This window comes from the organism of the source record quoted next, unplaced genomic scaffold (assembly GCF_019419815.1).
Source record: "Pyrus x bretschneideri cultivar Hongxiangsu unplaced genomic scaffold, Pyrus_bretschneideri_v1 Contig11, whole genome shotgun sequence".
NCBI lineage: Eukaryota > Viridiplantae > Streptophyta > Magnoliopsida > Rosales > Rosaceae > Pyrus > Pyrus x bretschneideri.
In genome coordinates, this window is record NW_025999402.1 from 6771623 (window position 1) to 6827565 (window position 55943).

Here is a 55943-nt window from a genome sequence, read left to right on the forward strand (position 1 = left end):
TTTTTTTTTTAAATAAATGAGTTTGTGCATTGAAAGAGTGGATTGTCGCCGTTATAAAAAACGATGATTAGAAATAAAGGTTTTGACACTTTCTCATGAATAAACGAGTTGCACGTTGAAAATATGAACCACCTTATTGCCATATCAAGCCAATAGGACGCACATGCATCTACAAATATAAAGCAAACACGGCCACCGACAGTCACAAAATCTCTACATTCAAATCCGAATTACCACTATAAAATGTCCCCTTCTGAGTATGCCAATATATGATGAGATTGAACCAATATTTGTTTTGATCCAAATTTACTGAACTTTTACACTTTCTTCACGTTGGAGTTCGATTATTCTTCATTCTGTCTTTTCCAAACTGATTAGTTATCACATATGTGTCGATGAATTTTACTAAAAGCAATCTAAAATTCATATAAGGGCGAAGAAAAATAAAGCACATATTAGTGGAAGTATTTCTCATAAAGTATAAAATTTATTTAAAAAAAAATAACTGGTTATTCATGCACCTATATTATTTTTCGCACACTCCTAATTTTTAGTCTTCAATCAAATAAATTAAAAAATAACAATAAAATGACAAAAAATAATAAACAAATAAATGAAAAATGAAAAATAAAAATTAGTGTATGGATAGCACAGTCCAAAAAATAGATGAAAATGTGTTACAAGCCCATTGGTAACCCGCATAAAGGATATTATTTACTCAAAAGGATTCTCGCCGGATCCTCTTTATGAGGATCATGGGAATCCTCCAATTATATATGTTCATCGTACATCGTGCAATAAAAAATCATTGAAATTTTTTTTTATTTGCAATTGAATATAAACAGTATCTGATAAAAATTGATCACACGATGTACGATGAACAGATATGACAAAAATGATTTGACGTGAATCCTTACTCGTTATTTACTGAGGTAAATAGTGGTAAAACTCTCTCTCTCTTCCCATGGTGGCGGAAGTTGACTGGGACTCATGGGCAGTTGTGGGCCCAACATTGATGTGATGTGATTCCGTGGGGTCCAATTAACGCAGCAAATCATGATCGTCAAATTCTGTTAATCTAATACCCAGCCCATCAAACTTTTTCATTTTTCGATCGGTCCTTGCCCTTTTGTCTTTTTTATTTTTCATTTTATTTTTTTTCTGGGGTAAAATTTTTGTTTTCTTTTACATCACTTTTTTTTTATAAATAATAATTACACGGAATTTTTTCTTTCAGCTCACATTTATGTTTAATTATGTTCTGGTTAATGTTTGACTTATTTAAATAGATGATCAAATAAATAAAAATGTGTAATAGAAGATAAAATAGCGTCGTTATATTATTTTTCTTTTATTATTATGAGGACGAAAATAAAAGAACAATTGACAAGCCAAAGATTCTTTGGTGCCCACTGCCCCATTTTTTATGTTACTTTCACTCTATTAATAGGAGTGTGCTATTTAAGTATTATTTTTTACTTCTTATACACTTCTTGTTAATTTATGTCATTTAATCTTCTTCAATTCATCCAATCAACGATCGAAAATTAAAAAGACGTATGAGAAATAAAAATGGGTGTGTGAATGACACATCCCTTTATTAAATATGTGAACTAGCATGTATAATTTTAGCAGTTTTTGTGCAAATTTATATATGTTTTTTGAAAGAAATTTAATGTGTGGTTTGTCTTTTATTGGCATACTAAAAATGTCTTCAAGCACTTGGCAAGGTGCAATTTTGAGGGAATTTTAATTTTAATTTTTTTTACAATTTAATATCTAAAAAAAAAAAAATCAAACTTTACTATTTATCATTTAAGAAAACAAGTTACTTAATATGAAAGCAAATTATTTTAAAATTTTTAATTACTGAGAAGGTGATTCAAACTTGGCATATTTTCCATTTTTAAAAAGTGTAAATATGAGTTTAACTAAATTAGCTTAAGTAGTGTGCAATGCTTCACCTTTGACACTTAAGTTTGAATTTCTTTTTTCGTATTTAAGTGAATTTAGGGTAATTATCATAACAATCATTTAAAAATAATTTTTAAAAGCTTAAATGTCAAATGGCTCATGTGTTTCACCCTATCGGTCAATTTGATCACCGTGTTCTCATATTGACCAAATTATTCCATATGTTTACCTCTATTAGCCAATCTTAGACCATTCATTAAAGAACCGTTAAAATTGAGACAAAAATGTAATTACGTTGTAAACCCATAAATGCACGCGAGATCAAATCAATGACGGTTCAAAATATTTTCGCACTAGATAGTCTTGTGGACATTTGATTTGCAATCCAGAAGATAGATGTCCGAGTCTTCTGGCGCGAAAATAGTTTGAGGAGTCGTCGTCAATCATTTGATCTCACATGCATTTAATGGGTTTACAGTGGAATTACATTCTTATCTCAAATTTAACGGTCATTTAACGGATTGTCTATAATTGGTTAACAAAGGTAAACACAAGAATTAATTTGGCCAAATTGTATATACAGGGACAAAATTGACCGATAAGTTAAAATGCAAAAACTATTTTGATATTTAAGCCTTATTTAGAAGCAAAAATTTAAAATAAAATCGTTAAACACAAACCGGTTTTAAGGAAGAAATTTCGAGGAATCTTACCCTAAATAGCAAAACAATTTGTTGCATGCCAGTCAAAATGCATGCTCATTCTTTTCTCTTGTAAGCTTTTAGACTTTAGTACCTTACATCAGTCAATCATACTTTTTACATAAAAAGTAAAAGAAAATAAACCGAAAATCATTACTGTATTAACAAAAAATACAATACGAAAAATTATTTTCACACTTCTATTTTTTCGTTGCACATAACTATATTTTGTGCCGTGAGATTGAACAAACTAAATAAAATCAATGGAGAAATTTAAGTAATGATGTGTTGAAGAATAGAAAAGGTGCATGGAAACCATTTATCTTGAATACATATAGTACTATTTCAGGTATGCTTGCAACCTTCTTAATTTTTTTAATGAACCGTCTATGTTTTAGATCATTTTTTACAGATTAACTATGCAAAGAAAATAAAAAATCATAAACCGTTTAATACATTTGATTAATTTTATCATAAATTAAGTGTTTAACTAAAAATATGGTATGTTTTAGATGAAATTTATTTATTTATTTTTGCAAAGACAATGTTTAATGGCCTAGGAATTAATCCTTAGAAAAATACACGTGAAGCTTGAAAAAACACTTAAAATGCTTCATGCAATAAACTAATGACTGATGCTTTTTCTATAAAGCATTTAAAGTGCTTTTGGAATCCAAATTTTTTTCTCTAAAAATATTTTTAGTTATTTTAAAAATATTTCCAAACAAATATCAAGCAACTTAATAAGATCGTAAAACAAAAATAAGAAAATTGTTACCACTCCTCCAGAATTTCTGTAAGAGTCATTTTCTCTTGGATTAAAAAAATCTTATTCTTTTGTCTCCTTTGCTGAAAAGACAAACAAAGGTAAAGTAGAAACTTAAAATAACTACTACCCTTTAAATAATGATTTTAGTTGTGGAAATTTGCCATTACTTTCATAAAAAAAAAGAAGTAATTAACCAATAAAGTAATTGAACATCTTGGTGCTGGATGATAGTGACCATAACAGTTGAAATGCCTCTGTAAATCTTTTTGGCCTCTGGTGACTGTCATGAAGCTACCATTTGATCCATTTTTTTTTACTAAATAAAATAATATATATATATATATATATATATATATTGTAATTGAACTTAATTTGGAGTTTCTTGGCTGTGAACTGAAAAACACTTTTGTGTTTTGTATATTTAGAGAAATTTTTAGTTGTGACGAGAACATAAGTGGTACATCATATGTTTTAATAGGAATGATGAAAATTTTTATTTTTTAAGTTATTAACTTTTTAGCACACATATCCTATCATTTATTTAGCAACACATGATGTACTATCTTGTGTACCGATTACATTAAAAAATCTATAGTATATTTGGGGCGTTATAGTACAGGTGATTAATGAGATTGATGTCTTACTTTTACGGTAAGTTAAGAAACTAAACACACATGTTATAATTAAAGTGGAATTATTACGCTCAGCGCCCATGTTTTGATACACAGAAAAGTTAGTCTAACTATTTTAATTCTTTTCTTTTACACTTTTAATTTCTCTTGGGTCGTGTTTGGATGTTTTCCATTTGATTCTTCACTTTAGAGGACACACAGCTTTTGAAGATCCAAACCATACACAACGCCACTTACCCCCAGACTCAGCTCTCTCTCTCTCTCTCTCTCTCTCTCTCTCTTCAATGTTAGGGTTTTCTTCCTGTACCTTGCTGTTGTCACCCCAAAATATGCATTAATTACAATACAACCACTGTAATAGTCGAATTCCTCCTCCTAGCTTCAGAGAACAGAGCTCTGAGGTTGGATTTGGTAGGAAAGTCTTTGACTTGGGGTAGATCAGAGATCAAATTGTGGAAAATCCCCTGGCTTTTAGCTGGGTTTTGTGGGTTTTCATCCTGCCCGTCCGATTTGTTGACTTTTTGGACTTAGAATTTGATCAGAGGGTGGTGAGATTGAAACATATCAAATTTTGTGTTTTTGGTTTTGATTTGGTGGCACTGCATGTGCAAGCATTGAGGGTCCTCTGCTCGGTTGTGGAGGATCCCCATTACCAAGCAAGAACAAAGAAAAAAAAAGAGAGTGGGGTTTTCTTTAAGTGGGATTTGATAAAAGGGTTCTTAAATTCTGGGGAAAATAGTTTACTGGGTTGGTGGGATTGGGGTTTTTGTGGCAAATAATCAACTGGGAAGGTGTTGAATTTTCCAGTTTGTGGGATTTTTCTGTAAGTTTATCTAATTATCAAATTTGGTGGGAAATGTTTGGGTCTGGTTCGGGTGCTGCACCTGCACATCAAAGCAGTAAACTTTCCGTACCAGTTTTAATTCCGTATCCGTTTGTCTGGCCTTATGGAGGAAGGAGTGTGTTTCTCAGTGGTTCTTTCACAAGGTGTGCCATGACTGATCAATTTCCAATAGTAGTTCTGGTTATTTGAGTGATAGTTGTTTTTCGTGTTACGATGCTCAATGTATCATTGAAGATGTGATATGGATTTATGTTTTATTTTATTTTTTTTTGTATGTACAGGTGGTTAGAACATATACCTATGGCTCCAATGGAGGGGCATCCAACTGTATTTCAAGTTGTTTGGAATTTGACGCCCGGATATCATCAGGTTTATTTCTCACACTTATGACTTATCAACACTATTATACTCGGTTCAAGTTGCTGAAGTTTTAAATCTTACTTATTGCCCTCATTTCAAGTTCTGAAATCATTGGTATTGCTATGAATATATTGTCATGTGATACTGTTCAGTTGAGTTTGCTTGCATAAAGGATAAGCAATGTAATATTAGGAAACGGGATTCATGAATGCTGTAACATAGTTTGTGGTGTTCTTATGTTCCGTCTAATTCTCAGAAAAAGTAAGAAATTGGCATTTCTCATTTGTTACATTCAGATAGAAAGTTAAGGAAGAAAATTGTTTATGTAGGAAACTCTGATTGGTTCAGCATGCACTGGTATCAGGTTTTTATTGTACAATATGGTACTGGCTATAGATATCACCCTCGTAATCAGGGGCAGAGTGTGAACAGAACCATAAGGGTTGACTTTTTACCACAAATTAGATCGCTGAATGAAGCGAAGAAGTATATTTCTGTTAAATAAATGAAGCTCAAGTGGATACTTCAAAACTTGTCCTTCATCGTTAAAATATATAACCTCTGAACCCCTACAAATCTGAGCTAGGATTTGTTACTTTTTTTACCGCCCCTATATGCTTTAATGTATGTAAAGGAACGATAATAATAACATTTCTGACATGCTTGTGGTGGTGGTAGATATAATCTGTTCAGCTCCTAATGTGTTGATAACATCTTGTGTCCCTCTCTTTCTGTGGCAGCCATAAGATATTCTCACCCAAGGTGTACATGTGCTCGCTCACTGGTACATCATACAATATGTATGTGTCATGCTGACATTAGATGTGTTGTTTCCAATTGCAGTACAAATTTTTTGTTGATGGCCAATGGCGACATAATGAACATCAGCCTTTTGTTAATGCGAATGGTGGAACAGTGAATACCATCTTTCTAGCTGGAGAAGATATCGTTCCTACAAGTTTCAGTCCTGAGACTTCTGGTGGGTCCAACATGGACGTAGATATGGTTCCTACAAATGTAGTAAGTTTTTCACTTGTATAAGTCAAGGATTTGAGTTGTCTTGCAGTACAGAATAGGTCATGTTGTAAGGTGGTCTATTGCAGGAAACAGTTCCTAGGTTCTCACAGGCTGATCTCGATATCTCCCGACATCGTATATCAATGTTCTTGTCCAGACATACGGCTTATGAGTTGCTTCCAGAGTCAGGCAAGGTTTGAATGCTTACCCTTATGTTGATGCTGCTATAGTAGGTAGCTTATTGGAGCTGACCACCGTGATCTGGTAAATTATCATTCTTATTTCAATTGTGATGACATCACAGGTCATTGCCTTGGATAATAGTTTACCTGTGAAGCAAGCATTCCATATCCTACATGAACAGGTGAATGACTTTTCCACAAACACGTAAATGCTTTCAAAACAAAAAGTGGGAGGGAGCTTGAATTCCCCAGCTTACATGAATTGATTGTCTCTGCTCAATTTACATCAATCCCTAGGACATTTATGCCATTTAAACAGTTTCTGCTGTGGTAATAATTTGTATTTTGTACCTATCTATATCTTTGGTTACTAATTTAAGTTCCTTTTAAGGGAGTACCTGTGGCTCCTCTGTGGGATTTTGAGAAGGGCCAGTTTGTTGGAGTCCTTAGTGCTATGGACTTCATCCTAATCTTGAGAGAGGTGTGTCCCGTGTAAAACTTTTGTCATTCCTTATTGTTAATATATGCTTGTTCTAGTTCTCTATGAAACACAGTAGTATACATATACAAATAACAATCAATATATATATATATGTTCGAAAGTTTTAAATTTTTGAGGCACGCATGTAACTAAGAGGTTTCTAAGCTTCAAATGTGCTACAAGGTGCATACTAATGGTTGTTCTCGTGAAGTTTCCGTTTCTGAACATTCATATTATAAAGACACGTATTATCTTTCCTGCCATCATACCTAATGTTGCATCTATATTCCAAACCTTGCCGGAGTCAATTTATGGTGCATGAGGGAGTCTGTCGACGGGTAATACAACACTTGTTACGATTTCTGGGCACACACAAACAGTCTTTAAACTGTTTAGTCTTTTTCCTTTTTCCCCATTACATCCATACTGTTTCCTCTATCACAAACTTCTTGTTTCAAAATAACCTTCCTCACCCTGAAAATTTACGCAGATCATGAATTTTCATGGTGCCAATCTCAGAATGTGGTTCTTATTAAAACTTTATTCTGAAAGTGAAATGCTAAATTAAATTTATTTTATTAGCTGTTTTTCCTTGCTTGGACTGCATGCTTGATCCTTATTCCTTGAAATTTATCTTGCTTTGTGGATGCTTCTGTCCTTTGCATTTGCTTTGTTTTTTCAATTCACACAGAGAGAATGCACTTCGTAGTTCCATTTTCAGTTTATTAAAATGTATGGCTCTTATGAAAGCTTGGGAATCATGGATCCAACTTGACCGAGGAAGAGCTTGAGACTCATACTGTAGCAGCGTGGAAAGAGGGAAAAATAAATCTTAACAGACAACTTGATGGCAATGGGAGATACTATCCACCCCATCTTGTCTCTGTAAGTTCCTTATGAGATGTTAATTTGCATTCTTTTTTAAAGTGAAGTGTTACCCTCAGCAATTATATAATTCAGAAATTTGTACACCTTTCGAAGCCGATGGCTAAAGATCAAGTGGAGAAGATTTCATACTTCATTTAAATGTTGTCGTTTGAATAATTTTGGAAACATGACTTAATTTGTATGCAAAGTAACTACCAATGTGCTCATGAAAATTTTCATAATGCACAAAAATTGGAATTATGGAATATGCATGAACTGAGGGTTGTTAGACTCTGCATATTCTTTTGTGTGGGTTTTGGGGCTGAATTACGATAAATCTTGGATTCACTGTAGCCAAATTCATGATTTCAAATCATGATAATGCTTATATTTGTGCTGTTTTGACATACAGGCCGGCCCTTACGATTCTCTCAAAGAAGTAGCTTTGAAAATTTTGCAAAACAAGGTGGCTACAGTTCCAATTGTCCATTCAACTTCGCAGAATGGTTCATCTCCTCAACTATTGCACCTTGCTTCCCTCTGCGGAATACTAAAATGTATGTATTTCTCTAGTATATCGTTAAGCTTGCACATTTAGTTACTAAAATGTATGTATTTCTCTAGTATATTGTTAAGCTTGCACATTTAGTTACTAATCTGTAATAAAACTTCAGGCATATGCAGGCATTTTAGACATTCTTCTAGCTCCTTGCCCATACTCCAATGTCCTATATCTGAGTTTCATTTAGGAACATGGGTTCCGAATATTGGAGAGTCAAATGGACGGCCATTGGCAATGTTAAGACCAAATTCATCTCTTGCTGATGTCTTCTCTTTGTTGATACAAGGTTATATTTCTTCTATTTTCTAGCTATCTGCTTCACATCTTACCTAGTTTTTATTACACATTGTCTCCAAAATTAGCCAGATGGTTTTATTTACGTCAGTCCTGACTCATGCTTCTGTGTGGCTATATTTTCTTTTGCAGCTGACGTTAGTTCAATACCTATAGTGGATGGTAATGATTCATTGCTGGATATTTATTCACGAAGGTGAACTAATGAATTTCATTTATATCTGCATCAAGTTTTACGTAGAGCTAGTTACTTTGTTCCTTGACCAATTGTTGAATGTGCTTGTTGTATCCTCCTCAGTGATATCACTGCTTTGGCCAGAGATAAAGCTTATACACAGATTCGCCTTGATGAATTGAGCATCCATCAGGTAATTGCTAAAAGTCTCAGTGTGCAACAAAAGGTTTATGTGATATGTGAGTCCACAACTCTTGGAGTTTCAGTTGACACAAAAGCATAATGCAACCCAACCTATTAGTAGCGGAAGTATAGACGAGGAGACAAAATCACAAAATCCAAAGACAAAATGAGTGATGCAAAAATTTCTCTAGCGCACCCCTCTGAGAACTGAATGTGCCTGTCTGCATTTTGTAGGCGTTGCTACTGGGACAAGATGCGAATTCTCCTTCCTGCTTCCTCAGTGGGCAGAGGTGTCAGATGTGTTTGCGGTCAGATTCTTTGCATAAAGTGATGGAGCGCTTGGCTAATCCTGGTGAGTTTCTTGGCCATCAAGCAAATAGCTTTCTTTGCTGTGTTTTGTTTGTGTTAGTAACAAGTTTTTTCACAAGTCGCTTCCTTTGTTTATCTTTTAGGGGTTAGGAGACTTGTGATCGTGGAGGCTGGCAGCAAGCGTGTAGAAGGGATTATTTCTTTGAGCGATGTATTCAGGTTCTTGCTAGGCTAGCTTTAAACATATCGGGTACTATATACCATGACGTGGCTTTTGATGGCATTTGGGGTGATTTTCCTTTTGGCGCTTTTTCGTCTTTAGTTTACACAGGCTGAATGGGTTCATTTAATCACTCAAAAGTATTTTACAAATGCGTCGTGTTTCTGAGCCCGGCCTCGTTTTAGAATAGAAATTTGAAAGAGAGAAATCTGTAAATTGTGAGGAGGATTCATTTCCCCCGCCTTTCTTTGGCATAAACCTTAATTACCAACTCCACCTAGCCTTCCATCTTTTTATGTTAAAGGCTTAAAGCTAATAGAATGACTTGAAAGAGAACTGTGTAAAGTGTATATTGCATGATTGGCATCCATGGTTCTGGTGCTGCATTTAAAACTGGGTTTCAATGTTTTGTTTTGGTGCACATTTCTGCAATGCCCTTGGGGTGCCTTGCATCGCAAGAAACGAAACACTAGGTATTGTTGGCTGGGTTTTATTTTCTGTAATTGTATTGGATGACATCTTAATATCGATGTGTTCTTAAATGTTTGTTGCACTGGCTAACAGAAGCATTGGCTTACGCTGGCCATGCCTGCTGAGCTGTTGGCGGGCATGCCCAATTAGGGCCTTGTCCACACAATTTTCAATTAAAAAAAGGGGAAATGAAATGTCACAAATTTACAAGCACTAAATTTCTTCTCAAATTGGGATTTTATTTTATTTTGCATGTTTCATTTTTTTAGCAAAATCGTATCCCATTCTCTCCTTAATATTTTGGAGAGATGGCCAGCAACAAGACAATCTGCTAGCTCTTAATAATTTAATATTTGACTAGTTAAGTAACAAGTTTGTATCTGCTTTTGCAAGAACTAAAAGTATTTTTGCCTAGTTTTGGCAAAAAGTAAAATAAAATGCTTCTAAAGTCGGTAACAATGGTTTTTGGATTTCTAGAAAAAAGCACTTCCAAGTTTCAAAGTGTTTTTTTTATTATTTATTTTTATTTTTTTGAAACTAACATTTTATGAACTCGTTTGGAAGGGATAAGGATCCCATCCAGATTCAAATGATGAGGATCTTAGTCGTTCATCATATATTATGCAATCAATTTTCGTCAAGTAATATTTATGTTTAATTTTAAATAATAAAATTCATAATTTTAAATAATAAAATTCAAATGATAGAGGATCCTTAAGATCCTCACCATTTGGATCCGGATAGGTTCCTCATTCGTTTGGAAGCACCTTTAAAACAATTGAAAATGCTTTTAGAAAATGTTTGACTCTCAAAAACATCTGAAGTGTTTTTTGTAAAAAGTAAAAGAAGCCCAACTAGTCGCTTCAAACATGTCGAAAGCCGTAACTTACTAAAAAACCGGAAACATAGTTGAGATGCAACTACTGGCACGAGTATGATTGATAATCTGTCAACCAGAAACATGTACTCGTTTTTCTTTTGGCCAACGGGGCAACATCGGAGAAAAGTAGGACGGAAAACCAAGCCTTTATCGATGTATATATACACGAAAACAGCTTCTAATTTACAGGCTTAAGAACCAAGAGACTCGATCTGACGCGCAATTGGCAGGCAGTTAGTCTGGTCTCGAACAACTGTAGCAATCAAAACAATTCCGGGGACTGGAAGGAAGCGTCGGACTCAAGTTGGTACGAGTGCTAATATCTGAGTCTTGATTCTGCCCATGCACATTTGAATTTCTCTGTAAACTCCGACATTCTGGGGACAGCGCGGATGCAGGCTTGTCACTGCATAATCTAATACTTGAGCAACAACGGCAGGAGGGAACTGTCGTTCTGTGCACGTCTGCACGCGGACAAGTGAAAAACATTCAGCATAATGCAGTTAGGAATCCAGTTACAGGTAAGAAACCACCAAGGGAAAGTGAACACTAGCATTTTTCTCTACCGACCTAACTCGACACGCTCAGTTTACCTGTATCATGTGTACAGCCATCACGCATGCAGAGATGAGCTCCGAAAGAATCTGTGCCTCATTTTTGTCAGCGTCATGCAACTTCGGTGCAGATGAATCACTGGTCAAGTTGGGATCTGATGTGCCGGAACTTAATTGATTGCGATGGCCCAAACTGCCGTTTACTTGCTCTTGAGACCTGTTTACAGGTAATCTAGAGTCTGATGTGAAATGCTGGTTATCGATGGAATCTAGAGCCTCTCTCATTCTAACGTAAGCATCTTCCCCGCACTTCCTTGACGCCATTGCCTGTAATGATAGTGTCATTATGTTACCGCACTAACTGCCTTCAACTTCAATACCGAAGAAAATGAAGAAAGAAAAAGAGCAACGGCTTGGATTTTCCTCGGCGAAAAATAAAGAATACTAACGTTTGGATTTTCAGCCATTTGATAAGATACGGCCCAAATGTAGAAGACCAATATCCTACAAACCCAAAATTACAGCACATCCAGTTCATACCTGAATTGCAGCATTAACCATCATATGTGCTTTCGATTTTGAAACTTCAACAATGTCAGCAACACTAGATCCTGACTCTTGAGAAATAGAGCTGTCGAAGGAACTCGGGCCACCATAGATGGTGGAATTGGATGGCTGTTTCATCCAAGGAGGCAAGGAATTTGCTGGGTAAGTATTCCGTTGCCTCAAATTAACCAAAGCTGAAGAAACCTGCACGTGGAACTGAATTTTTTAGGGCCGCTACAAGGTTAAAGCAGAATATGGTACACCAAAAACAGATGTAAAGCATGACATGATATAAATTCACGGAAGCCACATGCCTGGCCACTGGCTTCCTTTAGCTGTACAAGTACCGTGGCGTAATGCTTCTTAAAAGGCTCACTATCTTTTAAAGAGCATTCTCCACTGTTCTGGTTTTCCAAGATGTTATTATTTGTGTTCCTAAGCTCCACCAACAATGCCTCCTAAAATTCGAAAAACAAAATCAACCCTTTCTGAGCATCGTTACAAATTCAAGGAAGATTACCAAAGAAGCTTGATGCTGAAAGATTTTCAGGGATGGATAAAGACAACACCAAGACAATTGACCAAAGTGGGAAAGGGCACCAACGACCATATTGAGGAAATTCTAGAAGACCTAAGGAGTTCAGGAGGAAGTGGCTTAAAGGTTGAAAACTTTCAAGCCAACTGAATTTATGATAAGACACCTAAATGCATGCGAAATGCGGCGTCAGAATGTTCCCATTTTGGCAATAAATTGAAATAAATTATATACATCTATTAATCAGCTTCAAGGGTAAAATAAAAGTATAAACCTTCTTATCAAGAGCCCGATTCAACTCAGAAAGAGCTCGTATATCAGCTTCCCTTGCTTGATTATGTGCGACCACCATACCAGGTTGACTATATGCTGTCTGTTGTGCCCCACCAATATCAGCCGATGCTGTTTTTGGTTGTGCTGTTGTATGAATTGCATCCCCCTGTACAAAATTTTAAGAAAATTAGTTGATTATACATGAAAACTACCATCCATACGTTCCAGAATACAAGATAAGCAGTGGATTTTATGAACTGCGAAGAGTTTTAACATAAACAAATTCACAGTTTTGCTTAGTAGAAATGCTGACCTTCCCCTGCTTTATGGAGGCATTCACGGGGCTAGTTGCTTTCACCAAATGCCCACTTGAAGGAAACATCATAGGCCCTCCAAAATTTAGATTTCCATTCTTATTTGCTTCCTTGGATGTAAGAAAGGATTTGTCAAAAGCAATATTCTGTCTCCTTAGAGCTTCTGGCATATTATCCAATGGGTTCAAAGGCATACAATCAACATCCTGCAAAGAAATTTTCTCATGTCATATCTCAAAATAAACAGATGGATTTTCTTGATGTAGCGTTCTGATTCACTAGCTCTTGATAGCACATGAGAAATAGGAACCAAAAGAATAAAATATTAAATTATCAAGCTGCTTAGCAAACAGCAGCGTCATCTGAAATCTTCTGGGTTCATCTTCCTTCAGTTAGTATATAATTAGTACGTAATCCTTGAATGCATAACCTAAAATTTTTATGATCCGTAGACTTTATTTGAATCAACAGCCACATAATTTTATTTTGAATTTCTGATAGATAAAACAATTCAGTAAGAGCTAAACAGAAAACTAGAACATTACTCCCTAAAAGTAATAACTTGAGTGATATATCTGGTAGAACCCAATATTTAAATTACTAAATTACAGTCAAGTATCCCAATCCAAGAGTCATGCACACAAATAAATCCTTAGATAGGATGGTCGAGGGAAAACAGTTTATCTAGCATTGGTAACTATTGACTCACTAAAGATCAAATAAGCTAGTATTTGGTGTGTGAAGATGGGTGCAAGAGTGTCAATATGCACTTTGACGAAAATGAGACTCAAAAATATTTCCACACTGAGAACACGAATACAAAATGGAAAGAATGACATGTAGACAAGTTAAAAGAACCCCTACCATGACAAATTCAACTCCTATATCTGGACGGTCAAACTGAACCCTGCACTTATCATGATCAACGGTGAGCACACTTCCATCATGAACTTCTCTTGTTTTAGGATGTAGAGCAATTACTCGTTGCCCAACTGATAAGGGTCTTGCTAAATCTGTTGGGAGTCCTTCCCTAACACCAGTACGAAGCTCAGCATAATGTTTCCTCACAGATTCCCGATATTGTTTAAGTTTCTCCCTTTCTTCATGTAGAAAGTGCTCAGAAAACCTTCGAGGTTTGCCAAGGGAACTGCAACGTAGAGAAAGCAATGAAACAATCTTCAGTAAATATTTTCACAATTCACATATCATATTCTATCTAAACTAGTTGAAATATGTACCTTCTAATGACACCCCATTCAACACGAGTTAGTCTCGGAATGTGTCCCAGTCCAACATGATTTAAGTACTCCTCAAACTCCCTTTTGGCAAACCAAGGGTAGTCAAGTGCGCTATAAAACCACTCAAAAGTGCACCATCTACGTACTAAATGTGATGACAAGCAACAAGATATCTTTTCCTGCAAATTGGTTATATGAGAAAAGAATACTTTGGTTTTAAACATGGAAAAATTTACAGAAAAATAGGGAGCATGACTTTACCTTTAGATGGAGTGCTCTGTCCTGCACTGAGTTTGAGCGTGTGATAAGTTGATTTTTCAATTTTTTCTCGCAAGACTTCTCTTTGGGGTGCAACGTTCTGGGTATATACATTTTACGTCTACTTGTTTGTTTCGTTGGCAAATTAACTTGGCTTGAAGTGGGAGCTTGTGCGGTCGATCCCGTTAAATCAGTCACTGTACGCCTCTGATCGCTATTCAAAGATCCTTCCAATGATCTGGCTGATTTCCATTGTTTTGAAGGCGTAGAGATTTGATTGGTGCGTTTTCCTTTAGTCACTGGTTTATTTTCTTCTTCACCACAGCCCTACAACATATAGCATGGGAAATGAAGTAAGACATGACTCAAACATAACTCAAACAAAATTACAGGTAAACAATCATTTACTTTCATTCAATATAACGTCCAGCTCAAAAGATCCACAATTTGAAGCTATACTGTATGTGTATATATTGTCCTGATGGAAATGGACTGTTACTACGTTTGGTGCAGAAAAAGGACCATAAATGCAAGTGAAAACTAAAAACATACTAAAATTTATCATGTTGAAAATGATACTTCTTATTGGATAACACAAATATATAATTATATATTTCAAAATATCCAACAAACTTACTACCATTTTATATAATGGTACAAATATAATACATTTTTTTAATGGTCATATCCTATTCTTTCAAGAATTGCTATATTGTTATATTATTATCATGGCTATACATGCTTCATATATAGGCCCATAACTACAAGACTTGGAATCCAAAAAGTAACCACAAAATATTGGCTCTTAACAGAAGACAGGAGAAAACATGTGCAAATGTGAAGAAAGATGATCAGCATACATACCTCAGTCTTTGAAGGTTCATTCATATCAGAATCCATATGAGCATCAGCATTTGATATCTGAACGTGAACAAGAATTGTCGGTCGTCACCAAATAACCAAACAGTTGATGAAAAAAATTAAGGTAAGAGAGATTCCAAGAAAATTTAAATTGATAATCAACCTTCATTGCTATGTTTACCTTTGGTATTGAAGACTTCCGTTTCCTTTTCAATATTTTAGTGGTAGACAGAAGCCGTTGTTCCGATTCAGAGACAGCATTCATATCAACTGCTGGATCCCTCCCAAGTTTGGATTTTTTGGAATTGGAACCCTCAACTCCAGAAATTGTGTAAGGCACTCTATGTTTTACACTGGGGATTTTATTTTTGTTTCTGAATTGGCTTGTAGATGTGGCTTCAGGGACACTAAATTTATCTTCTGCATCAACATTTGCCCCTTCATCTTTCAACTGGACAGATGATCCTATATCCAACAAATAAGGATAACATCATACTTTAAGAGAAAACATTTGATCATTTAACCATGCATAATAGATGTGCAAAATTAACAATTGCACCCAGATAAAAATATGAATCCCGAGAACAAAGTGCAGTCTAAAACGCTGCACTAAACTATTATTTCATGAATTCATCTAAGTCATTTTTCTTCAAATTTATCCATCCTCTAAATGCAAATGGATGTCCCAATAAAGTTATAAGTTGATACCTGTTGATCTATTTTCCCTATATATAGATAAAATGTCTCACTAACACCCATCTAGGAAATTTCCTAAGCAACAATCTACATACCAGATTCCATTGATTCCGGCATCATCAGAGACAAATCAGCTAAGGTTTGCAGAGCATCCAAGCATGAGCTTTCATCTGCGAGAAGAAGAATTGCAATATCAATACATCATTAAAAGACATATACAGCAACCCTCAATACATATAGCAGGTTGTAAACCTCAAGCTGCAGAAGTAAGGATATATAGTACATGGTACTAAAAATTTAAAAAAAAAAATGCAATTGCTGGAATTCAAAATTAAAATGGTTATTAAAGGTGCCTGTGCAATTAGGTGTGTCTATGCCCCTGATTGTCATATTAACAAATTGTATGCATAAATAATATACACAAATAATACGTAAATGTACAAAAATATGGTTGGATTCAGTGTTTGTCCTCTAGGTTCTAAAATCATATCTGAAATCAGCACAAATAATATGTGAATGTAAAACAATGTGACTGAATTGTACTTCAACAACCACTACTTCTCATAATTTTAAGAAACAAGCACTTGCATTCCTTTCCAGTTCCTGTATATGGCAGTGTCTCCTAACAAGTTAAGTTCGTTACAGACTTCAAACGGAAAAGGACAAGCAAAACTCCAAAACAAAGAAAAACCATATTCCAGAAGATAAAGATAACATCATGCCATTTATTTCAACTTTCAATTGCATGAAAAGAAAAAGAAGAAGAAAGTAACAATTAAATAGTCATCATTCTCCAAAGATATATGAAAGACCTTAGAACAGGAAAACAATATATAATGTGCATAAGCAAAATTACCTCCAAAATAAAGTTTCTTGCTCTCCTTCCTTTGACCTTGTGGAGAAGGTCGTTCCCCTTTTGTATTTGAAACTTCACTATCATCTATCGCCCTAGAACTTACATTAAGTCCTTCAGTGCCACTGCATGCTTCCCCGCCATCATCAAACTGATGATTCCCACTGTGTTTAACTTTCCCTCTCTTTTTATACAACTTGTTCCCCTTCGAAGGCATTTCTACTGTACCTACACCTTCTAACAAATCTCCGGCATCGTCTCCAGTTTCAGCGCCCCCACTTCCCAAACTACCTTCCAACCAGTCTTCATCCACTGAAGCACGACGAAGATTGGCACGAGCTTTCCCTGGTGGTGGATGCTATATTACATAAACAAAAGAGAATCAAATCATTCAGTTCAAAATCTCTATGAATAAGGCAACAAATGTAGGGCCAGAACAAGTGAAGCCATATTATGTACCATTCTTCCTGAGCTCTGGACAGAAGAAGATTTTATATGCACAGGTCTTCCGTATGGCGTTTGAGAAACTTGGGGAGAGCCTCCTCTTTGCGAAGCCTCAGTCAATAATGCTGCCACATGCGCAATATCATCATCATTGTCCCCCTCTGACTTCCGACCCTTTTTAATTGGAGAAACATAAGCTTCCCTATCATCTTTCTTATGCGGATACGAAATTGGGACTCGAGGTGTCCTCTTTCCAACTGCACGAGGCTGGTCACCTGATAAAAATTTGCGTCAAAAGAACAGAAGGCAAGCTTCAGATGATAATCATTTTTCTATTATGTACATCATCAGAAAAAAATATTCAAGACAGTTCCCATGATCATATACTGACACCAAACAAAAATATGAACTAGCACTGCACCAGGCTACATGCATGTAAACATTTTCCAATTGTTTTTAATTTCTGTGGATTCTCATGAGCGCTAAGAAAACATCTCCTTCCAAAGAATAAAAATAATTTACTACTACACTGAAATTTAGGTTTCAAACATGGAAAAGAAATTCTAAACAAATATGACTACATTAGTCAGAGTCAAAATCAATCAATCACTGAAACCATTTGAGCATCATTGGGTAGCAATAAAATTATCGCAGAAGACCTTCCAACCTATCAAAAGAAGCCCCAACCCTCACTCTCCCCCACCAAAATAAGGAAAAAAGTTCTTCCACCTTCTATGGTATCACATATTCAACAAACCAAACTTTTTATGTTATTTTTCTTATTCCCTATCAGGTTTAACTCTGCAATCAGCATATTAATCTTCAGCCTTGCAAAAGAAAAGGATATGAGGTAAAAGAACAATTAGTACAAAGATATAAATATAGTTGATTAAGCACCAGTATGATGTTCATCACATAAGGTATCATACCATCAAGCTTTCTCCTTTTTAGTAATGATAGGCATCCTTCAAGCGATGCACTTGGATGAGCGTGTAAAACATCTTTCGAGACACTGGGCTGATCTTTCCCAAGCTTGCGTTTCTGCGGCTTTCGAGAAAATCCTAAATCATCATTGCTCTCTCTTTCACTATCACTGCCTTCCTGTCAATTCAGAGGTACGAAATTGGGTTACAAAGAGAACCCTGATGAGTAGAAATATTCAAGTTCATACTAATATAGCACATACAAGACTACATAATGTGAAAAAGGAGAGCTTTAACGACACTCATTGTTTCATGTGCACTGTGACATTGCCAGTAAACTTAAGAGCCCATGAAGTGCATCAAATCATATCAACAGTAACCCTAACAGGTAGTAGTTTTGGAAATTGGAATATCATCTTCAAGTATAAACCCAACATTTCCAAATAATGTATAAAATCCAAAACCAGGGGACAAACTTGAAAGAGTAATCCAATCTCACCATAACATTATAGTGATCTGTCATCATCGCTTTAAGGCCAACTACAGAAGCTGTTCCCTCTGGCAATGACAAATACGCCTGAAATCAGAAGCATAAACAATTCATATTGTCAGAAATGGTAAAAGACCACCTTATAATGAAAGTTTAATAACAAGGTTGAGGTAGTATCATGGACCACACGTACTCGGTTCATATTGTAAAGAGCCTCCACCATCTCAATGCTTCTGTTGCGCACTGCAGCAGCCACCTAGAAATCCACAGAAATCAAATATCTAAAAGATAAGGGAGTAAATAAAACAGAAAGTGCATAAAAGAACAATTCATTTTAGTATAAACAACTATTAGTCAGACATTAAAGGACGCAAAATGAAATTTGCTTACAATATGATTCACCAAGTACAATGCGATTAGCCTAAAGCTGATATATGGCAATAGCACCAGCAATCAGCTTTAGTTGTCTACAAATTTCCAAAGGCAAACTGAATCAGGAAATCAAATATGAGCATACCTTCCGCCAATCTTTTCCATATTTTCTGTATGCATCATAAAAACGCTGAAGCTCTCCATTGCTCCACTGCAATCCCAACTTATCAGATAACTTTCTCTTCTATGAAAAAAATTTGAACAAAGAAAATATCAGTTGATTTATGTAATCAGTCTTCACAAGTGCTGAAATGAAAAATAAATAGGAGTTACCCGTTGCTTCTTTTTGTTTGACCCTCTGCCATATTTCTCCGGAGATGCCTCATTTACAGTTGCATACCGCTTTACACCTTTGGCTTTTCTTGTTGGGGCCATGGCAAAGTTCACGTATCTGAAGCACATAACACAAATCAGAGAACTGCATATGTGCCGCTGATTTAAAACATCTCCTACCCAGTGACACCAACTACAGTTCGACAACCAATACCCCAATCAAAAAAACTTAAACAGTATGTTTTCTCTTCAAGAACAAGCCAAAACAAAAACCTCTTTTCCCTAAAACAAATTCTCCGCCCAACTCAATATTCCAATAAGATCTATAGCCTCAAATAAGATCTATAGCATCAAACAACAAGGTACAACCACTTCAAAAAATTAAATTTTTTTTATCGTTGTTTTCTCATCGAAAACCAAACAGTCTGCGAAATTCAATTCAGCCTCAGCACAACGCGCACACCCGAATGAGCATCAAACAAGGTACAACCACTTCAAAAAACTAAAAATTTTCTTATGATTATTTCCTCATTGTAAACTAAATTTTCGAAAACCAAACTGTCCGCGAAATTCAAATTCAACCTCAGCACAACGCACACACCAAATTCGTTTTCGGAAAAACCCTCAATTGCCCAAAATCCCACCACACTTTGAGATCGACTCCCAAAATTCAAAAACCCACTCCACATGCAATCACTGACGCCGATTAAACTGGTTCAAAAGAACCGCTTCCCACAACCACTTCGAAAATCAGCAGAAACGAAACAAAAAAAAATTCAGAGCTATTTCTCAAAACATTAACTCCCAAAATTTCAAATTATTCCGAGCCGACAACCCTTTTTCAAAGCCCTAAAAGTTACAGATCGGAGGCACTTACTGGTCGTAGGGTTTATGCAGACCCGAATTGAACCATCAGGGAGATGGCAGCGGCAAGGGAGCTCTAGAGAGAGAAAGTGATTCGGAGGTGGAGAGAGAGAGAGGGACTTCTAGAGAGAGGCAGAGTGGGTATTTTAGAGAGAGAATGAGATAGAGAGGAGGCGTTGCCGCGAAACTTGAATATAAAGGTGAGAGGGCAGAGCCAATGAAAACCAATTTTCTTTTATTTTTTTGAATTTGTTTTCCATTGGATTTTTCACAGGAGATGAGGGTAAAGGAGGAGAGTACGGAGTTTGTATTTGTGGGGGTGATGGGATCCGTACACGTGGAGACGGTGAGGGATCTGGAAGGTTTGGGTCCGGTGTTGGTGTTGGGTTTCTGTACGACTGAGTACAGGGGATTGGATTTGAAAATATTCTGGACGCGTGGCTTATCAAATTTAGTGCAATTTAAAGGAAAATGATCCCCTTCGGATCCCCTTTCTGGGGATCTAAAGATTCATCAATCACAGCCGTTCATCTACATCGTACGGTTAAAAATTATTTAAAATTTAAAATTAAATATAAATAGTATCTAATAAAAATGTCTGCATGATATATGATAAACGGTCGTAATTGATGGATTTCCTGGATCCCGACAAAGAGGATCCGGGAGGATCATTTTCCCAATTTAAATATCAGGTAGATTCCTTTCTTATGGGCTTGGGCCAGGCTCAACTTATTGGATAACGGAGACAGTACTTTGCCCATTGTCACAGGTCTTGCAATGCGACTGGTTTTCTTCGGGTTCGGGTTGATTTGAGGCTCGCTTGAGATTGATTCTCCGTTTATGCGTGTCATCCTTACCCAGAGGCCACGGTAATCTTCTCTATGTTGTTCTAATTTTATCGGATGTCCCCGAAGGGACTGCTTGTGATTGATTCTAGAATGGCTAAAGTGTTTTATGATGAACGAAATATTTACCAATTATGTTTGACAGAAAAAACTTTGTATTTATACATACGAACCAATTCTCGTCAATTAAATCCAGAAGTTTTACATAAACGGCAAGCAAAACTTACAGTGGTAAGATGCACAAGTAACCATTAAAATTTACAAAATCGGAACCTAAAATCTGAAGAACTTGCATCGAAGTAAGCTTGATTCAGTATGTGAGACAAAGCTAGCTCAACCTGGAAGCCTGCTTGAGAAAAAGGACTAGTTACAAATTGCAACCGCGCGGATCCTGCATTGCAACGGAACTGAATTTCTGATATGATGAAACTTCCTTCTGATACATGGAGAAATTGAAACTGGTAAAAGAGTGGTGCATCTGATCCAGTACGTGCTGCCAGTAAACTGGAAACCGACCCGGTTCCAGCTTGGATCGCTGGCACTCCATTCCATCTGTATGAGCTGCAACTGTTTGCCTCATGAACCAACTATGAAGCATCAGCAAAGCGTACCAATCACTGCCATTCCTATCATGGAACATGGATCTATCTTTCAATAACGCGTCTGCTGTTTCTAAATTCTTCAGGGCCCCTGTCCTTGTCCCTCCCATATTCATTAACCCTTCCACGCTGCTGCTTTCCAAATCCTTCTCTCCTAGGTCCCTTAAATTTATGTACATTGTCCCCTCTGTTACTCATTCTTTGCCCATCAAAATCATTCCCCCGAAATCCTTTGTTATTACTGCAAGATCCTCATGCTGATCTATCAAAATCATCATTGAACGAGTTCCTCCCACGACCATTTCCAAATCCTTCTCTTTTAGGACTGTTGAAACTCCGAGTATCGTTACCTCTGTTACTCATTCTCATCCCATCAAAATCATTCCCTCGAAACCCTCTATTATTACCACGAGACCCTCGTGTTGCTCCATCAAAATCATCGTTGAAAGAGTTTCTCCTACCACCCTTCATTCCATTGGATTCAAATTGTGTCTCTCTGGTAAAGTTAGGGCCGCCACGGCCTTTGATATTGTTTTCTTTATTCCTTCTTGGCCTATTTTTATGAGATTGAAAACCATTGTCTGATTCTGAACCAGAAAGTGAATCATCTTCCATATCGAAATTTCCTCTCCTCTCAAAACCTTTTCTCTTAGAATCCAAATTATTTGATTTACCTCGCCTGGCGCCAAATTTTTGATCTAGATCATCATCCAACATCCCAAGCTCATCATCAGAACCGAAGCTTAATCTCTTGGATGGACCAGGTGTAGTTCTACCCCTACCTCTTGATCTAGAATCGGCAACATGACTAGATTTCCAGTTGGGATGGACTGAAAGCTCTTTGTCAAAATCTACATCAAGTTCATCATCATCCGAGACAGAATGCAGCCCTTTGACGTGTAGGCTTAGATGGCTTATTGTATGAAGATGACTTTGTTCTTCGACGACCTTGTAAGCTATTGTCAGAGTTTTCAATGTCTTCTGATTCGGACCCTTCAAACTCAGAAAAATCAATTGAAGCATCCTGTGCTGAAGTTTTATTTTGAGTGTCTAACTCATAATTGTCAATATCATCATCGAAATCATCAAACCCTCTCCCTGGCCTAATAGTATCAGCTTCGGAGTATTCTTCATTGTTGCCCCTTGGTACTCTGCTATCTTTACTCAAATTGTATTCACGGTGTCCAAAATCTTGTCCTTGAGCCTGGTTACCAAGAGAATTTTCATCCCTCACTGAAGAATCTGCATACTCAAAAGCAGCAACATCTGCTCCATCTGACTCATTGTCATCAAAATTAAAATTCCAGGCATTAGCGTCCCCATGAAGAACAGCTGTCTTCTCCATTCTTGTCCTAGGGCCACGCTGCACTTCTTGCACTTTGTTCTCCAGGTATTCATCCGGTGGTCGCTTGCAATCACAATGAAACCATGCCATATTTCTCCTATAATTTTAAGAAATTGCACCTGCCATATAACAAGACATAAGGAAATCAATAATCTCATAAACTAAAACTAAAATAATTATGTATTTGAGGATGAGAAATAAAAGATCACGGGAAAGCCAACAGCCGAAAAATGCCAGGTTTCGAAAAGATCACAGCCGAGTAATTAATTAAGATCAATTCAAATCTATTAAGAGCACTGCACATAAAATTTTAATAGTACTAGAATGATGTCTTACCCAGGGCACTCCCATTCTCCTGGAAGCAGTTGTCTCTTTGGACGTTTGGCATCACATTGGAGGCAGATGTTGTTCTTGGCAAAATTCATGAAATCGCACCTGATACCAACATTCAAGATCATGAGCATTGTAGAAATCACAACTTTCATTACAAATTTCCGAAAGCATATTAGCTAATTCAATTCAACCATGCTTCTTAACAAAAAAATTATCAATCAGCTAAGTTAATGGAAAGCCATTTATGGGATATAAACAACATAACTATTAACTATTCCTCAAAGAAAGTCCCATTATTCTGGTCCAAGGAACTTCTAATGATGCCTAAAAGCTTGGTATGTAAAATATTAGACCTGGCAGAGAAATTTTCCCCAAGGAAAGTGTCATATAAAACGTACATGTATTTTCCAAAAAACCACCACCAAAGTATTAATTGTACAAAACAAATAAATTTGGCCACGATCCAGAAGAAACATACTTCGAGCATAGCCAGTCCCCTTTTTTCATCTCAATGTCATCCCGTAGAACTCGTCTTCTTGGAGGGGGAGGAGGCTGCTTTACTTTTGGTGGTGGCTTTTTGATTACCGGAGGTGGAAGATTAGGATCTATTGGAACAGCACTCAGCTTGACAACCTGATGAAGCAACTTACGGACCACAGTCTTGACAGATTTTTGTTTCAGAAGTGACTTATTGACCAATGATCCATTAACAGGATCAAATCCATAAGTCAATAAAATACGCATTATATCAATAGTTTGTGCCTCGTCCTCTTTGTTAGTAATCATATATGCTATTTCACAAGAATTCCTTAAACTGCAGGAACTGCAAACCTGGCATATGAATGAATACTCATTAGTTGAAAATGATAATTAAGCAATCATATCTATGTGACCAATAAATATGAGGGTGAGGCCAAATAAAATACCTTTCTGATGTTACATTTTCCAATAAAGGGCATGGCACAATATCAACAAGTACGACGAGAAATTCTCAAACGATCTCTCATTACTTAATAGTCAATGGAAAGTCATTTGTAATATGCTAATAGCAACCAACCTATTTATTTACTCAGATCTCAAATGGTAAAGCCATACTTATGACATAAGAGGTTAGCCTCCAGAGTCAGATCTACGCAAATGATCTCAGCAGTTAGATGTAAGTTTTATAAGCTTGCAATACAAGGAATTATTTTAAGTAATACTCACATCTCCTTCATCAAGATGGGTATGCTTCCTTAATAGTTTTGATGAGAAAACCACCTTCTTGTCCGTACTCGGGCATCCAAAACCCACCAAAACTTGAATATCCTGTCTCGACAAGGACCTGAAATTACTCTACTGTCTCAGAACTTCTCAACCATACTTGCATTAAATGCACCATACGAAAACCAACACATGCTTAAGCAATAGCTACTTATACAGAAGAGAGCAAATTGAGCACTTATAGGATCATCCATCAATTAATCGAAAAGAAACAGACTTTTAATCATAACACTACTCCATTCACCCAAATTGTGCACTTTTATAAGCTTGCAGTCATGATTTGTTTTGCATACAACCAACTAAAACACCATTTTCTTTAGCATTACCTTATGATATCGAATCGGTCCTTCCCGAAATTAAGACATGCTGTGTGGACAGCCTTGAAATCCTTGAAATCAATACCTCGGGCATCTTCCTCCGCTGGAAAAACAGCTTCAGAGGGATCAAAGCCGATATCTTGGACCACTCTGTCCTCGTCCACGCTCCTGTGATCAAAGTAGGTCTGCTGCACCAGCCTCTCCATCAGTTCAATCCACTCCGGCCACGGGTGCACCACCTCCACCTCCTGCTTAGCCACCACCGGCTTCTCCACCCTCTCCCACCCGGTCAAAACCGATACAGAATCGACCAAATGAGCATCATATCCACTCTGATTGCCAACTCCCATCCCTAATTCCGGGTCAATTTGGGACTTTTTCGATTCACGCCAAGGTATGATTTTCTGGCGGGTCTGATCCTTCTCGGAGCGTTCTTTCTCGATGGCGTCGATTTGGTCGAAGACGAAGCTCAGGCGAGCGGAGAGGGAGGAGGGTTTTGGGTCCGCGGAGGAGATTGGGGTTGGGAGGTGGAGAAGGGTTTAAGGAGAGAGGAGAACCGGAGGGGGTTTTGGGTTTTGGGAACAGCGAGATAGGCGTTTGAGGAGGAGCAGGGAGTATGGAGTCTGTGCCATTCTTAGAGAGAGAGAGAGAGAGAGAGAGAGAGAGCTCAAATCCTTAAACTCTCCATGGATGACGAGAGGGAGGGAGGGCAAGGAGAGGACGAAGGTAAGCTTAAACCCTACAATGGGCTGTATTTTTGGACAACCTACAGTGGGCTTTTTTTGGAATAATAAAATTACTGATTTGGGCTTGATTTGTAATTAAGGTTAAAACTTGTATTTCGAGATTTGACGAGACGTTCAAAATATTAATTTTTTTGGATAAATTATATAAAATTATCTCAACTATTGATGTCACGACATTTTTATACCTTATCTTTTAAAATTGACAATGTCATACTTCGTCTTTAGAAATTGGTCCAATGCTATACCTTCCGTTAGCCTGGCCATTAATTTGTTAGTTAAGTGCTGAAGTTACTTGATCCAGACCCCACTTTCTATTAAAATAATTAAAAATATATTAAAAAAAAATCATTTAATATTTTTTAAATATTAAAATAATAAAGAAAAGTTAAAAAAAAAAAAACAAAACAAAACCTTTCATCCCTTTCCCCCTCCCTCCTTCCCCATCTACCTGCTGGAACCCAGAAAAAAGAAGAAGAGAAAAAATAAAAATAAATAAATAACAAAACTTCATCCCTTCCCCCCCCCCTCCCGGCCCGCATCCTTCTCTCTTCTCCCCCATCCCCACCCCCCCACACCCAAGCCCATACCTGCAACCCAAAAAAAAAGAAAAAAAAAGAAAAATCCCAGATCGTCTTCCCTTTGTATCCACCCTTCGCACCCCCCCTCCCCGCGGAATCGGCTTGGCGAACGGGATCTGGGGTTTTTATTTATTTTTCTTCTTCTTCTTCTTCCTCCTTCTTTTTCTTCTTTCTGGGTTGCAGGGGGTTGGATTTGTTATTGTTGGGGGGGGACGAACTGGGTTTCTTCCTCTCCTCCTTCCTTCTTCTTCCTCCTCCTTCTCCTTCTTCTTCTTCTTCTTCCGCTGGGGGAGGGGGGGCGGGGTTGGGGGCTGTTGGGTTTTCAATTTTTTTTTTTTTTTTTTTGTTGAAGATTAAGCAGGGAAGAAGACGAAGATGGGGAGAGAGAGAAGGGGGGAGGGGGTGGAAGGGACCAAAGGTTTTGTTTTTTGTTTTTTAACTTTTCTTTATTATTTTAATATCTAAAAAATATTAAATGATTTTTTGTTTTTTATTTTTTTTAATTTTTTAATAGAAAGTGGGGTCTGGATCAAGCCACGTCAGCATTTAACTGAAAAATTAACGCCAAGTAACGAAAGGTATAACATGACACAAATTCGTAAGATGAGGTATGACATTGTCAATTTTAAAAAATGAGGTATGAAAGTGTCGTGACACCAATAGTTGAGGTAATTTTTTGTCATTTACCCAAACTATTGAATAATTCGACTTTTTATATATTAAAATAGTGCACTTGGATTTGTCTTCAATACTCTGCACCTAGTGTTCTAAAAATCGGCCTAGACGCTGTCTAGGCGCTAAGCGGTGAAGGCCCACTCCGATTTTTGGTAAATCGTTTCAAAAAATCAATCTGGAGCTAGGCGGTCTTAGGCGGCTCCTAGGAGGAGGGCTAGGAGGCACCTAGGCCATTTTTTAAAATATTTATTTATTTATTTTTTTATTAATTGTGTACTTTTTTTCTTTTTTGGTTTCATGGTGGTATACTTATGGAAATGATGTACCTAATTTAAAAATGATGGATTTACTACAAGTTCATCCAATAGTGAAACGAATTGGAGCACTTTTGAGGGGATACATACAAGGAAAAGAAATAAACTAGTTGCAACAAGGTTAAATAATTTAGTCTATGTCCAATTCAATGCAAGGATTATAAACAAGAAGAATTTAGTCTATCATCAAAATCCTCCTCATTATGATTATATGCTTACTGTTTTTTAAATATTGAACTTTTTGGATGTATATAATTTGTGTATTCTTCTACTTCTATTTTTGCATTTTATCATTCTTTTATTATCCATACAAGTATATTTTTTTCAGGTGTAAATATGCACTTATTTACAAGATATATAATAAATTTATATAAATCTGCTTAGGCCGCCTAGGCTTTAGGCCCCTACCCGCCGCCCGACTAGCGCGTAGCGATTTTTAGAACCTTGTTCGAACCTGGTGTTTGATTAGCGGTAGCTAAAGTTTAATATCCCGGGATAAGATTGGGATATTATTAAAATTAATATTTGATTAGATATTTGATTATAGTCATTTTACTAGATATTCACGTTCGTAAATAGGCAAAAGATAAGTAGAATGAATGAGATATAGCAAAAGACGCGAAGACAGAGTAGAGTAGAGGTGGAGGAAAGTGTTTTCACGTGTTCAAAAAGGTTTTCGTCGAAAGAAAGTAAAATTCAGAAATTGTTTTATGATTAATTCTATTGATCTCAGTTATATTAAGTGATTTTCATACATCATTTTTACCTTTTCACATAACTCTTTTTCTTTTTAGTCATTGAACTGAATAAGTTGAACAAAATAACGATAATTAAACAAAAATGTATAAAAAATGTGTATGTTTATCATTTAACTTTTCGTCCAATAACAAACCCCAAAGACAAGCATTGCCAAGTGCTTATGGTAATAATTGTATATTACCCCGGATATGCAATGGATCACAAGGATCGTTTATAATTGAAACTTAAACATCGAAGACGAGTTAAATGACTTAGAATTTCCTTAATTTTTTCATTCACAGATTCTTTCCAGCAGACAAACCCCAGCATGTAGCAAGCAAAAGAAAGATAGCAAATGAATTCTGTGATGATTCGTGCATGCATGCGTCCAAAATCCGACGCATGAAACTAACTGCGTTGCCTTGCTCCAAAAGATTTGTATGTAAAACAAGAAGAAATTTTTTATTATCCCGAGAACACGCCTGTTGTATTAAGTATTACACTACAAGTAATTAGATACTTAAAAATAAAATTCAACTACTTATATTCTGACACTTAATATACCGAATCGTGTTTCTACCGTATTTAAAATTTCTTGAAAACAAAAAAGGTTGTCGTACGTAGGCCCTGGAGTCATGCACGTGTCAAGCCATGCAGTCCTCCAAGTCGGAATTAGATCCTCTCCGGATCTCCTCATTGGGGATCCAGGGGATCAATGAATAATAACCGTTCATCAAAGATCGTACGGCCAATTGAATGTTTTTTGGTCCCCGTGGTGAGAGAGTAATTGGAAGATAGCCCCCGTGGTGAAAAAATTCGGATTTAAACCCCCATGGTGAACTCCATTAGGATTTAAGCCCAAAATTAACATTTATGTGAACTCTCCGTTAACCCAAAATTAACAATCCCACCCTTCTCCCAAAGATTTCATTGGATTTTAAAACCATGAAGTCTGATGTGTTCAATCTCAATGTGTCTTGCATTTTTCTCCTTGTTTCGTATTTGAATAGCTGCAACCTCAATCTTTTGATTAGAAAAGCAAAAGAAGAAAGAAAAATTGTGTGAGCGTTGAGATAGAGAGTGCAATCAAAGCAGCAACATTCTTACCATCAAATAAATGGCACCAAAAAAATCCAAATCCATCTTCCATCCAAAAGAGAAACCCATTTTCATGTTTCTTCATTCTCCATAGACGCATCCAACAGAAGAAACCCATTTCCCTGTAAATGAATACCACTACGTATTTTGGATTTTTGTCGCCAATTTTCTCCTCCAATTGTTTATAATTGTAATATTCATTTTCGTTTTGCTTTTTGCGAGCAGAAAATCACAATCCTTTTGTAATCTAACAACTGAAAGGTCTTCTTTGAAATCATTTTTTTCTCAAATGGGCATATTTAGGGAATTCACTGATTAATGGACAAAAGATCTTTGAATGGAATCGAAGCATGGATCAACGAATTCATAGTCTTGGATGAATGACTTTTTTTCTCTTTTGGTTATGAAGTTGAATGGGTTAACAGACAGATGAGGAAGATGTTAATTTTGAGCTTAAATCCTAACGGAATTCATCACGAGGGTTATCTTCCGATTACCCTCTCACTACGGGAACCATTAATCCAATTTAACCTTTTTTATATTTTTAAAAGTAAAACAATCTTGTTTTACGTGAAAAATATAAAAAAAAAAAAATTGTAACTGCACGATCTTTAATGAACGTTTATTATTCATTAATTCCTGAAATCCCTAATGAGCGGATCCGAGAGGATCTAATTCCCTAAGTCTTCCTTGCTGCTGGGACCTTTGGATGCATTGGCCAGTGTGACACTGATACACGTTGGACTGGTCACGTCCATTGTTAATTCATACAATGTCAATTTTGCATGGGTATTTTTCGCATAATATCTGTCCCATGCAACAAGCCCCTCCCCCTCTTATTAATAACCACCCAAGAAGCTTTCTTACGATTAATGCGCCAAGTTGACGACATTATTCGTTTATTATGCGCTAAGTTGATGGCAATATTCTTTGAATAAACGAACTTAGAAAGTGATTCACCTGTCTAAAAGACATTTAATAGACATGTTAACGGCATCACACGTTAAATAAACATTAGTCGTGTATTTAAAAAGTGATTCATTTGTCTAACTTATAGCAGAGTAAATTAGTGACAAGGGAACAACTCTCCGATCTCTCTCTCTCTCTCTCTCTCTCTCTCTCTCTCTCTCTCTCTCTCTCTCTCTCTCTCTCTCTCTCTCTCTCTCTCTCTCTATTTTTGGTTTTTTCTAAAAGATATTTGAAGTATACCAAATTTGGCTTATGATTTGATTGTGAAACACTGTAATTTTACTAATGCTAGACTAGAAGCAAACTAATTTTTCCACCATGAATCCATCCATGATCCACGAAGAACTGTTAGGCATTGGATTGCCATGTACGTGCCGCATATTTACTTGGAATAATGACTACAGCTTTCTGCAACACACCCACCACCCTGTTGGCAATTTAAATTTTAAGAGTGGAGATGCTATATATCTTTTCCATAACAACCTCTTCGAAATCATCAAACATCAAAGACCCATCCACTATTGAATTAAGATCTGGGACAGTTTGAATTAGACCAATTAGAAAATGGATGAGAGCAAGTGACGAACGGAACAAAGAATTCAGTCACTTATATTTGTTTTGAAAATAAGTCACAAACGTATGCAATATTCTATAATTCACTGTCACGAACACGATGTGATGAAGTGAAAATGACACTATGGAATATGGATGATGTTGCTCTCGAGGATTGGAAAAAAGGATGTGCTATTCACACATCTTATTTTACTTCTCACACACCCCTTGATAATTTATGTCCATTGATCTTTTTCAATTCATCTGATCCGGCGGCCAAAAATTAAAAAAAAGTGTGTGAAAAGTAAAATGAAGTGTGTGGATATCACATCTTTGGAAAAACTGAGGCGCATGCAGCAGGACCGTATTCGATTTCTTGCTTTTGATTGAGTTGCCTCAGGTCTTAATAATTATTATTTCTTTTCTCTAAGCATGCTTAAAATCATTACAGTAATAAATTGAAAATCTAACCACGAGCTGGTGATCTAGTGGTAAAGAGCGGATTGCGAGGCTTTATTCAAATTAAAAACTGGAGGTCTTAGGTTTGAAACCCGTTGTTAGTGTGGAAGCCAGACTTGTGGCCAGTGGAGGCTGAAATGCCTCTATGAATCTTCCCGCTCTTGGAATAAGTGGATAATCGTGATTTGCCACTAGCTGTCATCCTTAAAAAAAATAATAATAATAATAAAAAAATTAAATCGAAAATCTAATTTAAAATTCCCAGGCCATTCCTTTTGTAATGATTTTGTTGCGGGTATGATTGGTTTAGGGTTTATTATTAGCACGAAAAATATGCATACATATTTACCATAAACTCTAAACTCTAGGGTTTATTATTAGCACGAAAACCTTGCCTGCAAAGTGAGCATTTTGGTTTATTTGAATTTTTCATTGAATCTTTCCATCTAGGCGCGGCTTTGTCTATTGTTTGATCGTCTCATTAAACTTCCGTTCACAATTTTGTCTCGTTAAATTTATGTTAATCTAATCCTTATTGAAACGACATTATACTTATTATTATATCATTTGAAACGATATTGTGCATTTGCAATTATCACACAACCTAAGGCTCCTCGTAACTCACATAGAGCTTAGCCATGATCTGATGATCTATAAGTGATTCCATACTATAATATTAGGAAAATGATTTTTCCACACCATTTTTAACCTCTTATGCATCATTATTTAATTTTAGCAAGTTAATTTTGATTTATTCAATTTAATTACTACGTAAAGAAAAGTGTGAAAAGTTGGAATACGTGTGCGTGTCAAAGTCCCCCACCCACTGTTATTCCTAGCAGTAACCAAAGAGGCAAGTTACTGGCATATTTTTTTACCTCTGCGTATATTGATGATACCTAGGTAATCAGAGTGCATATCTTGACCGTCCAATACGATTAGTATAAAGTTGTTCAAATCCAACGGTTGGGATGATGATATGCATGCAGACGAGTACTGATGTAGAACTGTTCCTGGCATTAACTGTTTGGTTCATTGGTTGTCTTTTGCTTTCAGCCGAATAAGTTCTTTGCGTCTTGGCTCCAGGCATGCGTCAAGTCTTTGCAGTACGGTTACGATCTCCTCCAAAGATTTCATGCAACTAAAGAAAGCTTTACTGTTCTTCGTGTACCAAGAGACAAAGAAAGTTTTTGATAGCTCTATTTTTATTTATTTTTCATTGACATGACCGATGGAATGGTCACTCATAAATAAAGATTGCTCGTACGTTCACGAAAATGGGAAGATCGTGAGAAATCTAACCTACGATGATGTAAAGGAGAATGATTCTTTCCTCTTTAAATTTCACATTCCTTTCAGCCCTTATTTGAATGGTATTTTGGCTTCTATATAGAAGTAGAAAGACGAAAATGAGCAAGGAGAAGAGAGGAGGAAAAAGGATTTGAGGAGAAAAAAATCTGATTCCGGGTTTAAAACCAATCTATGAATATATGATTCCTACATATAACTATTAATTGTTGGACTAGAATCCTTAAATGACAAGGATTAGCTTTATTATTATTATTATATTTTAATTACATTAGGATTATTTCCACATCAGAGGGTTATTAAATCCTATATATATGGTAATCTTTACCCACAATTAGTAACGAGTTAATAATCTACACTAATCATGTTTTCCATAAAGCTGGTCATCTGTACGGTGTCCTATTAACCCGTTTTCTATGAATCTGGTCTTGTATACACACATCGATGTTACAATGATCTTATACCTATTAATTTTTTTTTATTTTTTTATTTTTTTATGATTTATAAGTATTTGTAAGTATGTAGTCAATACTCATACATGTTAAGCTTAAAAATTCACTCTACGTGACGGGACTTGTTGAGAGTTAAAAAACTCCTCAAGTTAAGACATAAGAAGTAGGTTGAAAGTATGAAAATTTGCCACATAAGGAGACATGTTAAGAACATGTATTTTACGTCGAAAAAACCGTATATATACTTATAAATAATTAGAATACTCTTCCATATTACGTACTAACTAATTTACGATGGGACCTCACTTTCTTAGCATTAATCTGACTTACATGCGTACAACGTGTGTCCTTGCTCTACTACGTGTCCTCACTATGTTATAACTAATGTATCATAATTTAAATTTGCCCTACTTAATGATCCTCTACTTAAACATGTGCTCTACTATATAAGGAAGCAAGAAGGGGAAGGATTGAAGCAGCCCTTCACGGAAGGTAGAGCTAGATACTGATGGAGGACGGAGCTCCTTTTAGTCCAATTCAGAGGGCTGAGGAGTGGCAAGAGCTGCCATCTCATGCATTTGGCTACCCCCTTAACATATTATTTTTCCAACCCTAGCCCGCTGCACGAATGTTAAGGGTTTGGCCTGGTGCATGGCGTGGGAGCAACTCCTTCCGTTCGCTTTGCCCACCCATTGGACTGAAGGGAGCTCCCCACCAGCGTCGGTTTCATCTCATCACATTTAATTTCATGAATTTCTTTTCTATGTCGTTTTATGTTGATTTTTGTTCATAGTCTAAAACTTCTATCTGTTGCTTTATCACCCGACGATTCATCTCACAAACCGGAACTCATGTGCTTAAATCGTCATGTATCTTATCTACGAAAATTTTATGGTGGGATATCGAATTTTTAACCATTAGTTCTTCGTCATTTTAACTTTAATCTGTTGTTAGTTTGATCCTTTCCTTTGTAATTGTACTTATAGTTGCAACTTGACTTGTGTGCGAATAGGGGTGCTAGTAAGGAGAAATTGCCACATGAGTAGTTCTTTGGTTCAAACACTGATGGCACGAACCTCAGCTTTCGATGATGTATGCGGTAGTTCAATCATCTATGCTCCCCGAGTTATCGTTGTATACTTACACTCCCTTTATTTTCCTTTACTTACATTTTTGCTGTTTTTGTTATTAAAACGGTGCAGGTACCGATGGCATAGTGGATGCCGTGTATGCGAAGAGTTATTTAGTACGTTGTTGTAGGTTTCACCCGTATTTTGTATTTACGGGATGGTAATATTATGGATTGTGTAAAGTATTTATGAATGCGGTTTCTTTGAATCTAGTGACTCTTTCTATTTACGAATGAGGAGAGGTGATTCGAACTTAACGAATGGAATGAACGCTCCCTTTTGCAGTTGAATCTATCGTTTTTTCTTCGTGTTTATGAATGGGGAGAGGCGATTCAATCTTTATACCTCCCCTAATATTGGAAAAGAAGTATTACTGGACTAACAACTATTTGGTAGAAATAAAATACTCTTAATCACGGGAATTACAAGCTCTTTTCAATCGAATCTCGAGCTCCATTGCACCGTATTTTACCAACCATGGTCGGCGATCATCTGAATTGCAGTTCAGTCGGGTGCGTAGTGTTTCAACCAAAATATGCAAATGGACTCAACTAACAACTCAACGTTTTTGCATGAGTAGAACCTGGGGACAATCGTTTGCGTATTAGTTTAAGTTAAGGAAATTAATTAGAATAGTCATTGGATTTGGATGGAGTACTTTAAGGCCATCTCCAACCGAAGGCTGGTCAGATGACTCGTTTTAACTCTCTGGTCTTCCAAAAAATTAATATTTTAATGAACAGTACATGATCATATTTGCCTTCATCTCCAACCGAGGGTCATATGACTCGTTTTAGCCCTGTTACAAAAAAATCGTCTCCAACCAAGGACCAAACATAATTTATTATTTAAAAACTACAACTTAAATTCAAATCCAACGGCTAAGTGACGTTAGCTAGTCGTTGGATTTGATTTGATTTTTTTTTTTTTTTTGCTATAAATAGGGTGGATATTGGGCTATAATTCACACAAATTTGAATTCAATCTATTTCAATTCAATCTCTTTCAATTCAAGTTTGCAATGAATTTCAACTTTGGATCCTCTTCGGATTCCAATTGGGGGTCCTCATCCAATTCCAAATTGGAAGAAAAATGGGTGCAGATGAGATGAAAAGATGAGGAGTCTGATGAAGAAGCTGAAGTAAGGCGCAACAAACAAAATAGAGCAGCAGCCATGGCTGCGACCATGGTGTGTCAGCCAACTGAGGAACAACCTCGATAGGGTGGCTCTATTGCTAGTCGTTCTTACAAACCACGAAACTAAGCGATGACGCATGTCAATCCGATGAACAACTACTTCAACCCCAACTCGATGTACACAAAAGAGGATTTCAGACGTCACTTTCGGATGAGGCGTCATGTCTTCGAGCGTTTACTTTGTGATGTCCAGCATGTCAATCCATATTTTCGACAGAAACGGGACAGAGCAGGTCACCTTGGTTTCTCACCTCATCAGAAGGTTACTGTTGCACTCCGAATGATGGCCTATGGCTCCCAAGCTGATTTGATGGATGAAACCCATGGTATGTTCAAAGTCTACATGCTTTGATACTCTTGAACAATTTTGTGACACAATTGTTCAAGTTTACAAAGATGAGTACCTCCACGAGCTAAATCAAGAAGATCTGGATCGGCTCCTTTGCAAAGCTGAAGGTCGTGGGTTTCCGAGCATGATAGGGTCATTAGACTGCATGTATTGGGATTAGAAGAACTATCCCACCGGATGGCAATGATGCTTCTACAAAAGGTCGAGAAAGCCAACTGTTGTGTTAAAGGCAGTTGCCTCGTATGACACATGGATCTGACATGCTTTCTTTGGAGTCCTTGGATCCCAAAATGACATTACAGTTCTTGGGCATTCAACCCTCTTCGATAGCCTAACAGAAGGTAAAGCACCTTAAATTAACTATTACATCAATGGTCGTCGATACAATATGGGGTATTACTTGGCAGATGACATCTACCTAAAGTGGGCGACACTTGTCCAAGCAATTCCAAACCCTAGGAATGACGCCGAAAAATTGTTTACCTTACACCAAGAGGCATACTGGAAAGATGATGAGAGAGCTTTCGATATTCTACAAGCACGGTGGAAGATTATCAACAAACCATCAAGAGGGTGGAGTCAAGAAAATTTGGACTCCATCATAATGCCTTGCATCATATTACACAATATGATAGTGGAGGATGAACGAGATGAGTATATTAATGGAGAGTTCGATGACGACCAAGACGATCTAAATAGGTCAAGAATGGCTCGTGCAAAAATATATGATGGGCCTAATTTGCCTTTCAATCTAAGAACCGGTAATATCTTTATAAATGAGTACATGATGCTATAGAATGATACGTTCCCGTACCACAAACAAGTACCTACAACAGGATCTTGTTACACATCTTTGGGCCAAAAGTAGCATGAAGTAGGCGTTTAAGTTTTATGTTGTTAAATGTTTTTAAAAATGTTGTTTAAGTTTCATGTTGTTAAATGTTTTTTTTATGTTGTTTAATGTTATTTAATGTTATTTAATGTTATTTAATGTTGTTTCATGTTACTTAATGTTAGTGTAATGTTTAATGGTTTAGAAGTTATAGGGGAAAAAAAAGAATTTTTACAATTTTTAAAACAAATTTTGTAAAAAAAAAAAAAAAAAACTGTATAAAAAAAATTAAAAATAACGGCTGGCTAACGTCAGCTAGCCGTTATTTTAAAAATTTGGCCTACCATTTCTGCCGGGTATAACCGACAGGAATAAGCACAATGTTATCGGATATAACCGACATGAATAATGAAAATTCTGGCCCAGCCCGGGGCTGGCTGAGTTGGGTCAGCCAGTTAGCCCTTTGGCCCTTTTTTGTTCAGTGGGGCCCACGATCCCTTTGGCCTAGCCCTTGGTTAGAGACGATTTTCAGGCTATTTTCGGCCCTCTGGCCCTTTGGACCCTTCGGTTGAAGATGACCTAACTCCTTATAACTTTGGATTTTTGGATTGATTCCTTTCATCTAAAGGTCAAGTACCTCCAACATAGCCACTGCAACCTTGACTCACTCAGACTCATAGATTTCACAAAGTTGTAGATGATTCATTAACACGACACGAAATTGCATGAATAAAAAGGCATCTAAAAGATTCCTCTCCAAGAAACAAAAATGCATGTCACAATTGGACCTTGATTCTTAGCATTGGTCTTTTCCTAATTGAGCAATTACCCTCACCGTTTAATTCAAAGGTTAACGGCCAGCTCAGTGGACGGTATGGACACCATGGTAATTCCATCTGTCGAGAGTAACTCGGGGGTTGATGACACACAAACAGGGACAGCCTCGAAATAGATCTTTATTGGTATAGCCTCACTTGGCCACACAAGTTAAAATAGTTGTCCGAGTAGTGAACATGAACGATTCGTGTGTCTTCTCTTTCCTTATGATCTTTCTTCACTCGATTCCTTCCTTATGATCTTTCTTCACTCGATGAACAGAAAAGTGAAGGAAGAAAGCAACATGGCACCGTTGATTTAGCAACCCTCAAACCTGTTAGTATGAAGAAATAGAAACCATAGTTATGAGAGAGAGTAACAGAGAATAGAGAGAGAAGTAAAAAGGTAAAAAAGCTTTCTGAATTGTTTACTTAATGTTGAGGTAATTACAAGAGTATGTATTTATGGTGAACTAGTCACTCTAACAGACTTCCTAACAAACAAACTAATCTAACAAACCACCTAATCTAATTACAAATGGCAAGATCTCTTCCATACAACATTATACTCTAACATCCCCTCTCAAACTCAAGACTGGGGCGCCCAATCATGAGGTTGAAGCAGTATCATTACAAATGTAGTATTTCATCAGGTTGTCAAAGAACATTAGTGTAGTATTCCCTGCAATTGGAGAGTGAGGTTGTTGGTGCCACCTCCCTTGTCACAAATGCCCATATGGTAGCCTAATTGAATATCAAATATATCGCCACCATTGCATAAGCAAGACACATAATATCATCTGAATTCATATGCAGTAGTTTGAATATATTTCTCCCATATGGCCAAAAAACAAGTTGAACAAAAAATTCGAGAAAGAATCATACATTATACTTTTCCTGCGACATGTCTGCAAGAACCTGTGCAAATTGATGTACCAAATGGAGCCTAGTAGAAGGGTGTAGTATACATAGTCTTCACACTTCCAGTAATGGAGTTGAATCACAAGATGTTGGTAATTTAGCTGATTCACTAGTTTATAAACTTTCTGCACCAAAACTAGTTGCATGCTCCTCAGTTTTCATTGTGGAATTGACCATAACATAGTCCTGCTTGACGGAATCCATTGAATAAAAAACTCGAAGCTGATTTTGCAAGTTCGTCTCTCGAGTAATAGATGAATTGGTAATTTGAGCAGAACAATGGGCAGCAAGATGGTCCTTTTATGAACAAATTTGACATGTAGTAATTTTAGGTGGTAGAGAATTATGATATGGAGATGGAGGGGAGCCAAGAATTCCAGGTGAAAAATGAGGAAAAGACTTGTAGGTTGCACCATTATCATAATGGAAACTCTTTTTACCACGATTCTTGAATCAAAATTTTTGTACACACTATTATAACCATCAACAATTTTGCCATAGCTTGACTGACATGAACTAAACTTGTATTGAGCATGATAACCATCATTAAAACCAGCATGCAACTGAGAGCTAGAGAGAAAAGAAAGAACTTTGTGTCTCACAATCACTATATTGAGTTACCACATCAAACATAAGAGGTGTCATAGAAGCACAATCCACAATGGTTTCCTCAACGAGCAATTGTGCACGAAAGTCCTTGAGTGAAATGACACTCTCACGCCCCTGGATTACACACTTGAATGTGTTGAATTTTGCAGGTAGTCCATTCAATGAAATGATCACAAAGTCTTCATCATCAAATATGACATCACTGTGTAACTTGATTACACTACTTTTTGTACTTGGTAAGAAAAAGTGGTTTTGAAGATGAACCCACATCTCTCGAGAACTCTTGCTACCAATTACACAAGAAATAGCGGATGAAGAGATAATTGTAGTAAGTAGCAACATCAAAGCATAATCATGCGATTTCCATGCTTTAAACTCATGTGATTCATGGCTAGCAGATGGCCCATTTGTGAGTATAGAATGTGCAGAGGTTGCTGTAGACCGAGGAGGACACAAATTTGATTCGTCAACGAATCCCATAATGCCATGGCCCTCAAGCATCAACTGCAACAGAAAGTGCCATTGAAGGTAGTTGGTCTCATCTAACTTGACAGAAATGAATGTAGAGACCGAAGAAATCAAGCCAATAATTGGTGATTGCAAGATTTGTAACTGATTTGCAGCGACCATGTTGAGAAATTGCAGAAAATTTAACCGAGGCAAAAGACCAAACACCTAGTGTGCCAATCTTTGTTGAATGTAGAATGCAGAAACGGGCAATCGCAGATGCCCAGAAAAACAGAGAAGACACAACCAATACCTTCTGGTCAGTCAGAAACTGAAACAAGATCCCTAAAAATTATGGGCATCGAGAAGAAAGAGATTTGCCGGAGCAGGAACATGTGAACAGTAGCAGCAGTAGTAGTCGGAACTTAGACACAGGGAGGTACGGGAAGAAACTTACAGCCCTCAAATAAATGCCAACTTGAGGAAATCATAAAGTAAAAATCCTAGAGAGATCGTAGATAGCGGAAACAAAGAACAAAAGATCGAAGAAATTTTACGGTTAAAGCTTCTTTGGCTCTGATACCATGTTAATATGAAGAAATAGAAACCATAGTTATGAGAGAGAGTAGCAGAGAATAGAGAGATAAGTAAGAAGGTAAAGGAGATTTATGAATTGTTTACTTAATGTTGAAGTAATTACAAGATTATGTATTTATAGTGAACTAGTCACTCTAACAGACTTCCTAGCAAACTAACTAATCTAATTACAAATGGCAGGATCTCATCCGTACAACATTATACTCTAACAAAACCATCAGTCTCCTTTGAAGGTGTGTATATTTTCCGCAACCAACTTCAACTTTTTCCTCTGCACCATGATGTGTAGATTCTGCCGAAACCAACTAACTTCAAGTACTACTCCTAATTCCCATCACAATTGTTTTTGTTTCTTTCCTCATTCCCCGCCAACATTGCTTCATTTTATAATTGGAACCGTCCATTCTAGGAAAATTCATTTGATTTAGAGACGTTTAAGAGTAAAGAATCAATCTTCGAATTTCATTTGAGATAAAGTTATGTCTTGTTCATAATATCCCGGTCCTTGCCAAATATGAGCGTAAAATTTCAACAGAGAAATGAGCTTTGAGCATATGCAATCTAAAAATGAATACAAATTTATTCATTGGTAAAATGTTCAAAAAACTACATGATCAATTTCCAAATTTATTCTTACAAACGAAAAGAATTACATATAACACGAGTGAAATACAATGCAGACAAAGAAACAGAAATGATTTAGATGTTGATACTGGTGGGAACTCCCTTGTTAGTAAGTCCAGGCTCACTAGAAGGATACAGCAAAGTGTAAGGGATCTTGGCCGGTCCGAACCGGTTTTTCAATCTCTCATCCTTGTTCATCTTTTCAATTTTGGCCTCAATCGCTTCCAAATTCTTTTTAAAATCCTCAGAAGCCTGCAATATGTCTGCATCCGTTGTCCAATCCGCGGTGTCACGCTGTCCGAGATAGAGCTCATCAGTGGGGTGCCTTGACAAGATTTCTACCGTGGCCATTCCAAGAAGTGTCGGCAGCTGAGGTGCAAACGTTTTCAAGAATGCCTTGTCAGGGTTTGTCCTGAGCTCCTCATACTCTGGAGTGCCTTCTTCAGGCATGAACCTCCGGCTTAGGGTTGGGCGGTTTGGGACGAATCCACCAATGGAGAACTGACCGTAGTTGATTGCTGCATGATGGGCCGAAGCAATATATATGATAGTTGTGCATGATTCTATCAGCTCATCACGAGTCTGCATTTTAGGCCACCAGGGTTCATCTTTCTTGTCGCCGTGGCCTACCTCGCGGAGTTCCTTCCACCAGGATTGGAGTTCCGAATCATTTTGAACCATTTCATCATTTTTGTAGTAGAAGGAGCAATAGTCTTTAACCCATGTTTTAATTGCAGACCATAATTCAAGTCCGTCTGCAGCATATGGATAGTCCTCTATCAGTAAACGCGCACCGTGTGACACGCTTGAATCTTCAACCGCCACTCCTCTGAACATAGAAAAAGGGAAGATGCTTTCAATTTACTATCGATTGTAGATGAAAAATGTACTTGAAAATGATACTAACGCAAGATATTACCTTTTGATCAGATCCGCAGGGAGCGCTTGATCAGGAAAAGTCCAGTCCTTGTACATTGCTGATGACCATTCCATCGAAAACTTGGAAGCAAATATTATTTCCTCTATTACTCCACCTGCGTTTGTGAGAACCTGTCGTGCGGATGCGTTTGCATTCATCGTCCCACGAAAATGAGGATGCAGAAGTTTGTGAATCGGGTGAAGCACGCTCAATTGCCTATTTGCCGCTATCACAAATGGCTCAGTCACTGCATGAGCTCTCAACCTGCAACAAACAAGAACAGAAATATAAAATTTTATGAATTTATGTTGCTATGGCAAATGCTACCATTTGTTTTGCTGATATTTCTTTGACAGGGATATACCAGTGGCTGAAAAGCTGATGACAGCCGGAGTCATTTACAAGTGCATAACCTTTAGCAAGTTGCCAAATGGAACTCTCGACGCCTTGGCTAGACGGAGTATAGACTTTGCTAATGCAACTAAATTGATCTCCATCCGGATGTGGCAAGCTGAGTTCAATAGCTATTGGCTTTAAAGTCCCATCATTGTTCAAGAAAAGGAGTGTTCTGCTTGCATAAGCTTTTGTGGAAGTTGTGTTTATCCGCCTCAGGTACGGCATCCATGCATCGTGGTGGTCTAATATGAATAGCTTGTTGCTCATGATTGCCTCATCTATGGTGAGTCCATTTAAGTTATGTTCTATGTGTTCTTTGGTTATTTGACTTGTTTGATCCCCATATGCTTCTCGGTCTAGCTCGCTAGACGGTGGAAATTCCTGTAGTTTATGCAGAAATTACAGCGATTAGGGTTGATCAATTGAGAAAATATCATTCAAATATAATCTCGAAAGCTAAGATTACTTGGAGACGACTTATAGTGACAGGATTTACTCCAGCCAGTAGTTCTCTTGCAAATTCTTCGTCAGTTCTCCATGCCGACTTATCCTCTAGCAAAAATCAATTAAAATACCAGAATGAGTTAAAAAGAAAAGCAGTATATGAAATTGAAGGCACATATAACGTTATACTATATTACCTTTTATCACTTGAGGCACTGGAAATTTTAGGAACCTTTCGCCATCAGTTCGAAAAAGCTCCTTGAACATCTCCTCGGGTGTGCTATCACTAATGTGTTTTAGTATCCCATCAGGCAACTCTAATCCTCCTTCATAGAGTTTAAGTACTTCTTCCATGCTTTCGAACTCGTTTTTGTTACCAACGAGTAGATCTCTTATCTCAGGTTTAAGGACCTGAGGGATAGATTTCAGGACATAAGCAAGCAAGTCTGACATCTTTACAGGTCCAAATCGTTCGTCTCTTGGAACATATACGTTTAAGATCTGGATAAGCTTCAGCCTGCTCTCGGTGTTAGGATCTATCGAGACAAAAAGTATAAACGTCTTAAGAGACTTTTCTTTTTGAATAATACCGAGTTTGAGTAGTGATGGCACGAGAAATGAATTTTATTTACCGACCTGTTTTTGTTGCTGGTCTTCCTGTTCTTCCGCGGCGAGGATATGGGTACTGAATAGACCCTCCAAGAACTGGACGTGCATATTCGGGACCCTTATCTGGATTCCCCAAATCGTTGTAGTATGCATAGTCATAGACCCTGTCCCATTCCTGAAGCTCTCCTCTTTCTTCATCGTCTCCTCGCAGGTTTACTAGCTCTTCTTCTCTAAATTTCTGTAGCGGCTTTGGTGTATCACTTGAAAGATAGGTCTGCACAAACACAAACAATCTGTTAATTACCGGGGGACTTATGCGCGACTGTAACAACCACGTTAGCGAAGAAAACAGTCCTTTTGTCCAAATATACGCATCGATCTATTGATTTGGTGGGGGACTTATGCGCATTGAAATGACCATTTTCAGTACCTTGTTAGAGAAAAAAACACGGTCTTTTTTGTACTTGTCAGCAGGATACACCCATGAGTTGCAAACAAAGTGGACTCGACCTTCGCCAGGAACATCTTCGAGTGTGAGAGTCTTCAAGTAGAACTCACTGTGATGCTCATTTCTAACTACGAAAGCTCCCGGGACGCCAATTTCCTTGTCCCAATCAAAAGTAACATCAAATGCAGCCTCCCCTGCTGTTAAGGGGGTGATTGTGGTCACCCAGTTCTCCAAGTATGCTGGCTTTCCAACTTTTCCTTTCAACTCATTTTCTACAAAAAGAACATAACAAATTCAAAAATCCAAAAAAATGTCAGATTATAAGTCCTCCAAATAGTGATTTTTTTGGAGTCTACGTTAAGATGTTCCGTTTTCTCTTTGGGGTTTATTTCTTTCAATAAGAAGATTGTGCGAGATTAGCTCTTTAGTAACAAAGCAGCATTGTCTAACAGATCTCATTCAACAATATTACTGTACTAGTGATTAACTTGGAACCATGAACTTCAAAGACAAAATACTATATATTCAGTTCTCACCAGGGTCACCATTAACCGAACTAATGAGCCTTAGAGAAACCGCTTTGCCTAACAGCTCGTCAACACGATCAAGAATCGAAGCTTTAAGGTCGTTCACATCGAGAACAACCTTCTTCATCAACACCACTCTTCCCTTGATCTTCTTGCCCTCATTTTTGGGTTGCGTATCAACGGTGGTATCCTGGGACGACGTGGGATACTTGGAATGCAGCATCTTTATCTTAATTGAAAACGGAAAATGTTAACAGAAGGAGAAAGGTTTGAAGATATTTGAATTGTGATGGGAGAAACGTGTGTGGTATTTAAAGGTGAATGAGTTCAATAGTGTTCAATTTAATCCTGCCATTATTTTTTACTTTTATAAAGACTTTGGTGCTACATGCCATGGCTGCATGTGAACTTGATGGTGTTCAATACGTAACCAACTTATCCAGCTACTTCGCTTTCAATGTCTAGAATTTGATTTAAGACCAAGTCATGATTTTGCATTGTTCATGATTCAATGAACTTCTAACCCTCTCCTTTGTTTGGCGTACCAACTTTAGCTAGAGTTGATGCGCTTCCTCTCTATGTGCAGACACTTGGATCCCCCATGATTTATATTAGTTTAAAAAGTTATCCATATATTTGAATTTTGATGAAGTCATGATTTTGGATTGTTTACGATTCAAAGAACTACTGCTCTCTTTGTTTTTGTTTTTGGGTGCAACAACTCCAAAATCTCTAAACCAAACCCAAAAAATAGAGACGTATTTTAGCAATATTAACATTCTCTTTCGAACCACTTTTATTGTCATTTTGCATTGTTTATAATTCGAAAAACTTCATCAATTGTTTAGACAGATGTAAGCGGATCCACATTTACTAGAATGAATACACTTCGTCCCTATTCACCACACTCAAATCCCCTTAAGATTAGTTCACAATAAAATTATGTAACTTTAGCAACATTAGATTTTCTTATGGCACTTTTTTTCTCTCTTAGTAATTGTACAAATTCTCTGTTTTATGTCTTTTGTGTTTTATATTGGCCATGTGTGATTTGGCGATGGATGTTTCACTTTCCAGTACCTAATCAACCGTCGTCATCTTAACGTATTTTAGGCCGAAACCAACAAATATTAGACTGTTGAAAATAATAGTGGGTAATGAATGCCCACATAGAAACTAAAGACATTGGGTAGATTTTTAATGCCCATAAAAATTAATCTTGACTTGGAAGATGAAGGAAGATCATATTGTCAAAGATGTGTGCTTGGAGTTGCTCTATACAGAGCAGAGAAAGAAAGAGAGAAGGAGAGGAGAGAATACATAGAGTTATCTTCGTACTCCTATTATTCTAAATTATAATGAAAGCACCACTGCTACCCGGGGACGTACTCCAGTCACACTCACTGTAGAGGAACCTCGTAAAATTTTGTGTCTTGTTTTATTTATTTCACTGCACACACATCGTCGATTTTACAACACGTTATCAGCACGAAAAGCTCTCATGTCAGTGGAAAGCATAACGCCATAAATCCGGTGAAGCACTATCTACCTCTCACCTCCGTCATCTAAAATCTTACAGAATAAAAGGTATGTCCATTTTTCGTCTCACCCACTGCGCCAGAAGCGCTCCACCGAATTCCGGTGAGAATTGAAATTACGACCTGAAGTCGTCATGAGATGAGAAAACTCGTACTTAACAACTGGTTTCCAGAGATCTAGAAGAATCTCATCAGACTTGGAAACCCAGATTACGTTGTTTTTGACGGATCTTGAGAACTCCCATGAATACTTGGTTGTTTGAGATGGTGATGGCAAGAATGAATCCACACAGGCCTCCCTCTCTTGTGCCTCCGTCAACCCCACTTTCATCTGTGTCTCTGTAGGGAGGTTCTTGCTTAACGATGCCATGTTCCCTGGGTCATGCAAGAACAACGCCAATCTCTAGTAGCCTTTTGTATTGAATTGAATTTGGTCAACCTCCACAACTACACAGCTGGCCTTGCGTTTTGAGACTGGCAGAGACAGAGAAGGAAGAAAAATAATAAAAAAAGGGGATTGATGGAATGGTAAGGCACATGTGAAGAAAAAAAAAAATAAATATAAAGGGATTTGAATGGTGCAGGACATCATTTGGTCAAAACAATATAAAGGTTTCTGTTGGCGCATGACATCATGTTGCAGAAATAAGAAAAGTAACAATAATAAGGTTTGAATAAGTGTTGACAAAAGAAAGAAAAATAATAAATAAAAGGATGTATGATACTTCTTGTTATTTATGTGAATTGGTGTTGGTTTAAAACCCTTTCACAAGTTATATTTACTTTAAAACAATTTGTTTATCATGGACGATTTTACCGCCTACTGCTTTAAGTTTTGATTTATGTGAATGGTGATGAATTAAAGCCTTTGTCACAAACTTTATTTACTTAAATGCAATTTATTCATTATGGCTGAAATTACCGCCTATTGCTTTAATTTATTTAATGTACTTATCTTTTGTTACGATGAGTATATACAGGACCTGAAATTCCTTGATCAGATCAGAACCTGTAGTTTCTTGATCCTCATCATATAAAAATGATTGGACCTGAAGTTCCATCATGCAAAAAGATCGGGCATGAAGTCCCTAGATCTACAAGATCAGGACATGAAGTTTCTTGATGAGTACCTTAAGTTTGAAGAGCCAAAGTGCTACAACTTAATTGCAATAAAAGTCATAAGAGTCTCAGTCTACAGACTATTAAATAAAGACCAGAAGTTCCTCATGTCCATACTCAAAATGGTTTAGCAGAAATATTTATTAAGCGGATGAAATTGATTACCCGTGCTCTGCTGATGAAAATGAAATTGCCAATTTTCTACATGGGGATATATCATTTTACATGATGCATTATTGATTTTTTTGAGACCTGTTGATAACCATCAATACTTCTCAGTGTAACTCGTGTTTGGGCACTAACCAAACATTACACATTTACGAGTTTTTGATTGTGTTATCTATGTGCCTATTACACTGCTACAATATATTAAAATGAGGCATCAACGCAAATTGAAAATTTAAGTTGGATTTGATTCATCATCTATCATTCAATATTTAGAACCCTAACTGGGGATATGTTTACTGCGCGGCTTGCAGACTATGATTTTCATAAGACAGTTTTCCCGTCGTTAGGGGGAGAAAATAACATTGTTCTAGAAGAATGTTGAGAAAATATCATTCTAGAAGAATGATAGGAAAAAAAAAAAAAAAAGCCATTCCAGAATAACGAAGAGAATTTGTCTTATTTTGATTCATGAAGCAATCAATATACAAACGAAGTGAGAATAATTGAATGATGCAACGAAAGTGATGAAATCACATATACTTTCTGCAAATGTGCCTACAAGAATTAATGTCCCTGTTGGACAATATAGTGAGGCATCAAATGATTTATCTGTTGCACGCCTGAAGCGTGGTAGACCCTCAAACTCAAAATGTTTAGTCCTTCAAAAGAAGAAGAATATGACATTATTAAAATTATTGCATTCCCGAAGCATAACTGTCGCATGCCAGACGTATGACAGTTGCCGTAAAGATACTTGTCCCGGAAAGATCAATCCGCGGACATAGGAATGTTGATGTCTCATGCATGAAGCATGATAGACGTATAGGTTCCAATGACTCAACTCCCGGAAGTGGAGATTAAAATCCCAACTTTATAACACTCAAGAAGAGGTTATAATCGACATTCTCTGAATTACGACTATCCTGGAAGATATAGTGTAATGCCCTTAAAGAGGCAATGGATATCCAAAAGAAATGAAAAAATTTTATGCATGCGCATGCACATGAGAATAAGGGATCTCGAATTGATGATAACCAATTGTAATTTTGGTTTTACAAGTAGCTACTAAATTCATCAATGAGCTGTGTTGATATTGAGTCCCGTTCTTTTCCCGTCAACAAAAAAAATATTGACCAAGAAGGGAGAAAGGCAATCCCATTACCATTGTGGAAGAACGTGAAAAAATGGACCTATATACTTGAATATAATACAAATAGCCAAAAAGATGTTGAACCAATGAGGTCACATATGGGCATTTGTAATACAGTGAAATACACTCACATGATATGACACAAGGTTCGACACGAGTTCATATAAATGGAGAATTATATACGAAGGGTTATGAGTCGCCCACATCATATCTCCATAAATAAATCCCTCAAATAAACATGGAAGCAAATTGTTCTATATAAATTCCAAAGGAAAATGTGTCATGAAGTGTAGAAAATCCCTGAAGGATTCAAATTGCTTGAAGTAAGCCCTAGAAGGGTAAAGTATAAAATATGTACTTAATACCAATGGATGGTATAAATTGCCTTAATGAGTACTTTCATTATGGTATTATTGCAACATACTAAAATCTCTTACAAGAGTTGATGATATTAAATTGAGACTCCTGAAGAGTCTACAAAGATTATAAAGTGTTGAGAGAAATATTGTCTCGAATTGCAGAATCGAACAATATGCCAGCATGAATCTTATCTATGATGTTTATGATATTAAAGAATCATATGGATTGAAGATTATGAGTTGAATACTCAAATGATTTAGACACTAAGAATGATCATTTATCTTCGCGAGGGTAAATATAAATTGATATTTGGTCTAGAAATACTACATCTTAGTGAAGTATATGCTTTATTGTATTTAGCACAATACACTGAATGAAATAAAGTTTATATATTAATATCTCTGAGAAATTACGTACACATGAGTTAAAACAAACAAACAGAAAGGAACCTTTACAAAGGTTGCTCATGTGAAGCCTCAGTACTCGGAAGTACCCCATAAGGGGGAAACACCAGAGATTGATTATTTGGAATCTCAATATTTGTTGGAACTCCAGACAGCTGAGACAATGGATGTCTTTGGAATAAAGACTTGAATCCCTAATTGTTATTTTGAGTCCGACCTTCGGATTCCAGTAGCTGGTCAAACTTTCTTTTCATGTTCATAGAGTAATTATTTGCAAGCATGTGTAACACTCTATTCTCGTGCTTGAGCCCTCTAATATATTGTTTAAGACTTGCAACCTCAGCCATTAATGATTCAACTTGGTGAGTTCGAGCAAGTAGGCACTGACCTATATTAGATACAGAGCCCGCACATTGAACACTGAGAGCCAATGAATCTTGAACGGCCGCATCATCATATCAGTTTGAAAGGATTCTGTTATCCTTTGGAGTGAGAATATTCCTGGCTACCACTGTAGTGGTTATGTTATTCTTCATCACAAAGTCCCCAACCGTAAGAGGACCATTAGAAGATGAGAAAGACGAGAGCCATATGTTATCTTGACGCTGCTCGTTTGTATCACTCATGAGACTCAAATTTAAGCAAATGTTAGATGGACAAGCCATTTTTAGAAATAATGAAGGAAGTTTAATAAAATCTCAGAAGTGCAAGAAAGAGAATTTTCTGCAAGTAACAATTTTCTAAGTGTTTCTGAACAAAATTGATATCTCTATAAAAGGATAGGCAACATGGCCACTTATTCAAAAATCGAAGAGACATTAATTTTCGAATTTCAAAAGTTGGATTTCCCTGCATAACGTCTGTTAACATTTCTCAGACACAATCTCAGCTCTTGGATATCGCGTGCAACTTTATCAAATATCTGATAAAGTTGAAAATGCGTGAATCTTACTGTTCTAATTACACCAATGTTGCTGACAAGAGTAAATGCACAACACTACTACATGTTATTGGGAAATCCCTATACATGTCAACCTCTGTCCTCCACGGCAAGGTAGAATTGAAAAATATCTAACTCTTCCTCATCTCCGAGAATGCATTTTTCACAAAGTATCTTGAAATACTCAGTTTTCTTCCTCTCTAAGAATACCTCTACAAACAAGTCACACCAGAGCAAGAATATCTCATATTATCAGGAACAAGAGCAAGAGTATCTCATATCATGTAATATCCCTGTCCTTTCCTTTGCCTTTGTTATTACCTGCTAAGACAAGGACATAGAAAGCAATATGTCGGAACATCCACTTAAACTTTCGCTGCCACCAAGAAGTGATGGCCCATTTAAATGCAAGGTTTGCTTTTAACTCCTGCATCAGTGATCAACTACTACAAGAGAAGATGCCACACATGCATGGGGAAAAATTAGGGAACATACCACTTCTGTAAGGGGAACAAATAAGGCAAGTGAAAATGATACATTGAAGCATGTGGAGACAAGCACAACAAATACATGTCAGTTCATCCCTGACAAAGCCTAAGATCATTTGTCACATGAAACTCCTCATGGTCTAATTTCATTCAAGGTCAAGCCTAGACGGCATTTGAAGAAATCACAAGTTCGATTCAAGATCAAGTGTCTATCACCCTTGAATCAAATTCAGCTCCAGATAAAATAGGTAAATTCAGACATTTGAAGGAAGTCTAGCAGAAGGCCCTCCAACCCAGTTGAAGGACAAGCCTATGGAAAGTTAACAACAAGTAAAACACCTCGTTCGACAACTATCGCCGCTAAGAGACTAAAGCAGGAAGATCAATGATCAGCCTAAAGAATTTGAAATCAGGGGGAGATACTCATCAAGTGGGAGCATCCAAAAATAGATCAAGATTTTAACGAGGCAACTAATGTTGATATGTGGGCATCCAAGGGAGAGTGTTGAAAATAATAGTGGGTAGTGAATGCCCACATAGAAACTGAAGACCTTGAGTAGATTTTCAATGCCCATAAAAATTAATCTTGACTTGGGAGATGAAGGAAGATCATATTGTCAAAGATGTGTGCTTGAAGTTGCTCTATAAATAAAGCACTCAGTATCATCTCAATACAGAGCAGAGAAAGAAAGAGAGAATGAGAGGAGAGAATACATAGAGTTATCTTTGTACTCATATTATTCCGAATTATAATGAAAGCATCATTGCTGCTTGATGACGTACTCCAGTCACACTGACTGTAGAGGAACCTCGTAAAATTTTGTGTCTTGTTTTATTTATTCTACTACACACACACTGTCGATTTTACAACAAAGACAAATGTTAGCAGTATTAGATCATATAAAGACACCTTTTGGGGAAACTCATAGTCCTCTATTATTCGGCGGAAAGCAATCAAATATTTTGAAAATTCTTCGTTCTTTGCTACGAAATTGTTAAACAAATTTCTAGCGCTTTCTACTAAATACTAGGACTCGTAGTAAGTTAAGAACCTCGATAATTATTTCATGTTAGAGCAAACAAATTTTTTTTATATTGCATCTGGTCCAACACTCTAGTGAATTGGGTGTTGGGGATCTAACCATGCATTTCGAGTTCGAAACTTTACCATCCTCTAAATTATTGTAGTAGCTTTGAACTGTTTGCCATCCCTTAATAATAATAAATTAAAAAATACTTCATATTAAATATATAGAGGGTCCTTTTGACATGCTTTTGACAGATCGGAGGTTGCCAACGGCCATTTTCAAGTTTCAGAGTATCTACAATAGTTGTTAAATTTTTGCTATTTTAGCGGGTGAACATCGTTGAAAAACTATTTTAGTCATTCTCTTTAACTTATTCATCTCGAACAAAACTTTATTTTAACAAATTTTGAATATTATATTATCAAACATTTTGAAAAGAAAAAAACTCGACCTACTCCTTTTTTATTAAAATCGTCTTATTTCTTTTCTCCTCAGCTCACGAGTCAACCTTGAGTTTTATCACTTTTTTAGTATTTAGCTTATGAACAGTTGATCTACAAATTTAAATAATAACTGTTCATTTTACTATAGTAGAGACTCTTTTATAGTCTACTAGAGATGATTTTTTTTTTTTAGATTTAGCTCTTTAAAATAGAGTTTAAGTGCTTTTAGCATGTTAACTAGTTGGCATTCTTTTATGAAACTGCAGTTGTAACACTGGTGCAACAATTGAGTTCAACAAGCTCGAAACAAACAACTTGAATTGAAGGAAGATTGGAAGAACGTAGATCTTTTCTACTGAAGAAAAAAGTAGTGCAACAACTCGACTGTGAGAGATGAGAATCATAGCGGGCGGGTAAACGTATTGTATAAGACAGTCTCCAATTGGGAGATCTAACACAAAATAATATATAATTTATATGTGAAAGTTACATTACTAATATTACCGAGGATTTTTTATTTTTTATAAATATGTGATTTAGTTTAGAATAATATCGGTGATATTAATAGTATGTTGACCTAAAAATTTTATGACAGCAGCAGTTATCAACCAGAGCTGTTAAGATATGTATGTAGTATACCTGTTGAATAGCTATAACCCTTAAAGAACGGATAACAGTATCCAAAACAGGTCCAGAAACCGCGTACTTATCTGCCTGTAGGCTGTAACCAACCATCACCATTAAAGAATCAGTTATTTTGCCCATCCCCACACCACAATAGGCATAAAGGTCAACCAGTGCCCCGCATGTGAAGGTGTTTCCAGACGTGAGCAACTTAATCCACTACTTATTTTCAATTTCTGGTGGTTGACATTAAGACCTAGTCATTTGTTTATGATTCAAGCAATTTCGACCATTTTTTTAGCAGACGTGCATGTGTGTATCCACATTCGCTGGAGTGAATATCTTTTCGAAGCTACGTGTTTGCATTTTGAAGGGTTTAATTTTCTAGAGCATTCACAGGAAATTAGGAATTGTCATGGTCGAAATGAACACAACAGAGGAAATCATGGTATGTTTGGAAGGGTATTGTGTGATTACAATTATCTGGGTTTACACAAACTGCAGAGCAGTTCAAGACATCATATTCACTGATTAGCCGAGTAATATGATAGTAATTCACTACCAAAGGTTCAAAGCCAAAATCTACATATCTTGATGCGATACTTTTCCTACTAAATCTCTCTAGTGCTGCATTGTCCTTTGCATAGTGTTTAGTCCATTTCCATTCATGTGCTGGATTGTTGAAAGTTTTAATATTGTTTTATAATATTAAATTTATTAGTTGAATGAAAACTAGAAGCGGTGTCTTCTGGTAGAAAAATTTGTCTATCCTAATATGAAATTCAAATGAATAGCTGAAATATTTTGCTATTCATGAATAGTCACATACTTTCCAAAAATGCATCTCAACTTTTATAATCCAGGAAGCCTCATATAGTCACTAAAGAACTTTTCATTACGTAATCAAACAAAGAGGGCACTAAATATTAGAGAGTCTCATTGAGTCCATATGAGAAAGTTTTCAACACATTTGTGGTTCACTGGAGCCTTGTGATTTGGATTATTGTTATTACAAGGAAGTGGTCAGTGTATCCTGGAGACAAGCGTCGATTAATAATGAGCACCTGGCGTAAACTTGTCGTAAGGATAAACTATCTAACATTTGCCTCGACCTATTTTTAAGTTTTTCTAATCCTTATGTCATGTTCATTTAACATTTGGTTGATCATGTGTGTGCTTTAAATTATGTATTTACTTGCATGACGACGTGAATTTAAATTCCATAGGTAGCTAGCCTAACATATAACCTAACAAAATTTATTATTTAACAAAAAAAAAAAAAAAAAAAAAAAATCAACAACAAAGACTCTAATTTTCCAACACCTGTAACCATTACCATAAAAAAAAATCTGTTATTTTGCCCATCCCAACACCAAGGGAGGCCTAAAGGCCAGCCAGTTCATTATTATTCAATGTATGTAAGAAATAGTCTCCATGTGAAGGTGCTCTGAGCCGTAATCAACTCAATCCACTTTATTGTTTTCCATATCTAGGGGTTGACATTAAGACCTAGTCATTTTGCATTGTTTATGATTCAAGCAACGTCAACCATTTCTTTAGCAGACGTGTATGATCACGTTGATCGGAGTGGATATCTTTTCAAACCTACGCGTTTACATGCGTTCGAATTCTTACGTGATTTAGATTAGTTTACAATAAAATTTTATACAAGCTTTAGCAATATTAGATTTTTGAATGACATTTTAGCAAACATTAGATTCTCTAGTGACACTTTTTTTGTCTCTTAGTAGTTGTCCAAATCCTTTGTTTACGTCTTCTGATTAATATTGGCCATATGTGATTTGGTGATAGATGTTTCAGTTTACCTAATCAACCACCGCCATCTTAATGTACTTGCGTAAACATGTATGGACAAAATTTTAACATTTAGATTGTCTACTATGACACCTTTTTGGAAACTCATAATTCACCTCCCTATTCCCTGGAAAGCAATTACATGTTTTTAGGATCTTCGGTTGCTCACTACAAAACTGTTACACAAGTTTAAGTCGATTGCGCTATTAAATACTTGATTCATTACGAGGTCAGTAATTATTTCATGTTAGAGTAAACGAGTGTTTTCATATTAAAAATTTTCACTACACCAACGTTAAACAATTTTCTGGAATTATTCGGACAAAAATTCATATATAGCAAGCAAAGAATAAGATGAGTGAAATATAGAATAGAGACTCTTTTTTGGATACAAGCAATATACTTGAAATTTATTTATACTGCGGAAAAAGGGATTTGAATTTGAGGCATAAGCGAGACTGGGAGCACACATACTTTAGCTAATGTGACTACACATGCGTCTGCAATTAAAGAAGCATTAGATTGAGACACTGTTGGGAATTCCCTTGCCAGTGAGTCCAGCCTCACTGGAAGGATACATCAAAGTGTACGGGACCTTCGCCGGCCCAATCCGGTTTTTCAGTTTCTCATCGTTGTTCTTATTTCTGATTTTTTCCTCAATTTCTTCCAACTTCTTTCTAAAATTCTCAGAAGCTTGCAGTATGTCTGCGTCCGTTGTCCATGCCGCGGTATCTCTCCTCCCGAGATAAACCTCATCAGCCGGGTGCCTTGATAAGACTTCTATTACGGCCATGCCAAGAAGTGTCTGCAGGTGAGGTGCAAACGTTTCCAAGAATACCTTTTTAGGGTTTGTCTTGAGCTCTTTATACTCCGGAGTGCCTTCTTTTGGCATGAAACGCCGGCTTATGCTTGGTCGGTTTGGGAAGTATCCACCATAAGGATACTGGCCATAGTTAACTGCTGCATGAAGAGCTGAAGCAATCCATATGATAGTGGTGCATGATTCTATCAACTCATCACGCGTCTGCATTTTAGGCCACCATGACTCATCTTTCTTGTCGCCATGACCTTCCTCGCGGAGTTCCTTCCACCAGGACTTGAGTTCAGTGTCCATTTGAACTGCCTTGTCAGTTTTATAGTAGAAGGAGCAATAGTCTTTAACCCATGTTTTTATTGCAGACCATACCTCAAGACCATCTGCAGCATATGGATAGTCTTCAACCAGTAACCGCACGCCGTGTGGTGAGCTTGGATCTTCAACTGCCATCCCTCTGAACAAAGCAAAGGGTAGAAACTTAATTACCATCAATGCTTTCAACATTCTTGTTAATTTTTACCTATGACATTGTCTCTTAGCTCTTAATTCCTGTAACTTTGTCCCAAAATTCATTGAACTATAGATGTTACTATCCATTAGATTTTACCTTTTGATCAGATCCACAGGAAGCGCTTGTTCAGGAAAAATCCAGTTCTTATATATCGCAGATGACCATTCCATTGAAAACTTTTCAGGAAAGACTGTTTTTTCTAGGAGTCCACCGGCATTAACAAGAATCTGTCTAGCGACTGCATTTACATACATTGTGTCGTGAAAGTGAGGATGCAGAAGTTTGTGAATCGGGTGAAGCACGCTCAACTGCCTATTTGTTGCTATGACAAATGGCTCAATCACTGCATGAGTTCTCAACCTGCAACAAAACAAGAACATACTCAAGATGCATTCAGAACAAAAAAAATGTCACGGAATTGTTTGCTAGGATTTCTATGACAGTGTTATACCAGTGGCTGACGAGGCTATGAAAACCGGAGTCATTTACAGCGACATAAGTTTTAGCATGTTGCCAAATGGCACTCTCGACGCCTTGGCTAGAGGGAGTATAGACTTCGCTTTCGCAGCCAAATTGATCTCCGTTGTCAAGCGGCCAGCTTAGTTCAATAGCTAATGGCTTCAAAGTCCCATCATCTTGTAAGAAGAGGAGGGTTCTGCTTGCATATA

General features: G+C 36.9%; 5 protein-coding genes, 1 long non-coding RNA gene, 1 other non-coding gene and 1 pseudogene across 12 annotated transcripts in view; 3 read left to right on the forward strand and 5 right to left on the reverse strand.

The window, feature by feature from the left end:
- Window positions 1-4246: 4246 nt before the first annotated feature.
- On the forward strand, window positions 4247-9919 carry LOC103965365 (sucrose nonfermenting 4-like protein). Its single transcript, XM_009378416.3, has 13 exons — window positions 4247-5003; window positions 5142-5229; window positions 6064-6240; window positions 6324-6431; window positions 6542-6601; window positions 6811-6900; window positions 7651-7785; window positions 8180-8324; window positions 8442-8615; window positions 8756-8819; window positions 8922-8991; window positions 9216-9333; window positions 9434-9919. The coding sequence occupies exons 1-13, from the start codon at window positions 4873-4875 to the stop codon at window positions 9523-9525; spliced, it is 1452 nt and encodes a 483-aa protein (XP_009376691.2). The 5' UTR covers window positions 4247-4872; the 3' UTR covers window positions 9526-9919.
- Window positions 9920-10957: 1038 nt separating this feature from the next.
- On the reverse strand, window positions 10958-20668 carry LOC103965364 (protein ALWAYS EARLY 2). Of its 5 annotated transcripts, none has more exons than XM_048576780.1 (20): window positions 20429-20668; window positions 19552-19669; window positions 19364-19429; window positions 19040-19102; window positions 18856-18933; window positions 18363-18534; window positions 17449-17708; window positions 16993-17347; window positions 16232-16306; window positions 15622-15905; window positions 15444-15500; window positions 14583-14906; window positions 14322-14500; window positions 13948-14230; window positions 13083-13289; window positions 12771-12935; window positions 12276-12419; window positions 11956-12165; window positions 11455-11742; window positions 10958-11325 (listed from the first exon to the last, which is right to left on the reverse strand). In XM_048576780.1, the coding sequence occupies exons 2-20, from the start codon at window positions 19651-19653 to the stop codon at window positions 11161-11163; spliced, it is 3477 nt and encodes a 1158-aa protein (XP_048432737.1). In that variant the 5' UTR covers window positions 19654-19669; window positions 20429-20668; the 3' UTR covers window positions 10958-11160. The 5 variants fall into 5 exon arrangements, with proteins under 5 accessions (XP_048432737.1, XP_048432729.1, XP_048432731.1 ...); XM_048576772.1 differs by having other exon boundaries at window positions 19364-19459; XM_048576774.1 differs by having other exon boundaries at window positions 12309-12419; window positions 19364-19462.
- Window positions 20669-21230: 562 nt separating this feature from the next.
- Window positions 21231-21333, reverse strand: LOC125473939. Its single transcript, XR_007255678.1, has one exon. It is a non-coding gene; the product is annotated as a U6 spliceosomal RNA (small nuclear RNA).
- A 64-nt stretch (window positions 21334-21397) lies between these two features.
- On the reverse strand, window positions 21398-25795 carry LOC103965362 (annotated as a pseudogene).
- A 7709-nt stretch (window positions 25796-33504) lies between these two features.
- On the forward strand, window positions 33505-34426 carry LOC125471988. Its single transcript, XR_007254024.1, has 2 exons — window positions 33505-33725; window positions 34019-34426. It is a non-coding gene; the product is annotated as an uncharacterized LOC125471988 (long non-coding RNA).
- A 977-nt stretch (window positions 34427-35403) lies between these two features.
- LOC103965369 lies at window positions 35404-35842 on the forward strand. Its single transcript, XM_048577321.1, has 2 exons — window positions 35404-35659; window positions 35721-35842. The coding sequence occupies exons 1-2, from the start codon at window positions 35404-35406 to the stop codon at window positions 35840-35842; spliced, it is 378 nt and encodes a 125-aa protein (XP_048433278.1).
- A 4623-nt stretch (window positions 35843-40465) lies between these two features.
- LOC103965343 (probable linoleate 9S-lipoxygenase 5) lies at window positions 40466-44197 on the reverse strand. The gene is made up of 8 exons (XM_009378388.3): window positions 43880-44197; window positions 43326-43615; window positions 42923-43169; window positions 42484-42822; window positions 42309-42394; window positions 41811-42223; window positions 41447-41710; window positions 40466-41356 (listed from the first exon to the last, which is right to left on the reverse strand). The coding sequence occupies exons 1-8, from the start codon at window positions 44091-44093 to the stop codon at window positions 40603-40605; spliced, it is 2607 nt and encodes an 868-aa protein (XP_009376663.2). The 5' UTR covers window positions 44094-44197; the 3' UTR covers window positions 40466-40602.
- Window positions 44198-54327: 10130 nt separating this feature from the next.
- LOC103965342 (probable linoleate 9S-lipoxygenase 5) overlaps window positions 54328-55943 on the reverse strand; it is a 3973-nt gene continuing 2357 nt past the window's right edge. Inside the window, exons 6-9 of one of the 2 annotated variants that reach the window (XM_048576808.1) lie at window positions 55727-55943; window positions 55372-55635; window positions 55134-55218; window positions 54328-55043 (exon numbers count right to left, since the gene is read on the reverse strand). The exon at window positions 55727-55943 is cut by the window's right edge and continues 196 nt beyond it. In XM_048576808.1, coding sequence (XP_048432765.1) covers window positions 54465-55043; window positions 55134-55218; window positions 55372-55635; window positions 55727-55943 — 1145 coding nt within the window. In that variant the 3' untranslated portion in view covers window positions 54328-54464. Of the gene's footprint in view, window positions 55219-55371; window positions 55636-55726 lie in introns of both variants that reach the window. The other variant, XM_009378387.3, reaches the window with a different exon arrangement.

Bases quoted from the DNA above. Each gene is read 5' to 3' on its own strand.
- LOC103965365 (XM_009378416.3), top strand. From the start codon at position 4,873: ATGTTTGGGTCTGGTTCGGGTGCTGCACCTGCACATCAAAGCAGTAAA. The intron at 5,004-5,141 runs GTGTGCCATGAC...TTGTATGTACAG, and splicing joins CTCAGTGGTTCTTTCACAAG to GTGGTTAGAACATATACCTA. The intron at 6,602-6,810 runs GTGAATGACTTT...GTTCCTTTTAAG, and splicing joins TCCATATCCTACATGAACAG to GGAGTACCTGTGGCTCCTCT.
- LOC103965364 (XM_048576767.1), bottom strand. From the start codon at position 19,653: ATGGCCCCAACAAGAAAAGCCAAAGGTGTAAAGCGGTATGCAACTGTA. The intron at 19,103-19,363 runs GTATGCTCATAT...GTGGATTTCTAG, and splicing joins ATGGAAAAGATTGGCGGAAG to GTGGCTGCTGCAGTGCGCAA. The intron at 16,307-16,992 runs GTAATTTTGCTT...TTCTTCTCGCAG, and splicing joins CAAGAAACTTTATTTTGGAG to ATGAAAGCTCATGCTTGGAT.
- LOC103965369 (XM_048577321.1), top strand. From the start codon at position 35,404: ATGACGCATGTCAATCCGATGAACAACTACTTCAACCCCAACTCGATG. The intron at 35,660-35,720 runs GTATGTTCAAAG...CAATTGTTCAAG, and splicing joins TTTGATGGATGAAACCCATG to TTTACAAAGATGAGTACCTC.
- LOC103965343 (XM_009378388.3), bottom strand. From the start codon at position 44,093: ATGCTGCATTCCAAGTATCCCACGTCGTCCCAGGATACCACCGTTGAT. The intron at 42,823-42,922 runs GTCGGTAAATAA...TTGTCTCGATAG, and splicing joins AAGACCAGCAACAAAAACAG to ATCCTAACACCGAGAGCAGG. The intron at 41,357-41,446 runs GTAATATCTTGC...TTCTATGTTCAG, and splicing joins CCTGCGGATCTGATCAAAAG to AGGAGTGGCGGTTGAAGATT.